Here is a 71,728-nt window from a genome sequence, read left to right on the forward strand (position 1 = left end):
CCTGTGTAGCATTTCCCCTTACTTCTATCATTGTAGATGGAAAACTGGTCTAAGATTGGGTCTTAACCTTGATGTCAATTTTACTTGCTTTCAATATGAAGGCAGAGGAAGTTTAGATTTTTAAAAAGCCACTGAGTCAAGTATCTGATGTCTATGAACCCTTTCCCTAGAAAAATGCACAAACTCATAGGTTGTATTAGAGTAGAAGCCATACAAAGTCAGATGGAGGGGGAGGAGGGGAGGAAGTGATGAGGAGGGAAAAGCTGGCCGTCAGACTGCCAGAGGTTTCCCAGACAGTTTCCCTTCCTGCCATATGGCAGTCCTCGTCTCTCTTGGCAGCTCAGATGGGGCAGCTAAAGCTGCACAGCCCATCTGGCTTCTTGTCATCTCCCTCTAAACCCCTCCCTCAACACTCAATATCATCATCTCTTTTATCACTTAGCCCCCAGTCTGTTTAGCTTTCTTGCTGGTTCTTCAGTCCTTATGAGGCCCTCTCTGTCACTGGCTCTTTCGCCGACTCGTTGATCTCTTTCTTCAACTTATTGTTTGGGAAGATAGCTCAAAAGCCCAAGTGAGAGAACCTGACTACTTCCAAATGGCTAGAGCAGAAAACAATTTATTGAATACGCTAATGCTCCCCCTTCTCGGCAGCACAGAAATCTTGCCTCGTTTTCCTGCCCTTTTGAAGATGGAGGAAGAGCTGATGAACATTTTGAGGGAACACGTCTAAAATCAATAGCTTGCGCAAACAGTGATCATTACCTATGGAGAGAAGGCTGAAGAGTTACTGCACCTCTCTGACCCCTCAAAGGCAGGATGGGGTCGGACAAAGAGAAGGGGGAGCCAAGGAAAAGGGCTCTGGATCCGTTAAACGAAATGTTTTTGTTTTTGAACATGTACAGAATATGAACTTCCAGAACCCGCGTCATCGCCCGCCAACGCCTGCGTCCCCAGCGGCTGTGGCAGAACCTCGGCGCCTGGCCCAGCCCTGGCCCGCCGGCGCTCGCGGCAAAGCTTGGCGCTCCAGCGCGCGCCTCGGCCGACAAAGGGCAGGCGGCGGCTGGGCACGGCCGCCAGCTGGGAGGCGGGTCGGAGGCGCGCGCTGGGGGAATCCCTGCCGGGCTCTGACGTCACCGCAGCGCTGGCCTATGAGGAGCCGGACAGGGGGATTCCCGCTCCGGCTGCCGCTTCTCCGGCTTTTTAAATGGTACCCTGGGGAATGCACTCTGTGAGCAGTGGGGGGAGTAGGGGGAAATGGAGGTTGGGGGTGAAATATGATGGCCCTGGGGGACGAGACTTTACTATTGGGCGTCAAGACTGGCTTAGGCCTGCGGGTTGACCCAGACGCGGTTAACCCAGACGAGGTAGGGCAAAGTCCTCCGGAGATGGAGTGGAAACTGGAGCGCACTGCCCCTCGGAAGGTACGGACTGAAGAAGAGATGATGTGGGTGAGTAAGGCCCTTTTGATTATAGTCCCAACTTCTTACAGGGGCTTCTTATCGAAGGCACCGTTTGTAATACCTGTTTAGGACCGAAAGGTAGCACAAAACTCTAAATCCCGATCTTAATTTTGAGTCGTGTAATTTATTTATATTTCGAAGGATACTTAAAAATGAATGTGGTTTGACGAGCTGAGGATCTAGAAACATTCCACACCTAACACGATTTTCCTAAATAGTTTCTCTCTCCATATGTTATCTATATTTTCAAAGGAGAATGTCATGCGGGTGCTTTCCAAAGGAATGAAGCAGAAGAGAAGTCAAAGTTCTCCCGAGGTGAGTGTCCAGTGCTTGCTCTAGGTCTCTGTCTTAAATATGACCTTGAACAAATTGATTCTTGCTAAAGAAGATATTTGTTGGTAGTATAGGGCGGTATGAAATTATGAAAAATTTAAAAATCAATTTTATATTTTCACTAATTATATACCTAAAATAATTCTGTAAGAAATCGAAGATCCCTAACAAATAGTGGTAATCATTTGTACCTGAATAGTATTTTCTAGTGTATGCCTCAATAGCAAAGAACGAAACTTGGATATGTCAGGTAGGCAGTATATTGCTAGCTGGCTGTTATAATTTCAACAGTGGCTAGTTGCGCTTCCCTCTGCTGCAGTCATAAAATTGCCACCCAAAAGAAATGGGAATAGTGCCACCTTGTGGACAATGAGAAGTGACATAATCCACGGCTTTTATTTCGGTTAGTAGAGTAGTAATCTAAAAGTTGATCCAATGTATACTTTTTCTCTTTGAAAGTCAGAACCCAAAGGTTTTAGCCTCTCTTGTAATCAGTGTAAAGATAAAACAAATCCAGGTGATTTTTTTTCTTATGTGTTTCCCATAAAAACAATCCTTAAATGCTTTAAATCTCTCATCATCGTTCATCTTGCTTCTCTGGTTAATAGTTCACATTCCTTTAATCTTTACTCACAGATTCTAATTTCAAACCTATCATTTTTTAAATATTTTTCTATTCCTTAAATTTTTCTATATTTAAGTAGCAACACAATAGATTGAACACATAACTGCACTTTCAGAATTCAGTAACTAATAAAATCTCCTTAATAGTGGGAGTAAACATAACACTTAAGTCCTTAAAATTTCCAAATACTTTAATATTTATTTTTCCTTCCATACATAGCTGAAGATTTCTTTTATGTATAACCATGACTCCTAGGTATTTACTGCCTAAAACAGACAACCGGTCTTTTGGTCAGTTAATAAGAGTATAACTTTGTTAATTTACTTGTATTGCAATAACCTATTTTCATATCTAAGCTTTAAATTTGGAAAACCTAAATGTAAGTATTCTGAAAGCGTTTGTTTTTAAGTTTTTGACCAAAGAAAAAAAGTTTTATTTCTTATAACAGTTTTATAGGAACAAGTTTTGTTTATAAGTTTTCTCGAACGTGATTATTCAGATTAAAGTTCTGCCATTGTGTTTCATGTTACAAATTTAGCCTCAGTGACTTCAGCCGACATGAGGAGCAGCAGTGACCTGAATCAAGTAGGCAGTGTATTGTTAGCTGGCTGCTTTGCATCAATTAAGCAGCCACAACTACCCTGCCACTTGCTTCTGGATAAATTCTTCTCGTTAATGAAGTGCATTGGTTACCTGTATGTGATGGGTTGGCAGTGTATTGTTAGCTGGTTGAATATGTGAATGGCATCAGCTAACATGCAACTGCTATCTTATTGCATGTACAATGAACATCAGAGTATAATTCAATCTGTAAGTAAAATATTTGTGTTTGTGTGTTCTTTTAGCTATGAACCAGGGTACTCTTTATTATAATACTTATTATTGCTACTGCTTTCTAATGGTCAAGAAACTACTAGAATTATTTAAATAATTTCCAGGCAACATTTTGGAGTCTCAAATGCTTGCAGACAATATTAAAGTATTATACATTTATTTTTGAACATAAAATTTAGGATATAATGATGATCTGGACAGAAAGCCTAAAAATTTTCCTCAAATTTTCATCTGAGTTATTAGTTTTCTTCCTGGATGGTTTCTTAATATGACATTAGAGTAGGTTTCTATAATGATGTGTGTGTGCCTGCTGAAGGGAGAACTGAGGTAACTTTGCAGATGAGTCAGCTGACTAAGACATTTTCACTTGAAATATCAAAATTATTTTGGGGTGGGGAATGAGGTTGAATTTTTTGGAGGTTTTACCTTAAGTTTTACTTCATTTTCTGTAAAGTCACAGATTTATAAAGTATTTGGAAGAGAGCATGAGATTTAGCTTGTGAAGTAGGAAGAGCTGATCATACAATATGATTTTAAATGTTTTCTCATTCCCTTGGAGGCCAGTTTGACCCACAGAGCAGTGTTAGGTATGTGCTGGGTCCCAGACGTATAGTGTGAATGTTTGCAACAAGTTCATAGAACTGACTTTAGTGGTTTGGTCAATTAGTTACACCCTAAATGAGAAGTGAGAAATATATCACTCTCTACTGTATTGGATTATAAATTGTTGATAAAATAATTTTTATTCTTACCTTATTTAAATTTGAACATTTCTAAAAACATGGGTTAGATACCTATAATTTGATTCTTATGCATTTTGCTATTCTAAAGTTTCATCCTCTTTTTGTTATGCAGTATCATTCTGTTTGCAGGATATTTGTGTTTAAGTGTTCCTTTCATATACATATTTTTTCATCTTTATTTTTAAAGGTTAAATTTCAACAGGTTATTTTTTATAGAAAGTCACTGACTAGTTGATCAAAATAAAACCTACTAAATTTAGAGGCTTGGCTTTTGTGTTTTAATATTTTTTAATTTTTAATTAAATTTACTAGAGGAACATTGGTTAATACAATTATATAATTTTCAGGTGTACATTATCATTTGACATCTGTATATTCTATTGTTTACCGTGTTTTAATTTTTATAAAGAGCAAGGTATAAAATGCCAACATTTATACTCAATAAACAGCACATTTAAAGCTGTCCTTCAGTTCCATATTATTGAATGGAATGAAATAAAGATAAATTAAGGAGCTCAATGGGGTAAAGAGAAAAATGAATATATAAATTAAAAAAGTTTTCATAGGTGTGAGACAGAAAGAGGGGGGGCCACACTTGAACCTCAAAGGAAAAGAAGAGGGAAAGGGGGTTGAAAAAGAGGAGGAGGGAGGTCCTGCTGGTTGGGAAGTATTTTCTCTCATATGTTTTTTCTTGGGCCAACTATTGTGCTGTCCACTGATGCTAGGGATGTGACTGCTTCTCATCACTGCCCTCTGGAGGGCTTCCTAATTCCTTTCTGCTCCCCCGCCGGCCCCCCTCCACTGCCCAACCAAAAGAATGCTTTTCCAGGTAAGGTATGGCCTTAGCAGCTCAGCCACTGTGAGAGAAGGGAAAGAGAAGAGTGAGGAGTGTGATGTGTTAGTTTCTAGGTGTAACAGTTATTAGAATTTTATTATTCCATTGGAAAGATGAAATCAAGCTGAGGGATAAATATCAACAGTGTCCCCACATTAGCTCCATCCACACATGTCAATTTTCTTTCAAAGGAACACTGTGAAGGAATGTGATGTTTTGTACAGGGACCACTTGACACGTTTTAGCTCATGCAAGGCAATCTTTTGAAACACAATATGCTTAAAGAAAACAAATATAGAGAAGTATAGTTTTTTTTTCTTCTTAGGCTTTGTTTACATTTTGTTTTCTTTTATTGGAGTGTTTTTCTACTTATTACCTGCAGATAATCCAGTTAGGTCAGTAGTTACAGTATACTATTAGCAGCTTTGCAGAATTCAGTAGCTGAATAAACTTCCACATTTTTTTGTAATCTGTCAAAATAGGACATTTCTAATAAAAATAGAGTATATATATGATGTTTTTTACTCTAGATTTATCTTTGGAGAGCTCTATGATACCCTGATCAAATATGATTTTAAAGAATTTGGGCGTGCTGGAGCTAGGTTGTACTGGTTTATGAGAACTGATAGTTAAATTTTCAGAAATTTTGTAAGCCAGTTATTAAACCATTGTTTGATTGAAATTGGCCATGTATAAGCATTTATACCAGAGAAATTGGTAAATGCTGCAAATTAGGGCTTCTTCTCTAGAGAGTTGGTTGTTAAGCCTTTATCAGCTTCCATTTTAAATATGCTATATATGCTACAATTAAAAAATTATATATGTGAACATATACACATACTACGGATACACTATAATTAGTTAAGGATTTTCAAGGATGAAGTATGTTTTTCGGGGCATATTTCAGGCCAACAGATTTATTCCAGTCTCCAAAGCTGTTGTTACATATGCCACGAGATAATCAGGAGTTAGTATAAAGTATTCTTCTACCTCCCAAAGAAAACAAACCAAAAAAAAACCTTCAAGTCAATGAGTTATTGACAAGTAAATGTGTTGGATTTTGTTCCTTTGTCACGAAGACAACAGCTGAATACCCTTTTATGTGATGTCTGCTATTTTTCTGTTATACTCCTCAGTTTAGGCAGCCTGTAGCACTCAGTCCCAGGCTTTTTGATGCTGAGAAAGGGTATACATTTTTATATATTATGCACAATTCAAGAAAGATGCATTTCTCCCCCTGCCCCCAATTTACCTGGAGCTATTCATGTAAGACATTGGAATCCTAGGGAGCAGTACATCGGCAAATGGCTCCACCTCTTTCAGTACACAGAGCCTTATTGTTACAGAACTCTGAATGGACACCTATAGGCACACTGTCAAATCCCCACCTGCCTTCCCTGCATACCCAAAGGGCAAGGGGAGAGAATCAAGCCCCTGACTACGGTAGAGCCTGTAAGTTCAACAAAGTAACTAGGATTAATATAGTATATAAGTGAAAAAACCACTTCATCTGGCTTTGGAGAGAACTAGTGATTTTAGGTGAAATGGACATCTGAATTAACCTATAAGGAATCAACTGAAACGATCATATATGCATGGCTTTATTCTTACGCTTGGGATTTTCACTCAGAAATAAAGACAGACTCAACTGTTAATATTCTATTTATAAAATTTGAGTTGCTTCTGGAAAATAATGTAGAAATATTAAAAATGATGAAGGCTTTTTCAAATGTTGTATAATGTTATTTATAAATGATTATTTGGCCAGATGTAGTAAAACATATGAATCTCTACTTAAAACAAACAAAATCCTATATGTGAAATAAAAAAATATAAAAATTTGAATCTATATTTTACATTTTTAATGTTTACTTTGTGTTTTATTACATAAAAATAGCCATTTACAGTTAGTTACTCCAGAAATTTCAGTCAACACAATGTTTTGAAATCAAACAGTGGTCTAGTGTGATGTCATTTCATTAAGTATGATCCTAGAAAATTTCAAGTTGAACAATAGCATATTGAAGCATGACAGTAAGTAACTGTGTTTTCTAAATTATTCAGTCTGGTCAAATGAAGTATTTAATATATTTCATTGTGATTCTTGGGTACTCTTTATTTTTACTTTGGGTAACTTCTCTGTTGTAGGGACATTCATTACCACTCACTAGCAAGATAACATAAAAAATCATCCACATTTAATTGTCAGAGTATTTAAAATAAGACCAAAACTTCATGCAGACATTTCCATATTCTGACTATTTCATTTGAATGGCTCAATGGCATTTTCATAGATCCTCTCTTTTTTTAATGATCATTTGTCTAATCAGATCTGCGATCTCAGGCCTGATGACCTCAATGGATTCCTCTGGCCTCCAGGACTTCAAAACTTGACCCTCAGGGTTGACCAGATACTTCCAAAAATTCCACCTTGGTTCTTTCTTTGAAGAATCTAAAATAGAATATATTCTTATGAGCATAATTTTATTCTTTGTCAAGATTTTCAATTCTGTTAGCATCTGCATAAGTGACAACTTTAGAATCAAGTTTAGGATTGTCATAATGTTAAAAACAAAACAAAAAGTAAAACACCCAAACAAAGCAAAACTCAAGGTTTGAGTAGCCAGATTTCTATGTACTTGGTGACATCACTGATGATTCTATTGATTTAGAATAATCATGAAATAAGGTGGTTTATTTTAGATTTGCTGATCTAAACAAACAATCTACCTTGTCATTAGCTTAAAACTTTCAGTTTCTTAACATTTTTTAATAGGTAAAATGATGTTCTAAAGGTTCTTGTAATGGGTTTCATGGATTACTTTTCATATTAAATACATGTTTTAATATTGTTGTATATTACATAGCTGAAAATGGTAAGGAATTCTAAATAGTCATATTGTTTTGAGAAATTATGGCATCCTTTGACACATCTTAATTTATATAAGAAATGTAGATTTTTTCCCCATTTATGTCATCCTGGATCTATGTGCATTATTATTAACAAACATGAGAGAAAAAATGACTAAAATTCATCAAGTGCCTACAATGTGCCTAGTAACACATACTCAAGGCTTTAAAGGCATCCTGTCATGTAATCTTTATAGCAGCCCTGTGAGGTGGGTATTATTATCCCCATTTTGCAGATAAGAAAAATGGAGTCCTAGATTCAAGGTCATGTGGCTGGTGAGTGGTAGAGCCTGGACTGACATCTAGATCTTCCTATCTCAGATCTTATGCTCTTAAACTCTGGCTCTATTACAGGGGACATAGCAAAGCAAGCCAGTTTTAGGTGGACGATGACAAATTATTTTTCTGTACATGAGGGGATTCAGGTGTATGTGGGACACCCAGTCAGAGGAGGCAGCTAGATATGTAGCTTTGGACCTTAGAAGAGAGAACTCACTTAGGGAAAGGGGATAGATTAAGAAGAGCCCAAGTGGATTTTTAGCAGAATCTTGAGGATAAGTAGAATTAGGGGCGAATGGAAAAGAGGTACCTGAAGAGGAGAAAGAGAAGGGGCCAGAGTGGAAGTCACTGGTACTATGACTCGCCAGGTTCAGAAGAGTCATGGAGAGAAGTCAGATGCAGTGATTTAAGAAGGAAATGGAGACAGGGAAGCAGAGAAAACATGTGTTAACTATTCTTTCAAAAACAGTGATGAACTAGGTAGAATGAATACACTGTCTACAGAGTTTTTAAAGGTGAGGAATACTCTGCTTTATGCTGGGAGAACAACCAGTGAGGGAGCATAGGTTAAAAATAATAAAATGTAGCCTAATGTTTACTAATACATGTTTTGCTTAGTGTACTGTGCCAGGTATTTAAATTGGTTATTATTAGGAGTATTGCTGATTAAATCAAACATCAATGACTCATTATGAGCATATTATTACATTAAAACCTTCTTAAAATCATTTCGAAAAATAGCCATTTTCTATAATGGAAAAAATGCGTTTCTAAAGATACACCAGGGCATGGCTCTCTCTAGCTGATGTAACATCTTTTTTTTTGAATTAGAATAAGATACCCTTCCAGGTGGGTACAGTCCTTCAGCACATGCCTTGCCTCTTGGCTGGGTTTCAGATGCCCCGAGCAACCTGCACACCTGTACAGAGCAGTCCTTTTGCGACCACATGATCAGTTAATGTCCCTTTTGGCTAGTTTTAAAAGGTCTAATTTTAATTTGGCCATCATCTCAGTCCTTGTCTTTCACCTTTTGATTACACAGGGTAAGTTTCAGAACTTTGTTTTTGCGATAAAGGGGAAGAACCAAGGAGCTATCGTGCCCAACTGTTTGGCTGCTATAATTAAGGAATAATTGGGGCATGTGTTCTGGCTTTTCTTTCCTCAGTGTACCCTAGAACATCATTAGCTGGTTGGTTGGATCTGAAGCTTGATTGCCTAACTGCAGTCATAGCTTTATCAAAACTCAAATAATCTACAGTGAAAACAGGACTGAAGATATCATGTGAATAAGCCAGATGAGAGGACAATAGCTGAACATCCTTTAGCATAGTGTCTGGCACAGTGTAAGACGTGTATAAGTACTTTACTCTTATTATTAACACAATTTTCCAAACAATCTTAGGAGGTAGATACTATTGATATCATTTTACAAATGAGGAAACAGGCACAGAAAAGTTAAGTTATATGCTGGAAGCCACATGGCAAAAACAACAGAGTAGGGGTTTGAAGTCAAAGTCTGTGCTCTTACTCCCTAAACTTCACTGTCTTTATGCTAACTACCCCTGGCAAATCTTTAAATAGATTTCTGTAGCTGGCCTAATTGTAGAAATAGCCTAATACTACTTTGCTCAAAAAAAATTATTATATTGTTTTGAATTTTAACAAAAACCCGGTAAACTGAGCATTTTAAGTAAGGCAAAATAAATTAACCACAAAGATATGTTTAACTAAGAATGCTCAGCAATATTCATTAGAGACGTAGAGCTTTAGTAATTTCCCCAAATGCCAGTTAAATAAGAGAAGAAATGAGATATTTTTTGAAAATAACAATGACCACACTTTAATTCTTCAGGAATATGATCATAAGGAATAAAATACAGTGGAGTAGATGTATTTTGCCATCCAATAAGTTAAAATATATTGATTTCTGGGCAGCATTAACTTCTATAAACTTCAAAAGGATAAAATTTTAGCTTTTTGATAGACTTATAAAACTTTCCCTCTAAAATATTTCAAATGAAATTAGAAAGTATGGTCCTGATATATTTGTTTTTAAAATGAAAAGCAATTAACATTAAATTGGTGAGGCAAGATATTTACCAACAAGAAATCTAAATGCAGGTTCTGCTTCAGGTCCTAGAATCTTAATCTTGTGGAAGATGGGAAATGTTACTCCGTAGTTATTTCTTGCAAAAGATACTACTTCCTTGCTTGGGCGGGGCTCCGATTCTCCAAACTGATTGCATGGAAAAGCCAAGACGCTGAAGTGGAATGGTCCAAACTCTTTGTGCAGTTCCTGCAGTGCTAAGTAATTTCTGTCTGTGAGTTGGCAGTCACTAGCCACGTTTACAACTAGTGTAACCTCCCGGAAAAAGAAAAAAAAATCCAACCGGAAAGTGAAGCAAATAAAAGATTAAAAAAATTCTTTTAAGTAGTTAAAATCCTAAGCCATTTTGGGAGAAATACAACCTTTGATAGATAGTTATTTCATATTTTTAGACATACCCAATTTTATTGAAAAATCATAACCTGGATGCATGAGTTAAGACTCTGAAAGATCACTACCATTAAAAAAGCATCAGATTCTCATGACAGTTTATTTTAAAATAAAAGATAATACTGATAGAGTGCTTTTTAATGTTGCTAGATTGTGGACTTAGTACTTTTATTAACGTCTCCATAATCATATTCTTAAGCATAAGAATTTCCTAAACAACTTAAAGTATGAATTCAGCACATAAAAGAAAACATTTTAAACAGTTAATCAGTTTAACAATTAGAACTATATAAACTATGAGAACTCTGATGGCTAAAGTGATATACTAATAACATTACTTTATTATAAATTATTACTTATGACTATTTCATAGTAAAAATTGATTCTAGTAAGAGAATAAACAGAGAATGTGTACAAACAAAAAAGAAATAAAAATGAGAAGGTGGAACTTACTTTGCCTTTAAACTTTTCCAGAGAAACTGGTCTTCCTTTTGCATCTTTCACTTCAAAGGTATAAAAGCTGTTGATTTTAGGTTTTAGGAATTTTAGCTGTAGAAGAAATAGCATTACTGTGCATAGAACCATAGACAGCAAAACTGCAAATACCTTTGTTTTGGGCCCGGAACATCTTAAAGGGTAAGCTGTAAGAGGCTCCATTTTGGATGATTCTAGAGGGAAGTCTCAGCACGCTGGAATTCAAGGAGGAGCTGAAACTTGAAACCGACTACTCATTTTAACGGAAAACCAAGAAGGACAGACTAGCTCCTTTCCTTACTAAGGAATAGAAAGACCCGTCTCATATGGGGAATGGAAACTCCTGAACACAGTAGAGCACTAAAAAATTTCAACGTCTTTATGTTGTCAATGGCACTTTTTGCTAGAAAAATGAAATTTTTGCTAACGCTTTAACATCCTCCCAACAAAGAAATTATTTCACCAGAAGATGGTGCCCTTGTTACTTGAAAGCTGTGAAGTACTCCCAGCAATTGGTTAGATGTAGAACAGATCAGAGTGTGTATTAAATGTGATCTATTAATATGATGTATGACCTGAAAGACTTGAATATTATATGTATGGATTTTAAACAGGTTATATGAGTTTAAGAAATTTATATTGGAAAGGGCATTGAAATATTGCAAAAGGCTACTTACCCTCACCTCATCCCTCATCTAACTAAGGCAATGCCAGGTGAACATAGTGAAAATAAATAGATTAAAACAACCATGGCTTAAAAAAGAAAAAAACAACCCTCCTTTATCATAAAGGAAACTATAGTCCAATGTTTTTTAAATTTTTGATTATGACCCACAGTAAGAAATGAACTTTACAAACTAACTGACACGTATAACTGAGAAGTTTCATTAAACAATACTTCCCCTTTGAACTGCAATGTACCTTGGTCAACTGCATTTTTAGAACACCTGATTCTGACCCATGAAAATGATTTCATGATTCACAAATGAGCTACAACCAATAAATGGAAAAATACTGAATTCTGTAATAAAGCGGGAATTTAACAAATAAGATTATCCTACCAAAAAGGCAAAACAACTCCCCCCATTTCCACCTGAACTCACCTCTATTTGGGTGCTTTATTTTTTATCTTTATTTTTGATCTTTATTTTTCCTCTGTCTGTTGCCTCTTATAGGAGGCCTAACTTCAGTGTTGAAAATTTTAGGAGTAGTTATGGAGATAGAATTGCATAACCTGAAGTCTGTGGTTCCTTTAGTCACCTTAGAATCTGTCCTATTTAAGATACGAAGAAGTATAATCGCTATGCTGTACACTTGAAACTAATATAAAATATTTAATGTCGACTCATTGAAAAAGAAAAAGCATTGCCAAATTCAACGAAATCCTTTTTTTCCACACCAGTTTAAAAAGTAGATAACACTGCCTACCCTTGTTAGGAATGTATTTTGCTTTTTTATTCCCATTGATTGTCCAAAATTTTGGTTAATAAATGTCTTAAATAGATAAAAAGAAAAAAAGATGCACTGCAAGTTTTGAATTAAGGTGCTTTGTTCCACTTGGGCTTGACTGTTGGTGTCATGGTGTGTTTCCAGAAAGTGCTAAGGAAGTACATGGAATTTTGTGAGAAATCTGTGGGAGTGCCCTTACTATCACTTTTAGATCTTTGGATCTTTGGAGGATGTGCTAAGGAGGCTGCCAGCTCTGCTCCTGGTCCCTGCTTCTGTGGTTTGCATGTTTGGGGAGGGATAGTTGAGCAAAGCCCACAGCTTAGGCACGTAAAACCTGTCAGAGACCAGTAAACCATTTTACTCATGCTCTCATGGCCTGATAAGAATAGACACATAGAAAAGTATTCTCTTGTAAACTAATTTCCAGCAAAGAACAAAAATGTACAGGAAATGGGTTGTATCACTTCTTAACTGATACTTTTACTTTGGTGTTCTCTGGCTGAGTTATTAAAACAAAGTCCCTGTGTTTATATGACATCTGAGCACTGCTTTTCTGTTTCCAGAGCGACAAGCCTCTGTGGTTTCCCTTTTTCATAGTAAATATGTTTCAGGTCTCTCTGTCTATACTAGATATTTTAAGTAGCTCTTCAGGCTATTCGAGCACATGGCTCAGGAACTCGAGTTTTTAAGTTAATATATAGAACACTTACTGTAATTCGAATCATGTAAACCAACCTCATTATAACTGTGCTTTGAGGGAGGGGACAGAGGGGTTATCTTTGGGAGAGAGCTGACTGACCATCCCTCAGGGAGGGCCCCATAGGGTGATACTATTTTGATACAATTGTTATGATAGTTTCCAGTCCATTGTTTTGTAAATACAGAAACTTCCATCAAGTGATCTAGAGGTTGGCTGTATAAATTTGCAAGAAATTGCTGTATAGGCCAGCATGTCTGTTTTTACAACCAGAAATAAAACAATTGTATGGGCCTAATGTTTCATGTTGGTTTGACCAGAAAATTCACTCTATATAAGAACTACTTTGAAAGCTTAAGTAAACCTCTTGTCAAGCCACTTTGTTAATTTTATGATTCCTAAGGCTAAAAAACATGATCTATAAATATATATATATTTATGATACAAAAATATCCATATAGGCCCATTACCCAAACAGTCAAGACAACAATTTGGGGAACTCCTATCCTGCACATTGTGAACACAAAAAGATTTTGGCTCTTAGACATTTCTTCCTTCTTCATTTGGCAGAGTCTTTCTCTGTATATATTTAAATATCTCTCAGTTTTCTGGGGGATCTGTCATCATTGCTTCCATGTTCGATGTATACAAAAGCATTCTGAGATTATAAATATATCAACATTGCAGATTTATCTGATAAAGAATAGTATGCTGGAAAAACCACCAGCGTTCTTTCAGAAGATCAAGGAAGACTTCCTAAAGGAGGAGAAGAGATTGATGAGGTTGAAGGTCAAGGTTAAGGGAAACTACTGGGTCAAGAATGGAATAAAGCAGTTGACTCAGTTAATCAACCAACTCAGGCACTATAGAGAGTACAAATAAAGTGTAATTGATAGAGACATCTTCGCATAAGTTTGAAATCAATTTTGGAGACAAAAAAATACATATGAAACAATTAGGGAACAATTGCTAAGGACACAAATAACTAAATGCTAAATAAATGACCTATGTTTGTAGAGAGCATTATATACATAAAACATAAACACATGACATGTTTGTAGAGAGCTTTATACTAGACATGATTTATTTATATATTAAATAAATATACATACATATTAAAAGGGCTCACATGTAGTATAAAGCTCTCTACAGATATAATGCAATAATTCTTTGAAATAGGAAGAAATTAATAACTCATCCAAGATCACAGAACTAGTAAGTGAAACAACCAAGACTGAAGTTTAGGAGTTTGAACTTTATAACCAAAATTATTTCAAATATGTTAAACCATTTCTGTAACAGATGAAGTATGTTTCCTTAGAAGAAAACTCATAGACGATATTACTGTGTTATATAATAAGGGGGTTTTATTCATTAGGAGACATTTAGTTTTATAGGAAATCACTGAAAGCGTCAGAAGAGTGGAGAGAGTGAAGAGCAACAAAAAAGCTAGGCCATGTGGACCGAAGTTATCTGCAAGGGGTCACAGGAAGTTTGCAGAGCAACAGGTCCAGCTGAGAGAAGATAGTGTCTTAATGAAGGCAGCCTTGGTCAACGCCATACAAGGGAATAGGTAGATGCTAAAGACTCTTTGGAGCCCCCAGTGGCAGGCATTGGCAATGCAGAATAAAATTTGAAACTTGCTTGTCACCAGTATGTCATTCCTGGAATGTCCAGGTTTTTCCTACCCACTGAATTATTTGTGTGTCAGATTATTTACCACTAGATATGTGTTTCTATTTTCCCAGTTGTTTCATTTTGTTACTTCCTGACCTTATTTTTAACCTCTCTAGGTTCTTATTTATTTTTTGGCTCTGGTGCTCTGAATTCTTCCCGATTTAGTGTCACTATAATGTGAACTCTCAAGGTAAACAAGCCAAACCGATGTGCTTGGAGTAGCAAGTCATTCATCCTTTTTCCCTTCTTTGTCTTATTTTTCTTATCTTCCTCTTCCTCTCTGTTAATAAATACTTGAGTCATTTAAAACTATGCGACAGGCATTTCCTCAGCAGGAGATAGATCCTTAAACAAAAGTTTAAAAACACTGAAGATGAAATAGCACAATCTATAGCAGTGTTTCCTGTGCTGCTATAATTTGCATACAGCCTCTGTGATTTTTTGCCATATCTGCATACCATTTGTTATTTACTTAAACATTTTTTTTTCCAAATTGGCTAGTTTTTTTACTCAAGTTACTTTTTATAAGGGAAAACTTTATATCAACATGAAAAACTTTAAAACATTTAAAAATGCACAATAAAATACATATTATTTAAAAAATGTTCATCTGTACCACTACCAACAATATGTCCCTAGCAGAGGGACTGACTGAGAAGTTTACTTTATACACAAAATGTAATGAAAAACTGTACTCAAAAACTTTTTGAGAGTTTTTTTGTGCTGAATAAAAATTTACTTCCTTTCATTTGTTGGTCCTAGTTTTGCCATAGAGAATACAAAGTAGGTTTTCTTTTTTTTCATAAATTGCCTTCCTTTAAATATTTGAAGACAGTTCTTTTTGTGTTTTCTTTCCTCTAGATCATGTACCTCAGGTGCCCACACTCCATTCTAGTGTTGCTCCATTACTGTGTTTTCCTGACCTCCTGTCATAGCAGTCCTTTTTCTCTAAATAAACTCAAGTTTTGAATCCCGGCCTGTCCATCTTCTTCTTGAAGAACAATTCTGAGGCTGGGCACAGTTCTCCAGGTGGGTTTTTACCAGTGCAGAGATTAGCTCGGGTTTCACTTGCCCTTGTTCTAGACACTGTTTAACCCTTAATGATACCTAAACTTGAACTGCCTTCAAAGGTAATCGCGTTATACTGTTGACTTACGTTCCGGTGGTGGTTGTCCAATACTGCCAGCCCTTTCCACTTTGTGTCAGTTCTCTCCCATGTTACACCTATGCAGTGAAAAAACATCTAAATGGGAAGATGTCTCATGCATCTTGCTCAATTTAATTTTGCTGATTTTGGGCCTTGCCCCAGACTTTATTCTGAATCCTATTTCTTTCCTTTAATATTTTAACTGTCTTCTCAACTTTGGATAAACAGTTTTGATAAGTAAGTCTCCATTCCAGGCACTGATAACAAATTGAACAGCATAAGGCCAGAGACAAAAACCTTTCAGCATGTTATAGGGGGACTCATGCAGGCTGACATGGATCCAGTGAGACCTGTGCCGTCTGGGGCACTGGCAGCAAACTGCTTATTTCTAAGTTTGTCTAAACTTAGGGAGCATTTTTATCATTTGTCATTTTTTTAAAAAATAGATAACTAATAAGTATTGGTTCTGGGAGCGTTTTGAGTATTCCGAGGTCATTTATCTGGCCCTAGAGATTCGAACTTATTTAAAACACCCAGACAAATGCTTATTGCTTAATTTGTCTCACTCTCCAGTTTCTGCAGAAATTTCTGTTACACCCTGTCCAATTTAAAAATCATTCTTCTTAATGGAGAAGAAAGAAAATAGTTTATTTCCTTGACTCTGGATTCTTTCTTAAAAATCCTTTGTGCCTTTTTAGCACTAATTGCTTCCAGGGGAAGAGATTCATTTATTTATTATGGAGTATCTAGATACCAATAAATGTCCTTACTCTGAAGATAGTAATACAAAAGACAGAGTCTCTGACCTTCAGGAATTTATAATACAGTGCAGGAAATAAAAAAAATCAGAAAAGTCGAATATGAGCTGTCTCAGTCTGTTTGAGTTACTATAACAAAATACTGTAGTCTGGGTAGGTAATAAATAGAAACCTATTTCTCACAGTTCTGGTGGCTAGAAGTCTGAGTTCAGAGTCTCAGCATGGTTGGGTGAGGACTATGTTCTGGGTTGCAGACTTCTCACTGTATCTTCACATGGTGAAAGGGGCTAGGGAACTCTGCATGTCCTCTTTAATAAGGGCACTAATCTCATTCATGAGGATTCTACCTTCTTGACCTAATCACTCTCCTAAAGCCCCATGTAGTAAACTGTCACTGTCAGGGTTAAGATTTCGATATGATTTCTTTTCTTTTTTCTTTTCTTTTCTTTTTTCTTTTCTTTTCTTTTCTTCTCCTCCTCCTCCTCCTCCTCCTCCTCCTCCTCCTCCTCCTCCTCCTCCTCCTCCTCCTCCTCCTCTTCTTCTTCTTCTTCTTCTTCTTCTTCTTCTTCTTCTTCTTCTTCTTCTTCTTTCTCCTTCTCTCTCTCTTTTTTTCTTTTTGCGGGGTAGGGAGAACACAGGCATTCAGACTATAGCATGAACAGATGTTCTAAAAAGCACAGGGACTGGATCGATTTATTAGCTAAACCCTGGCAGGGTTGCTTCCTATTGGTTTTGAGGTTATACACTGCATGCTCCAGGGGATGCCACTTATAAAGACAATGATCTGTATGACTGTATGCAGTGGTTTGAATCCTGGATCTGCTACTTATTAGCTCTATATCTTTGCCCATTAACCTTCATTTTCCAACTCTGTAGAATGAGGGAAATGATAGTACCTTCTTCACAGGGTTGTGAAGAAGTTTAAATAAATAATCTCTCTAATGCATTTATCCCAGCGCTTGGCACATGTTGAGTACTTGATAAATGTCATAATCACTAATAAAATGTAATAGAGCTTTATTGGAAACACACAAAAGCAAGCTATGGAAGCACAAGAAGGGCTATGGATTAATTCCCAATGGCTGATGTAATAAATTACCACAAACTCTGTGGCTTAAGACAACACACATTTATTCTCTTACGGTTACAGAGGCCAGAAGTTTGAAATCAGTTTCACTGGACAGAAACCAAGGAGTCAGCGGGGCTTCCACCACAGGCTTTAGGGGAGAATTCATTCCTCGCCTCTTCCAGTTTCTGGTGACAGCCGGCACTTCTTGCCTTGTGCATCATTTTAATCTCTGACCCTGTTGTCACATTGCCTTCCTCTCTTCTGTGTGGAGTCAGATCTCCCTCTAGAAGGACACGTGAGTGCATTCAGGGCCTATGCAAAAAATCCTGGATAATCTCCCCATCTCAAGATCCTTAATTACACCTGCAAAGACCTTGAGCCATTTAGGGTAACATTTACAGGCTCCAGGAATTACGATCTGTATATCTTAGGGAGTCATTATTGTATTAGGATTCTCTAGAGAAACAGAACCAACAGAGATACATATATGAGGCTCAAGAGGTTATGGAGGATGAGAAATCCCACCGTCTGCTGTCTGCAAGCTGGAGAACCAGAAGAAGGGTGAGGGCTGCTTGGCTAGTGTTGCAGAGGTTGCAGTCGTAGCTGGCCACCTGACTGTGGCCTATGGACATACTCTACTTAGTCCTACAATGTTCAGAAAAATCAGTTAAAAACTATAAAAAGTGGGGAAATTGATATGAAAAGTCTAAATTTTAACTTCTGTTAAAATACGGGACATGTCCCTCTGTCTTCTTATTAAGGCTGAAACATGAGCCTCCAGTTCTAGAGAGATCCCCACTGCCCACTCTTCTTTTGTCTGGGGCCTAGTCCTCCTAGCTATTGAGCTGGCACTGTGGTTTTCCACGGACGAGAGAAACCAAAAGTGGGAGGATACACGTCTGCGGTGGGCCACGTTTCTCACTCCAGGCCTGCTTCTCTCAGCGCCTTTCCTACCGTTCCCTTGCCTAGGCTTCTGAGTTGGAGACGCTCGATTTGTATTTCCATGACTCTGTCTTTCCCTCTTTACAGCTTTCCCCTTTCCACTCAAAAATTAAGAAGGTCAGAACACTTAAAAGAAAAGACAAAAAAGACCCCAAACAACACTGTTTACAATAGCTGAGGCCCCAGGATCCCGACCTCTCTTTTTCTGGGGAAGGTGTCATCTTCGGGCAGTTTCTGGAGAAAAAGACCCAGCAGCAGTGATGAGAGCTAGCCTCTCCAGACGGAGTGGCTGCAGGAAGAGTGGGTGATCACATTCACACACTTATTTAAAAAAAAAAACAAACAAAAACAGTATTTACTGTCTCAACGTACTAAGATATTTCCTCCCTATCTTTCCTTTATAGATAGGAAATAGGACCATGTTGAAATTCTCTATTATATTTTCTACTTGGCAATATTTTGTGGGCATTTTCATGTTTTGTTGACTATTATCTCATGTCATCATTTCTTTTTTAGATTTTTTGTTATTCAGGCAAAATTCACATAACATAAAATTAACAGTTTTAAAGGGAACATTTAAATATGTTCACAATGTTGTACAAGTACCACTTCTATCTAGTCGATTATCTGAAAATAAAACGTCTTACGCATTGAGCAGTTGCTTCCCATTTCCTCCTTTCCTCAATCCCTGGCAACCACCAATCTGTGTTCCACATCTACGGATTTACCTGTTCTGGATATTTCATGTAAATGGAATTGTAAAATATGGATCTTTTGTGTCTGGCTTCTTTCACTTAGCATAATGTCTGAGGTTTACTCACATCGTAGCATGTTATCAGTACTCCATTCTTTCCTATAGCCGAGAAATAGTCCATTAAATAATACATAATGTGGAAATATACATAATATATTAATATATAATAAAATACGTGTGTGTATATACCATTAAACGAATAGAATATATACCATTCCACACACATATTCCCCATGATTTATTTATCCATTTATCTGTTGATGAACATTTGGGTCATTTCCACCTTCTGGTTGCTGTAAATAGTGCTACTATGGACATCTGTGTACCTTTATTTGTCTGAGTCTGAGAAACTGTTTTCATTTATCTTGAGTATCTACCAAGGAGGGGAATTGCTCAATCATATGGTAATTCTAGGGTTAACGTTTTAAGGATTTGCTGAATGGTTTTCCACAGCAGCTGCACCATTTTACGTTTCCTTTACCAATGCATGTAGGTTCCACTTCCTCCATATTCTCACTAACGCTTATTATTTATTAATAAATAAGATAAAAGCTATCTTAGTGGATGTGAAGTAGTACTTCATTGTGGTTTTGATTTGATTCATTTTCCTAATGAATGTAAACATTTCTAATGGTTGCAGAGTGTTCCTTTTATAGAAATTGCATAATTTACCTGGTCGGTTCTCCATTGAAAACAATGAGTCCCCCCATCTTTTTGCCCCTGTGAACACATACACTGCAGTAACACCTCGTGTTCTCAGTTGAGGGCATGGATTGTGCAGTAGGACAGGTGATGTCAGGGTATAACATCTCCACTTACCGTGCGGTCTTAGGCAATTAATTTCCTTAAGCTCTAAATCTCAGTTTCTTCATTGATAAAATGGCAATATCTAACAGACATGCTTCACGAGGTATTTCCAAGAATTAAATACGAATACGTGCAAAACCCTTATGGGCTTGAATGTGGTAAGCACTCAGTAGGTGCCGCATGGTTTTGCACATCTTCGCTCCCGTCTTTGAATTCTCCCTTATGTTCTTAGAGGTGACAGTGCTGGGTCAGTAGAGGTTATGCACATATTTGAAAGCGTGTGACACACATTGCCAAATTGTCCTTTCCAGATACTAATTTACGCTCCACCAGCAGTGTTTGCCAGTGTTTGTTTTCAGAACCTTCAACACTGGAGATTGTTGTTTTAAAAAATCATTGCTGACATCTCATCATTATTTTAAATTTGCATTTCTTCGATTGCCAGTATTATTGATTAATTTGCAGGCATTTATAAACCTCTTTTGTGAATTTCCTTTTTTATGTACTATACCCATTTTTCTCTTGGGTTGCTAAACTTGTCTAAATTTTTCTAAGAGCTCTCTATATTAACCAACATGCCTGCCATTTTGTTAAAAGAAAATTTGTTTCCAATTTGTCACCTGCATTTTAATTTCACATAGCTCACCATTACAGGATCCGTAAATAACTCCTGGTGTCAGAGGGGATAGACAGATGTTGAGAAAGTTAGGCCTCAGTTTTATACAACTGTGAAATGAAAGGTTTGGGCTAGAAAATTGCTGTTTATTTCTGGATTTGAAATTTTATGATTTTATATAATCATTTTGAGTGTTCAATACATGATATAGTTTCAACTTCATATTTTATATTGATATGCAATAGGAATAACTATAAAAATAATTACTCCCTAAGCTCTAAGTGTGTATGTGCGTGTGTATATATATAGTAACATTCCCCCAGGTCACAAAAATTCAAAATCTCATACATACATTTTATTTGTATTATAATAGATGAGTCACTTATAAGTCTCTTAAATTTATTTTTTTACTTCTGCATCATTGAGGTCTTTATACATGACAGTTTGCTTTTTTTTTGTGTGGTTAAATAGGTATTCGATGTAGTTAATACTACATATTCTAACTTTAAGAGTGACTTTGTGAAGAGACTGTCGGCTGAAGTTCCTGTTGCCAGTAGCCCAATTACCACAAGATGGCAGCAAAGCCAAACCCGGGATTTGCCATCCCATTCCTTTGGGGAAGAGCATTCATCCTCTGACCTAGAGTCTTCTAGGTCCATGCTGAAGATAACACCAGAGAAAGGGACCTTGATTTTAGGTGAGGTAATAGAAATGCCACTGGCCAGTTTTGAAATGTTAAACATAATGTATTCCTGAGAGAATCTTTGCCTTTTAGAAACATCACGTGTCACATTTAGTCAATTGCTTTTCTGTTTTTCTTCCTTTAAATTAGAAGCTTCCAAGGTATGTGTGAGGGGAATGAAACAAAAACAAAAGAAGACACATTATATTTTAAATATGTTTCTAAGATTTGCATTAGTAGATGATCACTTTTCTAAAAAGTGTAATTATGTGTGAATATGTGTATGTTTATGAATGAGTGGTCATGTTTTGCAAAGCATAGAGTTTTAATGACTGTTTAGATTTCTGGTCTGTGGCAGTCAGGAAAAAGACATATTTGTAATGCAATAATCAGGTATGAAATAGGAGAAGAAAAAGATGAAAAGAGAGGATGAGAGGGCGAGAAAGGAAGAGGAGAGGTGGGGTGAGAGGATAGAGAGAGAGAGAGAAGAAAAGGGAAAATGAGAATGAGACAGTCTGGTGGACAGGGAACTAGGATTAACCTGTGGAACCCTGAAACACAAGCTCTCTTTCTAAACTAGGTAAGTCTAATTTAGGCCCATCCTTCAGAAGCAAAACTTGCCACTTGTCATATAGTGATTTAATTTCTCTTCCTCCCTTTAAAAATCTTAGACAACATAATTCATTGTTTTATCAACATGTTTAAGACAAATCCCTGCATATTGAAAGGGAGCCCGAATCACTTTTAAACCAATGAAATTTCCAAGTAATGGTGAGTATTGATACTGAAAGTAGCTGGTTGAAGCAATAGGGGATACACAGTATAAGAAAGATTATTGTTATGGCTGTCTTCTGAAAATCTTTTGTATCCCATTATAATTGAGAGGTGGTTTTTATGCTGATTGTTTTAGAGAAATTTCTGGCTAAAGTTAGGGACCCCCTTTTTCCTTTCTAGGTCCCAAATTAATTTATTATTATTTTTTAAATAAGGCAATGCATGATAAATTCAGAATTCTAAGAGACAAATTATCAATCAAAAGATTTTATAAGAAAGTCTATTTTATTTTCTACTTAAGCTAATAAATATACTGCATATTAATCAGATCCATTGGTTTCTCAGTGCTTTGCTGGTAGGGTTTCTTTCTTTTTGTTTCCACAGAATGAACATTGAAGATCTCCGCATCATAAAACTGACATTTGCAGAGTTTCATTTGCAGTCATGCTCTGCAGACAAAACCCGAGAGGTTCCGGCTCCCTTAGTCTGGTGGACCTGACTTCTCTTTTGATAACCGGGATGATTATTAATTTTAGTACCTTATTGCAAGTTTTTCTTTCTTATTTGAACTTCTGAGAGCTGCCTTCTCCTCTATATTCATCTACAAATAGCAAGTCAAAAACAAGCGTGCATAATTTCTAAGGACAAAGACCAAGATCTAAAACTTTGCAGAACATTTCATGTTTTCATTCCCCCTTTCCCTGTGATGTAACCTATATTTCTTAGATTTTGAGTTTCCCAGGACTCAGAAGCTGGGTTCTAGGAATATTAGTGACAGTTTATTAAGCCCATGTTTGTGCAAATGAAGAAGGAACTGCCATGTGGCAAAAGGCCAAGATTTTCTAATGGTCCCTTTGCCCCTGAGATGAAAAATGATATGACAGATAATTAGTTTTAGAGGATGACTCACCACGGTTTTCAGTGCAGTTAAAAGTCTGGTATAGAACTTTCTCTATCCTGAAAGACAACAGATATGAATAATAATGTTACAAATAACATTCACTCTTCTATTAACTTAGAAAATATTTCACTGATGTCATTTCTGCAACAGGAAGAGGGAGAGGCAAAGTGATTTGCTCGTGATCGTGTAGTGAATGTCAGTGATTGGCTAAACAAGATCCCATAGTGATATATTAGTAATGACATATTAGTAAAGACATACTAGTAATGCAGTAATGCAATAATCCTGGCAGAATGATCATAGCCTGGACAAACTAGATACCCTTTGCTTTATCATTTAAAACTATTGATCTGTTTGCATCTATCCTTCAAATGTGTAAATATGTTCTTTCCCTGCACAGCTCAGCATTTGGGTTGCGGCTGCAGTTGGGGTCAAGTCCTTACTCTTGGCATATCCTCCTGGCCCTAGAGGCCACTGAGACAGTGTTCACTTGTGAACCAGTACTTTGGGTAAGGTCCTGTGCCATTCCTCCTCCATTCTCCCTCCCCCATCCCAGGATTTTGGAGAGACCAGGGCCTGTGTCTTCAGATTCTGTTCTACTGTGAAAGATGTCATGGGCTGACCTCTAACCAAAATGATAGTCTTGTAAAAACCACATTCAACACTGTTTTTCTTGCAGGATCCTACAATGAATCACTGATGACTCCCATCAAAGGAAATTTTGAAACAAATAACTCTACTCTTCATTTCTGCAAGACACCTCATGCACTGGACGGAAGCTGGAAGGAAAATATTGCCTTAAAAGGCCAGGTCGGTAAGGAGAAAAAATGAAGATGCCACATTTTGACAAGCTCAGACAACTGAGTTCCTTATGTGAGGAAAGAGGTGACTTAGGTGCTCTTACTAATCAATAAGAAAAAGAGTTCCTGATAGAAGAAATGAGCTTGGGAAGCATGTGAATAGAGGCACTTTATAAATAAATAAAACATTTAACAAATATATGAAAAAGTATTTAATTAGTATTGATAAAAAAGTAAAAACGAGAATAACCATTTAAAAGGTAAAGGTTAAAAATATAATAAAATTATACATATTATGGTATGATTCCTCTCAGCCAAAAAGATCTCTGCGCAATCATTTCCAGCTAGTTGGTGACTTGGTTGGCCCTTTGGGGTTTCCAAGGAGAAGTTCCATTCTTCTTCTATAAGATGGTCTTTTAAATATTTCCCTTAAGTCTTTGTTATTGTTGTCGTTTCATTTCTTGACTAAGTTAATTTAGATTTTTTAAAGTATCTTATTTATTATAGTTTTAAAATCTTCCTTGGGGCACATTGTCAGGAGCAGGTTTTTAAGTTTCTCAAATGCAATGAAGAGCCTCTGAAGGAATCAATGTTTCATTTAGAAAGCTTTGTGCAAGGAAACTCATAAATTCTCGATTTAGGCAAAATTACTCATTTAATGTGTGCCTCTGTGCTTGGCATATTTATCTTGCTAGAGGAACAATAAAATATTATGAGTGTAAAATTTAATTATTTGAATTCATATGCAATTGAAAATAAATGTATTAAAGCAGGTCTTTTGCTGGATGCTTTATTGTTGAGTAAGGATTTGGGGGTGTAGATGGCCAGGGAGTTCTCCTGAGGTCGTTAGGGGTGCTGTTGGCCTCACACCCAAGCCAGGTTATTAGCACCACTGTCCTTTCCGCTGCTGATTGGAGTTTTTATTTCCTTAACCTTTAGGACTTTCCTTTTCCTTCCCTTGATGCCGTCTGGTAACTGTTGGCAGCAAAGTTGGTGGCTCTGTCTGTGGGGTCACAATGGTGTCAGCAAGTTACCGTTGGTAGAGGAATTGCTACTCAGCCAGAGCATCATCCTGGCATCATTAGAGAACCTGGGCAGGGGGTCGTGAAAATGACTTTAGCACTTTATGTGGAACATTAGTTGTCATGACCAATTAGAAGTCATTGGAAGGTGTTCCTGCAATAAGGGCCTGCAGAGATGTGGAGAGGGTCAGAATTCTCATATCCAGTCAGCTCTAGGCCAAGTTACTTACTAAAGTAATAAGTAGATCTCACCCAGGGCAGAGCACCCCTGGGTACATCAAGCAAAGCACTGTGCCAAGTAATGCCTTGGTCAGCTTTGGGGTAACTATGGGATTCTGATGAAGTACATCTGTGAAGAGTTACATTGAGCTACCCACCAGCAGGCCATTTTAGGAATGTTATTTTATACCAGTGGTTCTCAGAAGGAGTGATTTTGCTTCCCAGGGGACATTTGACAATCTCTGAAAACAATTTTGATTATCATAACCCAGAGAGAGAGCATCTGGTAGACAGAGGCTAGGGATGCTGCTGAACATTCTGTAATGCACAAAACAGCCCCGTAATAATTAATTCCCTGCTGCTAAATGCCAGTAGTGCTGAGATTGGGAAACCCTGCTTTATTCTTAATTTTACTTTGAATACCTAAAAACCCATGATTCATTGACTGCAATGCCTGTATGTGACATGATATCCAAGAAGAAAACCAAAATATGAAAATGATGCCTGTCAGAAAGACTTGTCTGAATTAGAGTGATCTAGTCATTATTATACATGTAAAATTCAATATGTTGTTGTGAAGGAGAAAAAAAGAATTTTCAATTCTTTAACTATTCACTATTATGTTTTTAGTAAATTCTGATAAGTTCTTTTATTTACCCTTATTACTAGTTTTCCTATCTATTTTTGATTAAAGTTGGATGTAAGAATGTCCAGGCTCTTTATATCATGCCTGGAAGAGATAGCAATCAGATTTTTATACTCATGGAAATTCAGGCAAGTTACTTAAGATCTCTATGACTTGATGTTCTCATTTCTAATGGGTAACTATGATAATGGAAAAAGACCTTTAAGATGATTAGTTCAATCCTAACATTATTGTAGATAAGGAAACTTGAGACCCAGAGAAAATCTCAGTAACAGAAGAAGAACCTCTCTGGGCACATTATGAAAAAATCTTTCTTGTGAAAAGTAGACTTACTAGTGCTCAACTTTAATGTTTTGGGGAGGCCTTTTAATTTCATAAAGTACTAGAAATATTATGGCTTTCAGTTCTTCCAGGCTTTGATGATATCACTGGCCTATGGTTGGTTTGTGCGCAACAAGGATTTTTAGGTTAGAAGAATAAAAGGGAATTTTTATTCTTTTTTGTAATATCTGCCCTATGTGGTTGTTGGGAGATTAGAAATAATATTTGAAAAATACTCAACAGTGTGTTCATTACACAGTGGTTAGCTAACAATAGCAATTACTGTGTTTTGGTTTTGATAATGTAGAATCTTTGAACTTCCTAGTGAATTATCAGTTTTAACTCTTTGTCATGAATTGCCTCTGAGATGTACATATATATATTTCTAAAGAAGTATTCTCTTTATGTGTTTGTTTTCAGAAATGCCTAAATCAACTATTTTTGACCCAGAAGGTGGCTCAGCAGGTTAATGGGAAAATGCAGCTTTGTGAGCAATCCCAGTGTGTTTGGGAAGGTATGGGCCAAAGATTCTCTGTCTTTCTTTACTACCTTCTTCTTTCCCTGTCTCCTTCATTTTTCCCTTATTTTAACATTTTTATTTTTATATTTATCAGACTAAATAACACAATCGTAAAATTTAGGTAATTTCTATAATCCTCTGCCTTAACCATCACCACCTCCTACTCCCATTTCCTAGAGGTGCCCCCACTGAGCTTGTCCAGCTATTGTCTCCAAGTTTTGGCAATCACGAATAAAGCTACTATAAACATCTGTGTGCAGGCTTTTGTGTGGACAAAGTTTGCAATTCATTAAGGTAAATATCAAGAAGTGTGATTGCGGGATTGTATAATAAAAGCATATTTAATTTTGTATGAAACTACCAAACCATCTTCTAACATGGCCATACCATTTTGCATTCCCATCAGCAATGAATAAGAATTCTGGTTGTTCCACATCTTTGCCAATAGTTGGTGTTGTCAGTGTTTTTGATTTTGGCCATTCTGATAGATGTGTGGTGATGTCTCATTGCTTATTTGCCATCCGTATACCTTCTTTGGCAAAATGTCTAACTCTTTTGTTAATTTTTTAAACAGATTGTTTGTTTTCTCATTGTTCAGTTTTAAGAGTTTCTTTGTATATTTTAGATAACAGTTCTTTATATATGCCTTCTGTAAATATTTTTTTCCCAGTCTGTGGCTTATCTTCTCATTCTTTTGACATTGTCTTTGCAAAGAAGAGGCTTCTAATTTTAATAAAGTCTAGCATATCAATGATTTCTTTCATAGATTGTGCCTTTAGTGTTATATCTAAAAAGTTATTGACAAACCCAAGGTCATCTAGATGTTCTCCTATGTTATTTTCTAGGAGTTTTATAGTTTTGTGTTTTACTTTTAGGTCTATGGTCCATTTTGAGATAATTTTTGAGAAGGATGTAAGGCCTGTGCCTAGATTTGTTTTTTTTTATTTGTTTTTTTGTTTGTTTTGTTTTGTTTTTGCATGTGGGTGTCCAGTTGTTCTAGCACCATTTGTTGAAAAGACTAACTTTTCCTATTGCATTGCCTTTGCCCCTTTGTCCAAGATCAGTATGGGTCTATTTCCGGGCTCTTTATTCTATTCCATAGATCTACTTGTCTAGTCTTTTGCCAATATCACACTGTCCTGATTATTATAGTTTTCAGTAAGTTTTAAAATCAGATAGTGTTAGTCTTTCAACTTGGTTTTTCTTCTTCAATATTGCATTGACTATTCTGGGACTTTTCCTCCTCTATATACACTTTAGAATCAATTTGTTGCTATCTATAAAATTACTTACTGGGATTGCATTGCATCTGTAAATCAAGTTGGGAAGAACTGATAGCTTAATAATATTAAATCTAATCCATTCACATGAAATATCTCTCAATTTGTTTAGATTTTCTTTGATTTTTTTATTAGAGTTTTGTAGTTTTCCTCATATAGATATTGTACATGTTTTATTAGTTTTATACCTAAGCATTTAATTTTGGAAGGATTTTAATGAGAGCTATTAAGAGCTACACTCTTATAATTTTTAAATATATAATACAATATTATTAATTATAGTTGCCATACTGTATATTATATTTCTATGACTTTTTATTTTATAACTGGAAGTTTGTATTTGATTTTTAAAAAACCTTTATTGGCAGTGCTTGATACTTCCAGTAACCTTGCAGTTCTGCCCACAAGTGGATTTTCATAGCTAACACTGAGGCCGTGAACAACAATCTGGCTTCTTGGTATAGTATTGTGAAGCCTCATGCTTTTATCAGAAGCTATGTGGTCTTAGAGGCCTCGAGTCACCTAGGTGGGTTCAGTTCCTGTAAATCATGTCATTCTCAGTTTGATCACAGTCTAAGTGGTTGAAGAAAAGATAGTGGTCTGTGGTTTAAACTTATGGGGTCTTTTGATGAGAATTAAAACTGAGCACAAGATATAATGCAGACCTCAAATAGTCATGGGTAAAACTAGCTAAAAGTAACTTTGTGTGATCTGGTACAGAAACCGTAAGAAAAAAAGCCAAAGTCAATGAATCAACAGGTATTAATTAACAAAGGCTCAGAGTAAGGCTTCGGTCTATCAGATAATTGTTGATGTGAAATACATATAGATATGCAAAATTCTCTTTGGTTTTAACATCTCAAGTGACAAAAATATTCAAAGTAAGATGTAATGTCCTCTGTGTGCTCCCCACAAGATCTGTCATTACATTTAGGTCTAGTATGTATGTGCTTTTTATTAGACAATGCCATCGAATATTTAAAAAAATGTTTACGTTAGTATTGAAGTCTTCTTTGTTTCCTTTTCTCCCCCTGGAACTTGTAATTGAGTTTTATCATGATGACCATTTTCTTTTTCACTTCATCATTTCTTATTACCCTCAAGGATAAATATTATGTGTCCAGGATCATAGAGATATATAGAGGTGTTTGTTTATTGTAGGCTGCAGAGATGGAGTCAGAGATGAATCATTCTATTTTAAAAGTTTCAGAGATGTAAACTATTCTATACTACGATCAGAGGTGAAGATTCATCTTACTGGCCTTCGAAATGACTACTGTAAGTTATTGTTTATATCATGAATTGAAAAGTCAAAATGACAAAATATATCCTGTGCTCTGGCATAAACTTGAAATTTGGTTCTGGCAGAACCAGATATGCCTTTGCCTCACGTCCAAATGGTGTCCAATCTAAATATAATTAATATAGTTGGCTTTTTCTTGTACAGTTTTCATGTTCAGGAATGGCTATTGTTGGTGTTGGTGGGGAACGAGAAACGTACATTTTGTTTTACTGTATTGGAATGAATTGCACAAATGATGGCCTATTATTATGCATGTATTTTAAACATGGATAAATCGAATCTGTCAAACAACCATGTTAGGTCTTCTTGCTATGTGTCTAGCTTGTAATCTAGTTGGGAAGACAGGACTAATCCAAATGAAACTGCTACCAACATGCCAATGTAGAGTATTAATAATGAATTGTGGGGTATGAGTAGTTATAAGGATTATAAGTAGTTCAGTGATCTTTGGAGTTGTCCAGAAAGACTTTTTTCATTTTTGAACTTCTAATGATATGCTTGGATCCATTGTTCTGTTTTCCAACCGACCATGGGAAAGGTATTAATCTTTCTCCTCTACCTATAAAGTTGTTTATTTGAAAATACTTTTATTTGGCTATATAATTACCCTAATTTGAAATGCATTTTTTATAGATCTGAATGTCCTAGACTGGAATTTTCAAAATCTTGTTGCCGTAGCCCTTGGGTCCTCTGCATACATCTGGAATGGGGAAACTCACAATGGGATTGAAAGTGTAGATTTACGTCTCACTTGTAACTATGTATCTTCTGTGTCCTGGATAAAAGAGGGAACCTGCCTGGCAGTTGGCACCAGCGAGGGAGAAGTGCAAGTACTGGACAGTTTTTCCTCTCTCATAATATGCTCTGTGTAATTGCTAGATAACTGAAATTGACTTTTAATAACAGGTTAATATGAAAGAGAGAAACTATATTAGTTGTGGTACTTGAAGCTATGGGGAATAAGAGGGTATACCATTCTAATAGTTTTCTGAATGACATTTAATGAGGACTTAGGTATACTCTGCTCAATTTTTCCACACAATTTTTCTTTCACTAATTCCCCTATCCTTAAGTCTTTTCTCTCAGATGAAAGTTGGGCCTGTAGAATCCCCATTTTTAGGACTTTGGTGAGAAAATAACCTCTGCATTCTCCTTTCTTATCTCAAACCATGATCAAGAGTAGAGTTACCTCAAATGAGTGAATTTTTTGCTGATAGGCTCTCTAAATTGGAGATATACCAAGTTTTTTTTTTTTTTTAAAATCAATCTAATTTCTCATGCATCATCATTATTATTATTTATTAGCAACAGTGGGAACAGTATTGCTTACTTGTTTGATGACTTTGGGAGGGCACAGATGGCTCTCACTAGTTACTCATCTCTGCAATGATATTGGGTACTATGAAGGTTATGTCATGATTTCTTCTTATGCCAAAGTTCTCATTCTTCATGTGGGTCAGAATATCATTTGTAGCAGGAAAGGAGTCTGTTAGCAATCAATGGAATTCCTGTCTCCAGGAAGTGTCTGGTAACTGTAGGTGAATTTCCAGGTTTGGATTTCCCACAAATTAGAAGGAGCTAGAAATGTGATAGTGAATCGCAACCCTTGGCTGCTCACTGAATTCACCTGGGTAACTTTAAAATAACTGCCATATGCTCAGGCTCTACACCCACCATTAAATCAGAATCACTAGCATCCATAGCATGCTCCTCAGGTGATCCTAATATGGAGACAACACTGAGAACTGCTGAGTAGGATTAAGGTGTTTAGCTTTTACTTAGTACGAGGACTGGCTATATCAACATTAATTGACTATCAGGCCTCTGAGAAGACAGTGGACTATGAAAATGTCAGTGCTATATAACTCTGCTTCTCCATTTTTCAGTTATGGGATGTGGTAACTAAAAAGCGGCTGAGAAATATGCTTGGCCATTTGTCAGTAGTTGGAGCCTTGAGCTGGAATCACAGTATACTCAGCAGGTAAGGAGCATCTTATAGTAATCAATTATATTTGCCCTACCAATTGATTAAGGAGGCTGAGTGAGCAGAACTATCAAATGTAAAACCGAAACCAAAATGAAACAAAACAGAACACTGGTTGGTATTAGATATGCTCCTACCTTCTCAGGTATTTAGATCTTCTGATGTAAGTGGTCCAGTGGTCATGCTTACTATGGTGGCTGTGTGCCTACAGCATGTGCTAGTACTGTGATGTGAGGCTCAGGATTCACTATACTGGTCAGATAAAATGTAGAACTGTTTAAGCAAAAAGTTTCTCTCTACTAAGTAGCACCTATTAGAGTAATGTTTTGTTGAAATTAAGTCAATAATTTGGAATATATTGCTTTCTGGGGCATATTTTCAATTCACAGACTCCCAGAGATTTGAGCTGGAAGGAACTTTGTAGATCGACCAGGTTAGTGGTCCTCAGACTTGAGCAGGCATCAGAATCACCTTGAGGGCTCCTTAAAACACAGATTGCTGCCCTCATTTCAGGAATTTCTGATTCATTTGTTCTGAAGTTACGCTGATCACTTGAATTTCTAATTTCCCGAATGATGCTGATGCCTCATTGCTTTTGAGAACCACTGATTGAGTCTGTTTCTTTTTAACCGGAAAAGTTAAATGACTTGTTCCTATGATCCTACATAACTGATTTAATATATATTGCTTTTAATATAGTTATTCATCTTCATACTGTATCTCTTAAGGTAGATTTAAATTAAATAAATCTCAAAGCCCTTTATAATTTCTTTAAGTAGCTCAGGTATAAATTTACAGTTTTACTATCTTGTGATTATAGACTAAACTAAAAGACATTTAAGCAAAACACCCTATAAAGGCCTAAATATTTACCCTGAGAAGTTGTTGTAGTCAGATCAATTATATACTTAAGTTATTTTTTACAATCTTCATTGTTTAAGTTTAGTTTTATTATCCATGAGGAATACAAACAAACCTTTCTTATTATAATAATAGCAGCTAACATTTTTGTAGTACTCTGTGCCAGGCACAGTGCTATACTCTTTACGTTTATAATTGTGTTTCAGTTTCTGCAATAACACTGTAAAGTGGTTTCTTATCCACACACCCCGCCCTCCCCGCCACACACATTTTTGATGAATAAACTGAGATGCTAGCTTGAGGTTACATGGTTAGTATGAGGGGAAGAGTCAGGCTTTGAACACAAGTGGTCTGGCTGCAGAGCCCATGTTGTTCATCAGAAAGTTATTCAATGTTGTTCCTGAATAGTATTTAAAAATGACACCGGACTTTGAGATAATTCAGAAAAAAAAAATGGTAGGCAGTTTTAAGGCATTTTTTTTTTGCTCCTTGGAGAAGAACAAAATTAGTCCTGAAAAGTTTATCATCTTTGACAGTGTGATACAGTCTTTGTCATTTGGATTCAAGTCACTAAGAGTGAGTAGAGACATTATCCATTGATTTGTAATCATATTGCAGTTGGCCATGGCATTTGGATAGTTTTATACTTTTTTTTAGTTATTAGTAGCATTAGCGCAATTAATAGTGGCTCTATAAATTAATGGAAAAACAAAATAAATTTCTAGGTCTAACATTTTACTATAATGTTTATATACTATTTTATTACATTATGTATAAATATAATACATTAATAACAATAAATATACAAAAATATATAATATACTAAAATATGTATATACTAAAACCATTTCAAAATAAAATGAAATATTCTGAATTCCAGAAAAGTAATATTTCCTAGGTCCAGTATATAAACCTGGGAAAATCTAGTAATCTTATAAACCTATCTTTTCCATGGTTGCCTGCATCATCTTAAAGCCATTAGAGAAATCTATCAAAGGTTATCTTCACGATATTCAGATTCAAAACTCCGTCAGTCAAATATATTTCATTTGTGAAAAGAATCACCCAGTTAGAATACTCTGTCCTTATTAACCCGAGGAATGTCTACCTGGTTTTGATTCTATCCTAAGAGGTCTTTCAACAGTTTGAACAATGCTTTCCTTTATATAAGCATTTGTTTTCAAATGCTTATGTAGTAATAGGGCTCAAGTTTTCTGCCATAAATCCGCCCCTTTGCCTCTGTGCAGTGGGTCAAGACTGGGCCGTGTTTATCACCATGATGTTCGGGTAGCCCAGCATCATGTTGGAACACTTCACCATAAGCAAGCTGTGTGTGCTCTGAAGTGGTCACCGGATGGCAGGCTGCTTTCCAGTGGCTGTAGTGATGGACTGCTGACTATATGGCCCCATGATCCAGGCACGACTGCACAAACTCAACCAATAAAAGTCATACCCCACCCTACAGCAGTCAAGGTAAGAAATCTAGTAGTTTTCTAGGTTTCTGTTAACTCAGAGACCACTGATCATTCTTCACACATGAACACAAAGCCATCAAACCGATACTTTATTTTCTTCACCTAGAATTTGTTTTGGATTTTGCTATCACTTTCCTGAAAGACAACTATTTCTTTTTTACTAACACGTGCCATTATTTTGGTTGTAAGTGACTAAAACCAAAGTCAAGCTTGAATGCAAGAAAAAATAAATATAGATTCTCATGTAACTGATGAATCCTGGGTACATACAGCTGTTTCAAATATTTCTGGATCTAGGGCCTTAAGTAATGCCGTTAGAACCTTGCCCCCTTGTCTCTTGGCTCTGCTTTTCTCTGTTTAGTTTCATTCTTCATTCAGACTCCATTTTGAGGGCAAGATGGCTCTTGGCAGCTTTAGATTCAGATTCTCTCAGATGGGAGCTAGAGAGGAAACCATCATTCTTTATAACTTTGGTAGAAAAGTCCCAGGACTCTGGTCTGACTTTGGTCACATGCTTATCTCTGAACTGATAACTCCTGCCAGAGATGGGCACACTGACCAGGTCTGAGTCATGAGCTTACACCAAGGAAAGGAGACCTTTTGACAGACAAAGAAGGAGGGGTGCTGTAGGGTAAACCAATACTCTGCCATTCTCTGCACAATAATTTTTTATTTCTCTATATTAAAAATTCTTATTTCTAGTAAAAAAAAAACACACACACTTTTTTCCCCCTTTGGTGTCACAGATGTTCTCTCACAGCCCAGATTCAGAGGGAGGGGAACGAGATTCTACCTATCAACACAGGGAAGTGGACAAAGTTTTAGAAGGGCATATAGCATGGGAGATTTAAATTTCAACCCAGGGTGAAAATTAGTGTGCTCATTTGAGGTGGATGTTGTAAGACTTATAACTATTTGAAAAATTTCTGAAGCTTGGAATTTACCTGAAAATAATTTATTAGAAACAAAAGGCATATGCCAGAATATATTTATATAGGATTCTTTACAAGAGCAAACAACAAAAACAAAACATACAAAAAAGAAAAAGAAACAAAAATGTTCTTCTTTCCAAAAAACTCAACCCAACGCAATGCAAACCAAGCCAACTAAGATTTTTAAAAAGCCTACCTGAGTTCAGCATTAGAACAAAAATTAATTAGGGCATAATAACATAATGGAATATTGTGGTATTATTAAAAATAATAATTATAAACAAATATGTTAAACATGGAAAATGTTTATATAATAAATGAAAGGAACAGAAAAATAAACCAGTATATACATTATGTTTGATATTTTCTAAAATAATTTTACATATAGAAGACAATATGCAAAAATGAGAATAATTAATGGGATGATTGATAAAGATATATAGATAAATATAACTAAAATATTTGTTAAAATGTTATTTAAAATTGTTGTTACTAGTCATTTCAATTATCAATGTAAATGTGCCATACTGAAATCCATTTTTCAGAATTAACCATAATAATTTATAAATAAAGCAAAGGCAATTTTATTTTCTGACGTGTATTAGGAGTTGTAAGGCATGAGATCTTTTCCGAGCAATCATTCAGAACTCCCTTTTGTCTTCTATTCTCTTCTCTGACCTAAATTCACAGGTAGACAAACCAGAGAAAGGGTGCATTTCACAACCAGATTCTAGGGCACAAGTCAACCATTCTAGCAGCAGATTTTTGACCCATAGGATATGTTGAATGTAGTTTTTCAAACATATTATTGCATGATTCTTCTATGTTTAAAATGTTTGCATTTATTATTAAAATAAGGATGACACCTAATGGGTTATATCTAGTCCCGAGAAGTAATCTTGAGAGTGCAGTGGCTCCTGCCTTTGTGTCAGAGTCCAGGGGAGCTGCAATGAGTGCAGACCTCTGACGCTTCTGCTTCCCTGAGCATCACATCCACGAGTTCACCTTCTCTAGGGCTGACCTGCCTGTGTGATTATTTGGAACTTTAAAGGCCTTAGGTTGGTGTCCCTGGCAGTCCGCTGTCCTTGCTGTTGGAGGAGGGATGGAGGATGGATGCTTACACATCTTGGACATAAATACTGAGCAAAGCATCCAGAGCCCAAGCACAAACTCACAGGTAAATGTTTTCTTTGGAGTTTGCCTTCATGCTGGTCTTCTAGAATCCAGTGAAAATAATTTATGATATAACACAGACCCAGACACAGCTCCCCGTACATGCGGAGTCCATAGGGATTTTGGTTGTTGAGAGTTTCTTTTTGTAAAACCTTCACCTGTGAGTAGAAAGTTAAATTAACATGTGTATATATTTTTAAAGCATTTTCCTTTTTTCTCAGCATTGCTTTGACTGTGAAACTTGAAAACAGCCTGACTATTCTGGGACAATGATCATCTTCACTTAAATTCATAGATTCATTGCAGCTAAGCTTATTTGTATATTTAGTCCGTTGTTACCTTGGGATAAACTTTCATAGAACTAATGTAATCCTCTAACATCCTAACCCTGGCTATGGGCTGAAGGATGTATATGGACTGAATATTCTGCCTAGAATCAATTTAAAGTATATTCATAATAAATCAGAATTGCCATAATTCTGTATTTTTTGGTCATTATTACAGATTTGTTCCCTAATCTGGCTACCTAAAACAAAGGAGATTGCAACTGGCCAGGGTACTCCTAAGAATGATGTGACTGTGTGGGCCTGTTCTGCTCTGGCCAGGTCAGGTGGATTTTTTGGTAAGTAAATGGGTGAGTAAAATACCCTGTACCTATAGCCAAGTGAGCTGTCCATTGGTAGGAAAAGCCCAGAATGATTTTTCTCCTGGTTCTTTGAAGTATGTATTTCATCAGAGAAAAGAGGCCTACACCCACCACACCTCAGGGAGTATGTAGATGAGTGTTTTTAAATTTGACTAAGATTGTTCATCACCTGTAATTGTCCTCTCTCCTCTTCCTGGCCTATGTGTACGGATGATGCAATGATGATCATGAACCGTGTTTTTGAACTCTGGAGTTAGCACCATAATTTACCTTATTTTGAAGAACCAGCAATGCTGGAATGTGTGGGAGATAAAGAAATATGAAAGGCTGAGATGGGAGGCTACTGAACAGCACGGGGGTCGGCGAGCCTCTCTGCCCTTTCAAAGTGAACTCTGTTATTTCGCAGTGCAGTTCTACAAACTTTTATTGGGTACTTTTTGAGAGCAAGACCCTATAATAGGGAATGAGACTCAAGTCTTGTCTTCAAGGGTCTTAAATCATCTTGGGTATAATTTAGAATGTTAAAGGGGTGGGGCGGCTACCCAGCCCTGGGAAAAAGGAAGACAGAAGTGCTGGTTGATGAAGGAACAGAGCACAGGCATCCAGCCTCTTGTACAACTCTGATTATATATCCTATCTTCTTTCCACTCAACCTTGTCTCCTGATCAATCACTGGAATTTGTTTAGTAAGCATCTGTTATGTGCCAGGCACTTATTAGAGTGCCAGGAATACACAGATGAATAAGACAGACAATATCCTGGCCCTCACAGAGCCTCCACTTTTGTGGGAGGAGACAGACAGAATCCAAATATATTCAAAAGGTAGTGATAACACCACGTTTCTCATTGGGGATTCTGAGAATATTTAGCAACAACACGACACCCTTAACAGAAAGACTTTCTGCTTCTGATGGTCAGCCTGGCTGCACCTCTGGTTAGCCTTGGAATGACCTTTCTACACTTCGACTGTTATACTGTGTGATTTGGTAAATAAAAAATACAGGCGACTCTTGATAGAGCCAGTTCAGCCGCCAAGCATAAGTGTAGAAAGAGCGTGAGCTGATCCTTTGCATATTTTGATGGTAAGAAATGCAATTCACTGGGCCTTTTCAGTTTATCGAAATATTTTAAATCAAGACTCGAAAGCTAGTTCTTAACAAAATTACAATTCAGCTAGGTGGGGGATCTGATAGATACTCTGTTCAACTTGCTGATGTTGGGAATAAAGAATGAACTTACCAGGTATATTTCCTTGTTTCTCTGGTCTTAACAAGCTGTAATTTTTTTAGTTTTAATTCCTTATGAATTTTTTTTCATTGATGTTAGAATTCCAAAGAAGACATTTCACCTTTTCTTCTCTTAAAATGTTTATAGTTGGAGAAGTTGTAGTTACTTTTGAATTTTTAGACACTAATTTTCATCTTTAACACAGTTTCTTCTATATACAAAATTTCCCAAAAGTGTTTCGCAGGATAGTTGTTATACAAACACTTGTCATGCGGTCAGATACATTTGGAAATTATGTTACAGAAGAACAGTTTTTCTTTCCTAAGGATATCTCAAACCCTTTGCTTTATTATGTGTATTATGAATCTCCAAGAGGAGGTTATGGCATTTAGTGTTTTCCAAACACATTTGGAGAATCTTTTGTATGGAATCATCTTTTTTTTTTTACACCGACAGCACCTGGTTTTCCTAGGTGGTCTCCCATCCAAGTACTAACCAGGCTCAACCCTGCTTAGCTTCCAAGATCAGACAAGATCAGGCACGTTCAAGGTGGCATGACTGTAGACTGTATGGGGTCATCTTGAGGTACTTGTTCCATGAACACACTTCAGGGAACGCGGCCATATGGCATGGAACTATTAAAATATTTAACTTCCATGTGTTTTCACTGTGAGTTAATATTTCCATTGAGGGCTAAGGACAGCTATCTTGACATACACTGTGGAACTGAGATCTAGATCAAGATCTTTCAAACTGGGACCCATTGGATCATGGATATAATGAGCCAAGATTCGCATTAAAAAAAACAAAATAGAATAATATAGAGTGGGAAAAAATGACAAAGTAGGTATTCTACGAAATTTTTGTTTTAGTTATCTAGACATATACGTGCCTGTAGATGACACCACACATGAAACGTAGTTTTGACTGTGGGTTGTGGTCAGAAAGTTTGCAAAAAATGATATTCTAAATTATAGTCACATCTTTACTGGGTCTCACCCTGTTAACCACACTCATGATGCTTTGGAGGAGAATTTCAGTTAAAGAAGTCTCACCTACCTGACTACAGAACAAAGATAACTTGATTGTCCCCCACCCTCCAGAATAGTAAGGGTTGTAATTTCTAAGCTTTGAAACAAGAGTGGCTAACTCGCCAACCTAAAAGTGACATCTGGCCTTGGACTTGGTTTCATCAGTCCATAGCACATGTATCAATATGTGGTCTCACTTATAATTATAGCTGCACAAAGAAACGAAACTTTCAGTGTTTTCAGTGACAGTTTTGGAGCTTGGAACTTGGTAATATAAACCCTAAAAGAGGAACTTTGAGCATAAGATGACATTTCCCACTATCTAGTAAGTTAAGATGGTTACTAATACGAAAGAATTTTAAGAATGTCTTTGCTTCTGATTCAAAAGCCATTTTCTTAACAATTTCTGGAAGTAGCTATCTATTCATTTTTTAAGTCAAGATCTTTTACAAAGCCTGCTTTGGAAAAGATTTAGGATTTTTTCTTTTTTATTCCCTTTTCTACTTTCTTCCTTCCTCTTCATTTTAACACATTGTAATAAGAAATGAAAACATATTTATCAACTATCACATTCATTGAATAGACTTTTCTTTCTTAGGTTTCATTTAAAAACATTAAATACCTATATCCTAACTAAATTGTTTTTTCATTTATATGGCTTTAATTTTTAAATTTTTAATTTTTAAAAATAATGGACAGTGGCCTTCAATAGAAAAAGAGATTCTCCTTTGCTCTGGATTTGGAGTGTGGTCCAAATGATTAAAGCATAGAAAATTGGATTCTAGTTCTGGCTCTGCCATTAACTAGCTGTGTGACCTTGAATAAGGCTTTTGACATTCTTAAATTATCTTCATTTGTAAAATAAGAGGGCTGCATTGTATCTATGGATCTAAATGTTTTTATACACTGACGTGCTCAGGGCCAATTCTGTGTCCCTTTGGAAGCGCGTGTGTGTGTGTGTGCGCGTGCGTGCGCTCACGCACGCGTAAAGAAGAACATTGGGACTGATATATGAAGATGGAAAAAGCCCCAGTGTCTAAGACACATCTCCTTCAGGAGTGGAATGGTGTATATGCACTCCTGGCTGCTGCGAATCTTGTATCAGAGTACAAAATTATTTCTGAAGTTTCAGCCCTTAATTGAATGGTAAGCAGTGCTGGTCCTAGGAGGAGGTGACCACCCACCTATTTTAATTTTAGTCATGTCCCCAAATACCTTTCACTCTTATCCAACCTCCTTCTCTGACCTCATCCTCCCAGCCCTAGCCTTATCTATTTTGGTCTGAAGTTTCAATCATTAGAGTCACTATTGGGTTAGGATAAGTTTTGCAAAGTATTTTTCAGACAACACTAGTGGCTTGAGATGCTCAAGTCAAAAGGATTCTGGTCAAATAAGTTTCAGAAATGCTGCCTATTATAGTCTCTCTCAAATATTTATAGTGCATATGATAATCTTGAAATAAGGAATCTTGTTTAATTTTCTTAACTTGGAGCTCCCAAAGTTAAGATAACACTCTTTTCATTTTTAATCCCTGTTAACCTCACATAGAACATTCCACAGAATGTTCTTGAGCAACGATCAATTAGATAACAGAGAGAGGGGTGCTCTCTCCAGAAGTCTGTAAATAAGACTTGTGTATTCTTTGTGGGAGAGACTTTGGGTTCTTTCCATTAAGCTGCATCAGTTTATTTGATTAGTTTCTTAAAACCTAGGAACCAAGGGAATGACTTTTGGGGGAGGATAAGAAGAGGGCTGTGGTGGGTGGCAGGAGCACAGCAATTCCTGGGTGTGGATGGAACAGAGAAGATAGAACTGGTAACGGTATATTATGTGGTGGTCTAAAGATGCTCCCCCCAAAATATCCATGTCAAATCCCTAGAACCTGGGAATGTAACCTTATTTGGAAAAAGAGTCTTTGCAGTTAAGGATCTTGAGATGAGATCCTCTTAGATTATCCAGATGGGCTCAAAATCCAGTGACAAGTGCCCTTATAAAAGACACATGGAAGAAAACAGACACACAGAAGAGGAGGGGATATGACCACAGAGGCAAAGACTGAGTGATGTGGCCCCAAATTAAGGATGGCCAACAGCTGCCAGAAGCTAAAAGAGGCAAGGAAGGAATGGAACATCCATCCCCTGGAACCTCCAGAGGGAGCAGCCCTGCTGGCTCCTTGATTTCAGACTTCTGGTCTCCAGAACTGTGAGAGAACACATTTCTGTTGTCTGAAGCCATGCAGTTTGTGGTAATTTGTTATGGCAGCCACAGGAAACTAATACAAGGGGGACGTGCCCTGGAGGGGAAACTAAAGCAAAACCTTAGCCACAATGGATGTTGCACAGAGTCCGCTCTGACTGGTATTTACAAAGCAAAGGCTCAGTGGGAGTGCCAGCTCTGAACGAGGCGGGGTTTGGAGCAGCGCTTTATCCTGGGATGGGATTTGTGCGTCCACCTCAGGTTGCTTCTGAGTCCTGGGCACCAGCCCTTGTAATGTGGAACATGACTTGTCTTTCCTTCTTCCCACAGGCCACAGAGGCAGAGTGCTGCACTTGGCTTTGAGCCCAGACCAGACCCAAGTGTTTTCTGCTGCAGCTGATGGCACAGCCTGTGTATGGAACTGCTGTTAGCCACTTAGCCCCTCTAAGCTTCAGTTTCCTTATTTTATTTCTAAGTGAGAATAATGATGTTGGCTTTGTCTTCTGCATGGGGTTGTTATGAGGATCAAACAAGATAAAATGCTTTTCCCGAGATGAATGCCTGTTCTCCTGACCTTCTTTCTCAGGTTACTTTATGTGCTCTGCCTCCTCCTATTGCATTTCCCAGACATTATCTTTGACCCTCCATTCTTCTCTCTCCATTTCCCCCTCTCTTTCTTCTCTGTTTTTAGCTTCTCCTTCTGCTACTCATTTTTCTTCTCTATCTCTTCCTTGTTAGAGACTCATTTTCACTATTATACTCAGAAAATATCTATGGCAAAGATTTCTACACACTTCTTTCCCACTTGACTTCTCTCCCAAGCTCCAGCTTCATACTTCCTGTCTGCCTCTGGATATTTCATCTTTGAGAGGCTTTCCTGTCTTTAGCTCACACTGAATACATTAAAAACACAACTTATGCACTTGAAAAATATTGATAGAAATCCTACCGTATGCTAGGCAGTTGAGCATGCATGTTATCTTCTCTCCAAAGGAGCTCCTCTGTAGGACTCCCTTTCCCCTCTTCACGGTCTTATCCTTATCCTGGTCATTCCATCACTCAGGGAGCCTCCTGGTTGTCTGGTTGTTGTGCTCCATGCTCCCTTCGTTTACCCCTTGTTCTCTTTTCTTCTGTTTCACCCTGGTCATGTTCTGAATACCTGATATCTAGGCTGCCGTAATTGCCTTCTGTTTTTCCTGTTTTTATTCTTCATGGATCTCCATGCCACAGTTAGGTTAACTTTCTAAAAGCTCTGTGCCAATCCTGTCAGTCCTCCACTCACACACTCTCAGTGACTCCCCTGTTACCTAAACCCCTTGTCCTCCACCTTGGAGTCCTGAGCCCAGAACCTGAAGTTAGAGGACCTGTTCTCTGCCGTAAGGACCTTGGGTATGGCACGACATTCACAAAAATAGGAATTTGGATTTGATGGTCGGTAAGCTTTCTTCCAGCTTGATCAGTCCATTGTTCCATCTTTTTAACATTGATCCCCATTCATCTTCTATATTAACAGCTAAATTTGTGATTTCCTGCCTTGGTACATTTGTTGGAGCTTTGCTTCTAGTCTGGAATTTCTCCTCCTCTCTTCATTTCTTTGCACATGTGCATAAATTCTGACCTCTTTAGGAAGCATTTTGAAATGACATTACCTGGGTTTGAACTCTTGGTGTTAGTCAGTTATCACCTATTTGGTATTAATATACTATTATAGTTGTTTGAAAAATATTTTATTACTGTGTGAATGTACTTATTGTAGTTTTAACACAATTATTTCTTTCCTGGATGATTACATTGCAGAGTTGAGGGAGCACATATACTTTTTAATGCCTCTTAGAATATTTTGCAGGTGCCAGATAACAGATATTGATTGATTTGTTTGCTTTGTCATAAAATGTTTTTACCAATACCTACCCATGCCATTCCCCTTTTTCCTCTAAAGTGCCCCATAAAACAAACAAAAAAAATCTTGATAATTTAAAAGTAGAATAGTATATACAAGGGGAGTGAGAGCTTGCCTGCCGAATTAGTGTTAATTTGTCAATATGTAATTTTTTTTTCCTGTTTTTTAACTAAAAAAATGTACCGGGTAGTGCTAGTAATTCCTTAGAAAATTTTAGGTCACCAAAAGCTGCAAATGTGATACTTTTCTGCAATATACACTCTTCTTCTTTAAGCTAATAGTTTTCATTTCATCAATTAGCCAGGTATAAATTATAAGAAGATGTGTATCAGGGAAATGAACAAAATGATTAGCTGTTTCTAGTGTCTCCCACCATTCTATCTGAGTGCTTCTGTCTTAATAGTCTTATGAAACTATGTCATGACCAAAGATCACATCTCTCAGCTAATACTAATGCGTGAACATGGGCTTTCATTTAAGGAAAATGGCAGTATATTGTTTACTTGGTATTAGTTTTGGTGAGAAGTCTCAGATATGGTTTTAGTAAAGAAAAAAAGTGAACTTATAGATAATACATAAAACAGAAACCTTTGCTACAACCGATTTAAAATTTCCATAATTTAAAATTTTACTAATTCACACATAGTAAAGTACATAAGCCTTGAGTGTATAGCTTTGATGAACTTTTAATTTATAAATAGATAACTGTGTGACCACCATCTAGATTAAGATATGAACACTTTCTATACCCTAAAAGACTTCCTGTACCCACTCCCAGTCAACACCTTTTTATTATTATGACCTGTATCACCACGGATTAGTTTTCGCCTTATGTCAAACATTAAATAAATGGAATCATACAGTAAATATTCTTTTTTGTCTGGATTCTTTCACTCAACGTTAAGTTTGTAAGATTAATTTATGTTGTTGCATGTAACCGCAGTTTGTTCCTTTTCATTGCTGTGCAGTACAAGCCCTTCTGTCATATAAATGTACAATTGCTTATCCATGTTTTCGTTGATGGATATTGGAGTTATTTTCAATTTTGACTTTTAAGAATAAAGCTCCTATTCACATTCTTGAACACATCTTTTGTGAAAAAAGCAATTGTTTCTGTTTAGTATAGACCCAGGAGTGGAATTGTTAGGTCATAGGGTATGTATACATTTAGTTTTAATAGACCCTGCCAATTTTCCTAAGAAGCTGTATCAATTTACATTTCTATCAGCAATGAACAAAGGTTCCAAACTACTTTATAAGTAGAATTAAAAATCTGTGATAAATGTTGGTAGTATGGAATATTCTATCCTTTTATTGCTGTTAAAATCCTAACTAGGAATTGGGGGTTAGAGCAGGTGTATAAAATATCATCCCAGTGACTCTCTTAGAGCTTCTCTTTTAGATATTAGCACCAGGCCTCACTTTCTAAAATAGAGGTTTTATCCCTAGCAGCATATAGGATAGGATCATTGGGCAGTTTATATACAGAATACTATGATCTGGGTCACATTGAATACAAATTAAATAAAAATTTCTAGAGGTAGGGTGTGGGCATTGGTAATTTTTAAAGAGCCTGGTGAGTCTAATGGGCGGCCATAGTTGAAAACCAATGTACTAGTATTTTAGTCAGTTCTTCAGTTATGCTTCTTTTGGGGGGGGGGGTGGATCGTTTTAAGAGGTTATCTCTGGTGTTGCTGTATGTCCTTGGTTCAGATACACATTTTTTGTTTGTTTGTTTACTTGATATAATTTACATAACTTCCAATTTTACATATTTGACCCCTTTTACCCCATCTACCTTCCCACTCCCCCCAGGTATACATTTTGTGCGTATATGTATATACATGTACACACACACACAAAATTTATATTCCTAAAGGAACTGATGGAAATCAAAAGGATCTGTTCACATAATTGCATCTTGAAGCCACTACTGGGCTGGTGACTATCCACCAATTTCTATATGCTGAATACACTTTATAGGGCTTTTTCCAATTCAATACTTACTCCCCACTATGGCATGGCAGCCTCTGTAACTACCATGTTGATTGAACCTACCTAGGCTTAGGGACAAGGAAAACCAAGAAATCACCTAAATAATCCAAGGCTTAAATGCAAACTACTGAGTAAGGAGGTTGACTTTCTGTTTTATACTTTTCTTGGCTGGCAAAGTGCTTCACTTAGATCCCTTAGAATTTTAATTCCTATTTCTTACCTGCCTTTGGATAATGCTGTAAGGCATTTCCTGTTTCTGTTTCTATTTCACCCATAAACTCAGTTTTTTTCCCAACCAAATCTGAATAGCATGTGTCTATATGGAACGATGGCCTTCGAAGGGCAAACTCATTTCCTTTGAACCCAAATGCTCCAGACTGGCTGTTCCTGTTTCCTGTAGAATTGCTGAGCCCTTCACTGCACTTGTTACTAGATGGACTTTAGTGCCACTCTTGCTGTGTTCCATTGAGACACTGAAGTGAATAATTCAATCAAAATTTGCATATCACTTTACACATGGATGACACTGGTGACATTGGTCCCCTAATCTCTCCCTTGCATTATCCATGAGGCCATTATATTATTCTGCCTCTCTTTGCTGGTGGAGATCTGCGCACTAAAGATATAAGAGAGAAATGGGTGTAGTCATCCAAATTGATTTTATTTATGGCAGGATTAAAAAGTGACAGCCAATCAGATGAAATAGAATTATCTAAACTTCCCCGTTCATAGTGTTAATTATCCAGTTGAGGTGTTTGTTTGAGAGAAAAGTATAGATGCCAGGTCCTCGAGGATCTCCACATTTTCCTGGCATGCCAAAGGCGGTGATGCCTCTGAAAGTACCCTGACATATCAGAGGGCTTCCAGAATCTCCCTGGGGGAAAACAAGAGGAGTGGTGAGAATTAGCATTGAACATGACCATAGATGAACAGAAGAAATATACTTTAATGTGGAGTTAAGACCAACCTTCACTGAATTAAAAATTTGTACTTAAAAAAACCAAAATGTTTAGAATATTTTAATATTTTTAAATTGGCTTCATAGATTTATTTACGAACCAGTGAAAATTGAAATGAAGCTTGTGTCATTGTGTATGTTATCTACTAATTTTAAGACTGATTCTCTGCTTCAGAAAAGAAACCCTCCTATTTGTCATTTTCTCAAAATGTTTAATAACACAAGGGGTCAAATCGTCAAATGCAGATGAAACTTCGAGTCAAAGAATAAAAACTATGTTTCCTAGTTCCTCCAGCAGATAATCTTCCAAAAGAAACGAAACCAAAGCAACCTTCTTCCCTTTCACCCTCTTGAATAGACAAAAACTTCTTCCCAAGTCTCCTTTGAGCATCTGATGCTAGACAGAAGCTCCCAGAAATCAGTGATTACACTTCAGAGCTAACTGACTCCACGGCAGAGAGGCTTTAGTTAGTTGTAAGTCACTGTTTAATTTTTTATGACTGTGCCACCCAATGTGTGACCTTGTAGTATCTCATGCAATTCTAAAATCAGCATAGTTTAACATATTCCAGGTCTAGAGACTGGATTGGCCATTTCATTGCTTTGGCTTTAGGAAAGACTCGTGGTTCTAGATGGAGGACCATTCAGGCTTGTACATAGAACTCCACAATTGCAGGGCCCAACTCCATTCCAGCAATGTGAAGGTACTGGTGACCTTTTCTTTCTAGGCAAAAATTGGCCTTATCAGTGTATAAAGTAAGGAACCATGTGAAAAGCTGGGGCCCTCCCTGGACAGGTATATATCTACTGCCTAATGTAGTGCCTAAAATTTTCAGAATGAGTCCTTTAGGTTTAATTCATCAATAGCCTTTGAGAGAACTGGAAAAGGATTGCTAAGCTTTAATAATAGAGGCTGGTGGGAGTAAGACAGGCATCTTGGGATGCTGTCATGGCCTCAGGATGTTGCATGTGGGTTCCATAAGCATTGCTGGTTCTGGGTTTCTGCATGCTCAGTGTGGTGAACACAGAGAATGGTAGGGGTGAGGAGGGCAAAGGAGAAAAACAGAGGGTGCTGAAGATAGATGCCATCTTTTCTGAGATTTGCCTAGCCTTGATCTTGGAGGCAAGCCATTCAGAATCTGCTGGTGTTCAGATAAGCACCTGGGAAGGGCAGAGACCTCTGGATCTCTCAGTGTCTGATAATTCTCAAACCATGCACATGGCACACTCCTCTTAGATGAGGCTCTATAGTGTCTTTGGAAAAGATAAGAAATGAGGAGCCAGCACTCAGAGATTAAAAATATGTAACATGTTTTTTCTACTTCTATCCTCAATCAGGGTCCTGTCCCATCTCTTCTCTGGGACTCTGATTTGGAGGCTTACACATTCTCTGGTGTGGGTCATACTTGGAAGTTGTTTCCTACAACTACCAAGTGGCTTTTGCTTCTGTCTCTGGACTACTGAGATCTTTGTTTTCCAGTAATCTGCTGCTTAATTCTCTATTACAGATAACGGAGGTTTGGGGTGAGGGATAAAGCACTAAAAGCCCAACAGAGTTCCCAAACTTAGCTTAGCTTGGCTCTAGAAGCCCTGGGATCTAGCCTGGGATCCTTAGTCAGGCTTGGGATTGACAGACTTGCTTAGTTAAATGACAGAGGAATTTCAGGGAAGTGCTGAGACTGGGGAAAAGAATACTGAAGACCCTAGAGGAAACCTGACTTCAGCTCTCCTGTGTGTTACATGTTTTTAAATTTATAGCTACATATATTAATATGGAGAATGAGAAAAAATTGCTTCTCAATGGTTTTTGATACGAAATCAAGAAGATGTAATAGGTTAACCCATGCAATGGCAGTAAACTTGTTATTTTTTGGTGAATAACCTACTTGAGCTGAGAATATTAGTTTATTTGACTGGGGTTTTGTCACACTGTTTCCCCAAAAGCACTAGGACTCTGTAGAAGCCAAAGCCATGAGAGGACTAAGCATGACATTGTGTTTTCCATATCTACATGACTTAATGCAACAGCTAAAATGTGGGCTCTTGTCTTACTTACATTGCATGAATCTTTTCCACCTTTGAGGTTTCCAGCGCAAAGCATATTCAGTCCAATCACAGGGTTATAATTATAGTGGTTTCGATCATTGCAGATTTTTCTGTCTATGACGGTGATATTGACTTCTCTCAGAGTATCAGAATAAGATAATTTATTATTGTGAATCAACCCCCATCCTGCAACATGACACATGGTTCCAGGTTTTACATCATCCCCCTTTTTAGGGAGATTAAGGATAGCCACATTTTTATTAATTTTTGCTTTTTTATCCAGCTGTTGGAAGACAAGCATAAAAAGTTAACAGAATGAGATAATTAAAATACTCACAGTTTTACTTAAATTCTAGTCCAACCCTCAGAGACTTCCTTATGTAGCTACGGTCTATGGCTATAGAGGTACCAAAGAAAAGCTGCCATTTAATTAGCCAGATTGGAGGAGGTTCTATAATTTTTAAGCTAATCAAAGGTGTAATCAAAGGTACATACCTGTAGAAGTTTAAGATCACCCTCGTGTGTGTCCTTGTCATAGCATGGATAGGGAAACGCTTTCTTAATGAACATTATCTGTTTTTCTGGCTCACGCTTGGACACAGAGTGAGCCCCAAGAATAACCTGGCCCTTTTTGATCCTGAAAACAGACACAGCATGGTTTTCACTCTTTTAATTAGGAGCTGAGTATATTATGTGCTGATCAGTTCCATTGTCCCATTTGTAAATATGCTTGCCATTAACATACTTGTTTGTGGCTCAGAAAAATATATATACTTTAAAGAATAAAAAATAAAAAATAAGATGTTTATGAATTTATCATCATCATCACCATAATCATCATTGCCACTATGATCATCAGCTTATTTATAACGAGCTAAGCTAAGTTCATTGGAAACAAATAATAAGAATTTCATGGCAGCTAAGCTAAGTTTGGGATCTCTGTTGGGGTTTTATTGCTTTATCCCTCACCCCAAACCTCCTTTATCTGTGATAGAGAATTAGGCAGCAGATTACTGGAAAACAAAGGTCTCAGTAGTCCAGAGACAGAAGCAAAAACCACTTGGTAGTTGTAGAGAAACTCACTGAAGGCATCTCTGTAAGATAACAATAAACTTCTCTGAAATGGAAAATCTTTCAGAAATAGATAGTCCAGTGGAGAACTCAGTTCACATGACAGTGAATACGTGTATGTTGGGGAGATGGCGGTGTAAAGGAGGGGCACAGGATTCTTCTCTTACTCTCTGCTAAAGGTTCATTTTGATTAATAAAATAAAAGCACTATCTGATGTATTGATGATGAAGGCTATTATCATTCACAAACTAGTATGAAATATACCAGCCAGATAGTCACACTGCTATTTTTCCATTACACCAGCTGATATTAGTCTCACTTAAGACTATAACAGCGCTTTCGGTAGAGCATAGTTTGATGATAGGATGTTTCATAAATCTGCACTTTGCAATATGGTAGCCACTAGCCACATATGGCTTCTAAGCATGTGAAATGTGGCTAGTGTGACTGAGAAAATAAATTTCTAATTTTATTTAAATTTAACTAATTTAAATTTATATAGCCACATGTAAGTTGCATAGTCAGTATGACAGTGGCAATCATATTGGATAACTCAGGTTTTAGAGGCTTGGTTTAGGGAGTAGAGAAAAGACTAGGCCTGGAAGAATTTTGTTTGTTTCTTTTCCTTAGAACAAGCTTTCTCTACTTGACATTTGTGGTTAGGCCCCTGAGAGGACTGGGCACTCGGCTCATACTACCCAATCATGAAATCAAGACCAGAAGCAAAGCCTTTCAGCGTTTGGACCAGGTGATTCTAGAGGGGACCTACAGGAAGAACTTGTGGATGGTGCTTCTTCATTGGTTTGATTCTCTGGGGCCAAGTCTGGGCTTAACTTCTGGTTAGGGTAAAGCAAATTTCCAGAGACAAAAGTAATGTGAGCCTTCCATGGGTTTAGTGGGGTTTACTTTTTTAAAATTAATATTCACTCAAATTAAAAAAACAATTTTTTTTTTTAACCCAAGCACTTACCCTTTACAATGAGCTGCCGTCAACACCCAGTTTTCTGCAATCAATGCCCCACTACAGATACTTTCTCCTTTAAGTAGCGCCATATAGGGTTTTGAATGAGGGGTTACTTCATTTCCTCCGATAATTTCTACACAGAAATCTGTTAAAGAGAAAAAGGCAAATCATATCAGTGCCCACCCTATAGAGCTCTACCTAAAGCTATGTTTCTAAGACCAGACGTGCTTTTCCCACTTGAAGAGGAAGCACAGATGAGTGCATCCTTCTCCCTCCCCTCTCCCGCCGATGTAGGTGTTCAGATATCTGGATGTATATCCTATTCCTGTCGGAGTCTCTGAGAGAGTCCTACTCTTTCCCACAAAGAAGCTGTGCCATTGGCAGTTCCGGGGATTATCAGTCACAACCACTGACCTCAAGCCTCGGGGCTTGCAAAAAGCAGGCAGCTGTGTATAGGTCTACACTGGTGACAGTTGCTACAGGAGATGCTAGTGATGATGACCACCTTGAGTGCCTTCTCATCCCTCTCCCTTTCAGGCTGAGTACTAATTTGGGGAAGAAGAGAGGTTTTTAGAAGTCTGAGAACTGCTCTTTTCATCCCAAGTCCTTGTCAAAACATACAGCTTATAGACTGATATTAGCATCTTTTAGCTGTGACCTTGCTCATGAGTACTCTGGTCTTTGTGAGACTTCTGTTTATTGAAATTTGCACTCCTCTCATTCATGAATTGGGAGAATACTACCTATTGCGCCTGAGGCTCCCCTTCAATATCCAGACTGAACCATGTGGATTAATTTTCCAGTGAAATAGAGGAAGGGAGGAAAGAAGATGCTATAAGGAGAGATTTGTGCTTTATTCAAATTTCCTTGATGACATACCAGGTGTATAGATTCATTATTAGAGAACAAGGAGACCTAAATGCAAAGCAAATCATCTATGTTGGCTGAGAAGATCTCGTACCTTCGTAATATACTCTCAGCTCTCTACCTTTCTACACGTGATATTCTTGTATCCTCCTAAAATATTTGTCCTGAACATTGGCTCAGATTCATTGTTCCTTAAATAGTACCTGTTACTACATTATTAAAGCTAAATTCACAATTAGGTACAAATAATGAGAGTATGGGGAAGGAAAAGAGAGTGACAGAAAGGCTCTAATTTTCGGAAGGGACCAAAAAACTTCACCCACATCTCAATTTTTCCCAGGGCATATTATGTATAGGCAGATTCCAAGGTGCATCTTTGGACCTTCTGGGCTGCAGAAATCATAAACTCGATAAAATACTCTCTTTTGCAGGGTTCTGTGTTTGGTGAGCACCTATACCATCTCAGAAAAAAAGCCTACCTCTCCCAAACCAACAACTCCTAGAAGGGCCAGGGGATAGGGTTTAGTGCAGGTGAGAAAGCTTTTAAAAACTAGCAATTCTTGGTCCTCGCCCAGAATCAAGATAAATTGGAATTACTGGAGCTGAGGATGGGATGTCAGTATTATTTAAAAGCCCTCCGTAGTAATCTAATGCATAGGAGGACTGAGTCCGGCTCAGCAAGTCTGGCTTCGCTGTGACTCATCCCTTTACAGGTCCACATCGCTCTCTCTGACCACAGGAAACAAAGTGGAGCAGAGTGAGTTGATTTCATTGTTCCTTTTGAAGAAAAGATACCATTAAAATTTTAATCTGCCCTCTTTCACTGCTGTGGAGAATTTAACATACTTGAACATAATCATAGGCCATGTGGATACTATGCCTACCCTTTTGTCCCAAATGTTCTGCAACCTTGTACTTTTTAAATTTTTTTCCCTTGTTTTTAGGTTTAAGATGAACCAGAGAGCTTCCTTGGGAATTTCTGGCAAGATACGTTGTTGCATCTGCCCCTGGCCACCACTCCCACCTCCAAAAGCTGAGGGACCCTGGGGAAAACTCATGGCTGCTCCACACTTGTCAGTGCAGTTTGGCCCAATCCTAGAGTAGTCTTCATTTCCTGAAAGGTTTTTAAGGAAAATGTAGAGCTTCCCGGAGGCTATTACCCTTTTAGTGGTAACAAGTTTATAGCATTCAAACTGATGCACATGTAGCTCACACAAAACCAGGCATGTTGGTTACTATTTAGTACACCAAAGAACTGGCTTAGCACAAAATACTGCAGCACTTCCCAAGAGTTGACGTGGGGATGTCCCCATGTCCTAATGTATTTCCAAGGACACATAAGCCTAGAGAAATAATGATGAAAATTTGAATCATTCCTGATTTGTTATGGGTGTCTAGGTCAAATTTGTATTAGTTGTCATTAAAACTATCCATTCATTTTCTGCTGCAAGAAAAGCTGAAGTGCGAGTCTTCCTTACAGAAAGGCACTGTTTATTTTCCTAATTCAAGAAATTTGGTTTGTTTATTTATTTTTACATTGTCATTTTTGGCAATTTCAAGCTACAAGTTGGGAGCAATAAACACTGGAGTTTCTATGATATCTTTGTGAAGAAATTGTAAAGAAGAAAGAAGAATGTAAAATAAAAACATATTTAGAATCCAAAAAAAGAATGTTAGGACTTGGGGGCAGGAGAAATCTCCTCTAAGTACACTTAGCTAATATTGCCAAAAACTCACTGAAAGTCTGCTCCATTTTGCTTAATGGCTATAATGGAAATGACAAGAATCAGTCTTACCTTCAGGAATTAGCAGGAGAAAAATGACAATTGAGAGAGAGGGTGCCAGAAATGTACCGGAGTTCCTCATTGTGGCTGATGTCCCCACATCAATCAATGTGAAAATCTGTTCTCAGTTCTTGACTGACCCTATTTATATATCGAGAGTACAAAGGATGTGGTTTTCTTTCTTTCTTTACCTTTCTTCCGTCTCATAAGGATTCGTAATTATATCATTCTGTTGAGGTGCTTTATCGGAGGGATTCTTTATTTCTTTCTTTTTTCTTATTCTTTCTTCTTCTCTTTCTTTCTTTTCTTTCTTTCTTTCTTTCTCTCTCTCTCTCTCTCTCTCTCTCTCTCTCTCTCTCTCTCTCTCTCTCTCTCTCTTTCTTTCTTTCTTTTCTTTTCTTTCCTTTTTCTTGAGTTTCAATTGAGCATTAGGAAATAAAGCACAGGTGAGAACAGCTCATTACCAGTGGGCATGCTTTCCTTGGTGAAGACTGCTGACAGAGAGGGTTATAATTCTACAGTGCTGGTGGAGACAAGGGGACTTTGTTGCTCTCAGAACGTAGTACATAGGAAGAGACTCTAAAATGTCTCAGCAGAGATTGAGGATTCTAGTTTTCATCATCTTCCATATCCATGAATAGAAGCTCTGTTAAGACTTAGAGCTTTATAAAATGTCCTAAAAAGTTGTCACCAACAAAACTTTTTTTCTTTGGGTTACGTAAGGATCAATAGGTCAAGGGCAAGGGGAAATGCACGAGGGAGACTTATTTATTTGTAAACTCCTGCCTGGATTTTCCTTCCCCACTTCGTGAAGGATAATTTTTTTTGGCTCCTGTCTGGAGTCTGTGGCAGGAGTGGGGTTTAGATACATAAAAATATTTCTGAGTTACCCTTTCCTCCCTTTCTTTCTCACCCCTGTCCTCCCTCTTTTCCTCCTTCTTTTTCTTCCTCTCTCTGCCTCTCTCTTCCTCCTTTCCTCTCCTCCTTTCTTCCTTCATACTGGATTTAACTAAAGAAGGAAAATAGGAGTCAGACATGGCTATTTTCCTCCAATATTGGGGGACATTTCACTCAAAGGCAGATCAATCTCAGTCCCTGAAGGGACAGTATTCAGTATGTTTTCTATTAGAAATGTCTTTTGCTTTTATTCTGAGCAAGGATGTAGTCTTTATTATAATACATAGGGTCCTATGTTCTGTCTGGATGTTCGGTGTTAAACTAACTATTCCCAGAGTTAACACCCTGATGACCTCAGACCCAGCAATTACTTTGTCAGAAATCACGTGACCTTAGAAGGGGGCCCTACTGAGGCCACTGTGTTTCCTTTTCCCAGACGTTACCAGTGCATCAGAGGTTAGTCATTTTCAATAGTGGAATGCGGTACCCAGTTTCTGGTTTAGATGAGTAATTTTAGTGCAGACTTTTAAAAAAATCAAATATCGACTGACTATAATAATTGAAAATGTTAGAGGAAACATCAGTGAATCTGTTTCTTTTTGTGTGAATGTGGTTGCTATTCTCTTACTCAAGTTGACATTTAACAGCTGTACAAGATATAATTTAGGTATCAAAAAGTTCACCTATTTAAAGTGTGTAAGTCAATGATTGTTAATATATTTACTGAGTTATGTCTATAAGTAATTCTAGGTGAGACTATTTCATCATTCCCCAAAAAGCCCTGTACTCATTAGCAGTCACTCTGCATGAACCTCCTTCCCCTGGTCCCATGCCCTGGATAACCAGTAATCCACTTTCTGTCTCCTTAGATTTGCCCATTCTGGACATTTCACATAAATGGGATTGCATAATATGTGGTCTTTTTTTTTTTTAAATTAAGTTTATTGGGGTAACATTTGTTAATACAATTATATATATTTTCAGGTGTACATTATAATTTAACATCTGTATATTCTATTGTGTGTTTACCACCCAAAGTCCAGTTTCCTTCAGCTACCATATATTTGATCCCCTTTACTGTATTTGACCTCCTTTCCCCCGTCTACCTTCCCTTTCCTCCCCCACCCCCTACCCTCTGGTAACCACTAGTCTATAGTCCATGTTCATGAGTCTCTGTTAGTCCTGTTCCTTTGTTGCTTTTAGGTTTATATCCCACATATAAGTGATATCATGTGATTTCCAACTTTTTCCGTCTGGCTTATTTCGCTCAGCATGATTATCTTGAGGTCCATTCATGTTGTTGCAAATGGCAGTATTTCATCTCTTCTTATGGCTGAGTAATATTCCATTGTATATATGTATCACAGCTTCTTTAGCCAATAATCTATCATAGGGCATTATGGTTATTTCCATGTCCTGGCCACTGTGAATAATGCTGCTATGAACATCGATGTGCAAATATCTTTTTGGATATGGGTTTTCAAGTTTTTGGGGTAAATATCTAGTAGAGGGATTGCTGGATCATATGGTAGATCAATTCTTAGTTTTTTGAGGAACCTCCATACTGTTTTCCATAGTGGCTGTACCAATTTGCAGTCCTACCAGCAGTGTATGAGGGTCCCTATTTCTCTGCATCCTCTCCAGCATTTGTTATTGCTTGTCCTGTTGGTTATAGCCATTCTAACAAGTGTGAGATGGCATCTCATGGTGGTTTTGATTTGCATTTCCCTAATAGCTAGCAATGTTGAGCATCTTTTCATATTTGTTGGCCATTTGTATGTCCTCTGGGCAGAAGTGTATGTTCAGATCCTTTGCCCATTTTTGGACTGGATTGTTTGTTTGTTTTTGTTCTTATTGAGTAGTACGAGTTTTTTTTTTTTTTTTTTGTATATTTTAGGTATTAGGCCCTTATTGGAGGCGTTGCTTACAAATATATTTTCCCATTCTGATGGTTGTCTCTTTAATATGTGGTCTTTTTTTGATTGACTTCTTTCATTTAGCATAGTGCTTTTGAAGTTCATCCATATTGTAACATGTATCAGTATTTTATTTCTTTTTATTGCCAAATAAATTTCTATCATATGACTATACCACATTTTATTTATCCATTCATGGAGTTGGTGAACATCTGAGTTATTTCTACTTTTTATTTATGATGAGTAATGCTGCTTTAACATTTATGTACAAATTTTTGTGTAGATGTACATTTTCATTTTGGGGGGCATATACTGAGGAGTAAGATTACTGGGTCATATGGTAACTCTATGTTTAACATTTTGAGGAACTACTAAACTATTTTCCAAAGTGGCTGCACCATTTTACATTCTCATAAAAGATGTATGAAGGTTCTAATGTTTCCACATCACTACCAATATTTTTTATTTATTACTTTTTAACATAATTGCTATTGTATGGGTGTGAAGTAGTCTCTTATTGTGGTGAGTTGTAAGTGTTCTTTATATATTTGTGTATGAGTCCTTTATAAAGTATATAATTTGCAAAAATTTTCTTTTAGTCTGCGTGTTATCTTTTTTGTTCTTGATGCTGTCTATATTTTAATTAATTAATTAATTGATTAATTAAATTTAATGTATTGTGGTGGGGTGACATTGGTTAATAAAGTTATATAGGTTTCAAGTGTAAAATTCTATAATACATTATCTGTATATTGTATTGTCTGTTCACCACCCAAAGTCAAATCTCCTTTCATCATCTTGATAATCTCTTTTGAAGCATGAAAATCTTAAATTTCAATGAAGTCTGACTTATCAACCATTTTTTTTTTATCACTTGTGCTTTTGGTGTCACATCTAAGTTGATCACCGACTAACTCAAGTTCACAAAGTTACTCGTACATTTTTTTAAAGATTGCTTTGGTTTTAGTTCTTACGTTTAGGTCTATTTTTAAATTATTATTATTTCTTTTGTATAGTTGAAGTTAACTTTTGTGTATGGTTTGAGATAGGGGTCCAACTTCATTCTCTTGAGTGTGGATACTCAGCTGGCCCACCATTATTTATTGAAAAGACTATCCTTTTCTCATGGAATTGTCTTGATCTTTTTGTCAAAAATCAATTTGCCATAAATGTCAGCATTTATTTCTGGACTCTCGATCCTATAACATTGTCTATCCTTATGCCGGCGCCACACTATCTTGATTACTGTGGCTTTGTAGAAAGTTTTCAAATTGAAAAACTTGTGTTTGCTAATTTTCCCACTAACTTTGTTCTGTTCTAACAATCTTTTCAACATTGTTTTGACCGCGAAATATAAAATTAAAAAATTGCTTATGCAGGCTATTTCTCTATGTTCTCAAGAAAAATTTTAATTTATTCCAACTGTGAATAAGCCATCGCAATATTGTTAGGCAGTAGTTCTCAAAGTGTGGTTTGTGGACTCTTGGGGGTTTCTGAGACTGCTTTTTGGGGTCTGCAAAGTCAGAACTATTTTCATAGTAATACTAAGACGTTGCTTGTCTTTTGACCCGTGTGTTGACATTTTCATTGACGGCACAAAAGCAGTAATGGGTAAAACTGCTGGTACCTTTGCACAAATCAATGTAGTAGCAACAAACTGTACTAGTAGTCACAATTATTTATTGCCAGGCACTCTTGGAAAAAGAAAGGAAAAAGTCAGTTTCACTTAAGAGTGTAAGAGATGAAACAGTAGAAACAGTAAATTACAAAAAAAATTTTTAACACATCTTCATCCTGTTGTAAATGTTGTTTTACTATTTTATGTGATGTGGGAAGAATGCAAAGTATGAAAAAAGCGTTTTGGCTGCACACTAAAGTACAACGGTTGCCTTGAGGAAAAGCACTAGCGCAACTGTTTGAGTTGTAAGCTGATCTAGCTCTTTCATGGAAAAGCATATTTACTTGAAAGAATGCTGACAGACAAAACATGATTATGAGAGTTGGCTATTTGGCAGATATTTTCTCAAATATGAATGAAGCGAGCCTGTTGCTTTAAAGAAAACAACTAGCCATGTTTGCTGCTTAGCATTTAGAGCTTTCAAGTGAATATTAATTAGCAGTTTTGACACACTTGTGTCTGCTGTCATGAGCTTAACCTCTTCCGAACACTTAAGAACTTTTCTGATGGGATGGTAATGATATGAACAAATGTGATTTAAAAATATTGCGTAACGACATATGTCAAAATTAGGAAGATCTATATAAATCAGTGAATTGATATTTTCCAAAAAAAAGCAATACGTGCTGTTACATGAATTTGTATTTGAATTTTCTGTGCTCTTTCTATAGTAGTAGAGGAGTTATTTGCTACTAGGGATTATGCATAAAATCATACTAATTAATTAATTAATTATACAAATTTTTATTGAATGTTTATTAGCTGCCAGACACAATGTTAAATGCCGGGGATAAAAAGCAAAGATGAATAAAACAGATTTAATCCTTGCCATTTGTTAGTACACACAGACCCAGGGAAAGGTCCTGGGACTGAAAATCTACCTCTGTAAGTGGAAGACAAGGAAAGACTAAAGAAAGAGGCTGACCACTCTAGTATGGTAATTAGTCGATTAAGGGAAACTGACATACAGGAAGGTCTTGGTTGACTGCAAGACAAAATGGATCTCTGAGCTGCTTAACAGGTACCAGAGAATTATGTAGGATAAAAGGAGGGTGTAGTCGCAGGTACACAAATGCTACCAGGACATTACTTTACATGCTTGACCAGTTCTGAACAACAGCCTGTTCCAGGAACCAGCACATAGCAGAAAGGCAGAAGAAGGGTGCCGGTTTGTGTTAGAATGAACATGATTGTAATCAGGTAGTCTTCAAGGGCGTTCGTGGTAAGCAACCTCCATTCTGGCCCAGGTCCAGCTAAGGTAGCAGTCACATCATGGGATGGTCTCTCTTCCACACTCCACACCTCATGACCAGCTCTGACAATCTCATATACCACTCCTCTTCTGCGAGGTGACCTGAGTGGTCAGCAAGGGGCTTTGATATCAGGCAGGTAGCTTGCCTAGTCGCCAACTGACTGCATGAAAATACAATCTACAGCAACAATACAGGCACATACAAGAAAAAAGACAAATTAAGAGAAGCAATCTAAGTAGTACTAACAATTTTTTATACCATGCCCCCCTCTACCCCACAGCCCAAACCAATGTAATGTATAACATAGAGGAGATATTAGTGAATTTATCTTGTTTAAAAACAGAACATCCTGTCTTGATGGTGACACAGGTGCCCCCTTGCTAAGGTTGGAAAGGTACTTGAAGTGGGAGATCATCTTTTTCTATAGAAATTACACTTGCAGCCTGATCTTTAGATGTCAGTGTGGTCACGGCCTTGGGAATCTGGCCAGGCTGAGTAAACCACACATATTGGCTGGAGAAGGTAATGCTCTCTGGTGACAAGAGGTGAATGGGCTCAGTAACATGCCAGACTAGAACTGCTGCCTTCTCTCCTCTTTTGATGATGTGCATCCAGGTCCACTCAGAGTGTGTTTCCAATGTTCCCGACTGCATTTGAATAACAGGGTCCCACTGGATATTGGACAGTTTCTCCTCACTCCGGGGTGTGAAATAACTGACCCATCCTGGAATAATATTCTGTTGTAAATTCTAGTAGATAGTCCCCTCTCCCAAGGTGATGAGCTCGGTACCCTCGATACCATTGTTCTCTGGTCCATGGCAAGGGCAAGGACTATTGCCGTGTCCTTTGTTTTCCACACCCTTACAGTACTGGATTCCTCAGCATGAGTTCCCAATCTGGTATATGCGGCAATAGGCCCCACTGGGTTAGTCATTTAAATATGTTAACCCTTGGGAAAGCACTTTTTTTCCACCTGACCAACATAGATTTCCCAGTTGGTAACCTCGCATGTTGTTTAAGGACACTGTTTTCCTGTTCCACCACACCTGCAGGTTATATGGGAGGTGGGATCTCCATTCAATGTTGTGTTCTTTTGTCCACTCCTGTGCATCATGTCTTTTGAAGTGTGACCCCTGATTGCCATCTGTCTGATGGGGGTACCTATACATAGTACTTAACTTTTACGGTGGCAGCTTGATTTGCTCACTGACATGGGAAGGGTTGAGTCAAGCCAGATGTGGTATTTATAAAACCAGGGTACATATAAAGCCCTCACTCAATGGGAGAAAGCTTATGTAATCAATTTTCCAGTCTCTTACCAGTTGAAGGCTTCAGTGGATGGCCTCTGGTTCCCATGGCAGTCATCTAGGGTGTCGTTTGGAATAGACAGGTCAGGATCCATTAACCAGACTGACACATTTTAAGGGCAATCTGGCCTTCTTGGTGATGCACCATCCTATCTGGCACTTTGGTGCCCATTTTTTTTGTATACCCAATCTGCAGGGTCAACTGATTAGTCAGTTGAAAAAGCGTGTATTTTCGCTAAAGCCTCCTGATTACCTAGGGGCGTGGATGCCCTAAGGACAGGACACGAAATACAACAAGGTCTGCCTGGGGCTCTTGTAAGCGAGTCCAAATATTTTTTTCTCCATCTCTTGTGCTCATAATAGTCTCTCCATAATCATCCACCCCTCCATCTCTTATTGTCAGAGCCACAGAGTCAGTCCTTTCAAAATGGCCCAATTGCCTGTGCATAAGATCAGCAATCAAAGTTTGTGTGTGATTACTAACCAGGCAGCTCTTAACTCAGCCCATTGCCTATTGTGGTTTGTTCCTGTTTCTGTCTATCCAGGTAGATGGATTTGCCCAGCTAGATCCATTGGTGTACCAGGCTCCAGCCAGATTTTCCCTTAGTCTTTTTTTTTTTTTTTTTTTTTTTTTATAGATTTCAGTGGCCAACATATGGAGAGGAGCAGGGGCAATTGGAGGGTTTATATAACCAATGAGATCTAATAGTTTCTCCATCTCTAAAGACAGAGAACTATTGACAGTACTCCTCTGCTATAGGTAGGCATGCCATTTAGTTAGGTAGGAGTCCGTGCCATGGCAGAGGCAGTCAGTGGAACCCACTGGCAATCCAGCCCTTGATGGAGAGAGAAGTTCTCACCATAACTGGGTGCTCCTTCGTAAGAGGCTTCGTCTACAGAGGTGCTTTATATGCTGCCAGCAGTTGCTGTCCTACGGGGTGTATCTGACCTCTGCCCCTTTCCACAGTTGGGACCAGAATCCAAGGGGCATTCTCTCCTTTCACTGCTTTTGCCCAGCACATGTCTTCTGGGGACACTGAGACATCTAATGTAAATGGCAACCACACCTGGGGGAGTCCAAGGGTTTTAAACTTTTAACTGGTATTTTTGCTCTCTTAAAAGCAGCCTGTTGTTCTGGTCACCAGTCCCAGATGTGTTCCCTTTTCACTAAGCAATACAAGGGGCAAAGACATAATGCTAAATTGTCTATAAATGTTTACCAATACCCCCAAATTCCCACAAAAGCCTGTACCTTTTAAAATTTTTTTTTTTTTTTTTACTGTTAAGCTTGTACTTTGTCTATGATGCCTCAGGGACAATGTGGGTCTTATCGACCGTACAACTGGCAAGAACTTTACTGCAGTGCCTGAGCTGTCGATTTTCTGCAAATTCATTAGCCATCCTTTCTTCTGTAAGTGGTCCAGCAAGACGTGTAGGGTTTTCTGCAGTATAGGCACGTTTTCACATGTTAACATTATGTCATTAATGTAATGGGCCCGTTTTTCTGGAAGGAAAGCAGTGACCAATGCTAGGCCATTATTCCATAGCAAATTACGCGGCTATGTAAATAACCTCGAGGGAGCACTTGGAAAGTCCATTTTTGCCCTTTCCAAGTAAGTTGATCTTGGGATGCCATAGCCAGAGGTATGCCAAAAAAGGCATTGGCCAGGTGCAGCACAACATGATACATTTCTAGGACAGCAGCTAAAGTGTCTAATATGGTGGTAACATTTGGCACAGCTGCATGAAAAGGGGGCACTGTCTTATTTAGCTTTCTATAGTCTACTGTCATCCTCCAGAAACTATCTGGCTTTTTTATTGGACACATGGGGCTATTAAAGCCACCTTGTGCAGAGGACACAATGCCCACACGGTGGAGCTCTTGGATGTGTCTTCCCAGTAGTAGGTATTGTCTGATCTTCACCACCTTCCATGATGGTGGTGGTGGTGAACTAACTGGTTCCCAGTTGCCATTGCTTCTCGGAATCGATTTAATGGCATGTACTCAAAGACAGATTTCTCCAATAGAGGTTTGTGAAATCTGGCCTTGTTAGATGTCAATATCCAGTACGTTCTCCGGGATTGGGGAAATAAAAACCTCATATTGAAGGAGAATGCCTGATTTGCAGAATATGGGGAATTCTCCCAACCATTACAGTCTGGCTTCCATATCCAAGAGTAGACCAGACACTTTCTGAGGATTAGCATGTATTATGGTACATGCAGCACCAGTGTCAACCAAAGTGGTTACTCTTTTTATTTCTTGTGGACCGACAAATGGTTAAGTTCTACATGAGGCCTCAGATGCCTGCCTGTGGCCCTCTCCTGAGGATGATCTTGGCCTTCATCCTATACTGAGGGTGGGAAGCATGCAACCAGAGTAGGAAGAAATCCAAGAGGGCTCCCCTGAACTTGTTGGGGTGTTCTCTGGGGGAGCAGAAAATATTGGGTAGAACTGTTGTTCTGATTTTAAAGCTTTCCATAACCTCACTAGCACCACATCAGGCCCATGATCAATCTTTTCTCTTGGAGTTCCCTGCAGCAACAAAATCATGCCACATTTTCGGTTATCCTCACTGGCCTTTTCTTTCTCGTTGCATATATGTCTCCCTTTTCCTTTCTTCTGTCTGAGTTCTGAGTCTTTCTACAGAAGACAGGCCTGCTCATGTAGGGCCTTGCTTGGTCACATTCTCAAGACAAGTCAGTTTTCTCTAGATCCATGATAGATCGCCTGATGTCATAAATGTTCTGCCCATTTCTTTGGTCACCTGCTGGCTAGCCAATTGTTAGTACACACAGACCCAGGGAAAAGACCTGAGACTGAAAATCTATGTCCATAAGCAGAGGGCAGGGAAAAAACAAAGAAAGAAGCTGGACAGTTCGATATGATAATTAGTAGAGTTTGTGTAAGGGAGACTTACATACAGGTGTGTCTTGGGCAGCTGCAAGATGGAATGGATCCTTGTGATGCTTAATAGGAGCCAGAGAATCATACAGGGTAAAGGTGAGGATAGTCATCAGTGGTGGTATATGAATGCTACCAGGTATTGGACATTATTTTACATGCTTGACCAGATTAGGACAATGGCCTGTTCCAGGAACCAACATGAAGCAGAAGGCAGGGTGGGGCACTGGCTCATGTCAGAATGAACATCGATTATGATCAGTCTCTAAGGGGGTTTGTGGTAAGCGGTCTCCATTCTGGCTTAGGTCCTGCTGGCAGGTCAGACAGCAGTCTCATCACAGAAAAGTCCCCTCTCCAGACCTTATGGAGCATAGAATCTACTAAGGAAGAGTTTTATAAATACATGCAATGATTGTAAGTTGTTATAAGTATCATAAAGGAAAAAAGTTGGGTACCGAAATCGAGAGAGAATACTAGGGAGGGTCTGTTTTAGAGAGGGTGGTCAGAAAAGGCTTCTCTGAGCAGCTGTTCTTTCTTTATTTATTATTTTATTTTATATTTTTAGAAGAAGGAGAATTTAATGCCAGCAGAACATGTGGGCTTAATAGCACCAAGCACGAGCTCCCCTTGGTTAGATTTCTTACAGCTTATTGTACCTCTGCAGTATCCATGCAAGGGGCACGTGATTCCTTTGTCTGAGGTTCTACATGAGCGTCTATTATTTAAATTGAGACCTGCTGGATGAAAAGGAGCCAACCTGAGAAAACTCGGTTTGTGGGTGAGTGAGTGTGCATGTGTATGTGAGTGTTTGTGAGTGTGTGTGTGACTGTGAATGCCTGTGGGGAGGGTGTGTGTGTGTGAGGCAAGTGTGTATGTGAGGGTAGGTGGATGAGGACAGGTGTGAGAGGGCAGGTGGGTAAGGCCTGGGGTGTGTGAGGGCAGGTGGATGAGGCCTGGTGTGTGAGGGCAAGTGGGTGAGGCCTGGTGTGTGTGAGGGCAGGTGAGTGGGGCCCGGTGTGTGTGTGAGGAGCTGAGGTGAGGGAGAAGGTCTGTGCAGTCAGAGTGGAGTGAATGAGACAGGTCTGCTCATGTAGGGCCTGTGGTAAGAAGTTCAGAGTTGTTCTAAATGTCTGTGGAAAGTCCTCTGTTTTATTTTATTTACACACTGGAAGATGTTCTTATCTACTTTGCTCGCTGACAGGTTGTGGAAACTGAGGTGCAGAGAGATTGAACGGTCGCCTAAGTCCTGCGGTGAGTCAGAGGCGGAGTGAAAGCCAGGACCTCCGGCCCAGGTCCTCTGCTCTTCTTACTGCACTAACCAGGGCTGCAGACACATCACTTCTGTAGCCAGGTGTCTGCTTAGAGAAAGTACAGCTCGCTTTCATATAAGTTCTCTTAGCGTTCTTAGCAGGGAGATTGCTTAGGGCTGAGTGCCTTGTGTGTAATAGGCATTAAATATTTGGAATGGTCTCATTAGACACACAGAAATGTCTCTTTCCACATGTTTGAAAGATAATGAAATTTAGACTTAAAAAGGGAAGGAGAAAGAAAATTGACATTTAATAAGTCTCTTCCAAGGAACTTTCACACGCATAGACTCAGAACCCTGGGGAGAAGCCGTTATGACCATCTCGCCTTTCTAGCTTTTCAGAATAAGGAAAAGCCCTAAGTGGGTCCCAGGCCTGGTGAGTATGAGAAAGAGCAGGAGGGCCAGTATGGTTTGGAGAGGAGTAAGTGAAATACAGAAGGAAATGAAGTCAGCTCGGTACTGGGAGATAAAATCATGAAGGCCTTGTTGGGCACCGTATGGACTTTGCTGTTTACCCTGAGTGAAATGAGGAGCCGTGGGAGGGCTTTGAGCAGAGAGGAGTGACATGATCTCATGTGTCCGAACAGTGTCACTTTGGCTGCTGTGTGGGGAGCAGACCGACTAGGGCAAGGTGGAAAAGGATGGTGAGGAGGAGTTGCAGTGATTCAGGCCGGAGAGGGTGGTGGACTGGAACCAGGTGGTAACAACAGAGGTCATGAGAGGTGGTTGGATTCTGGATATATTTTAAAGGTAGTGTGGGTAGAATTTCCTTGCAGATTGGATGTACAGTATAAGAGAAAGAGAGGAGTTAAAAAATACTACAGTATTTTTGGTGTGAGCTACTGGGAGGATGGAGTTGCCATGAAATAAAATGGGGAAGTCTAGAGTTGAGGCTGGTGCAGAGGGGAAGATCAGAGGTCTGCTGTGGACAAGTTGTGTTTGCCATGCTGATGAGGCATTTAAGCGGAGCCATAGGGTACGGGGGCTGCCTAGTGCAGTCCAAAACTAGGAGACGTCTGAGCTAAAGACAGATTTGGGAATTAGCAGCACATGGATAGCATACTGTCTAGATACCACTGGAAAGGGAGTGACTGAGGATGGAGTGGAGAGGTCCCAGGATTTAGTGGTGGCGGGTCATTACCCCAGCACGAAGGTGGAGAACAGGAGCGACCAGCAACAAGGACTGAGGAAGAAGGACCCATGAAGTAGCCGAGTGCCAGGAGAGCATGGCGGGCTCAAACCAAGAGAAGCGAATGAGAGGAGAGTAGGAAGAGCTCGGTGCTGTCAAATACTGCTGGAAGGCAAGGAAAAGGCAATTGAAGACTGACCACTGGGTTTAGCAAGGCGAAGCCCTTGACAACAGCCATTCCTGTAGAGCATGGGGCAAAAGCCACACCGGAGTTTAAGAGAGAATGGAGTGAAATCGGAATATAGACATGCCATTTGAGGAGTTTTGATGTAAAGCAAAGCAGAGAAATGGGGAAATGCCTGAAGAAGGAGTTTCTTCCCGCCCCCCCCCCTAACATGGGAACAGTAAAAGCATATTTATATTTTTAGAGGAATTGAAAAAATTGCTAAAGTGGTGTGGGTGGGGACGGGCGCAGAATTGCTGGATGTGGTATCTCTGAGCAAGTGAGAAAGACTCCTGGAACTTGGTGTTGTGGTGTGCTCTTTGCTGAAGCTCCGGGGGCCTAAATCATGAACCCAAACTCAGAAGAGATTGATGTCTAAATCAAAAAGCAGGTTTATTACCGATTATCTGACAGAATAAATGGTATTTCTTATTTGCTCAGGGCAATCCTCTTATCTCCTTAGACACATCAGCTTAAAGGTAGAAGATTGCTTGGTTAGATGAGAATATATAACTCCCTTCACTCCCATCCTGAATCTGAAGTCATATTTCCTTTCAGTAAGACTTTCTCTTGCTGGTATTGCCATAGAAGCCCATGTCACAAGTGGAAGTCACCCATCTGGTATGTCTAAAACAGTGAAAAGAATGAAAACCATTGGTTTACATGATAGGCTAGATTTAAACATAAAGAGATAGACGTGAAAATGGATCCAAGCTGAATCGTCTCAGAGAAAGAAAAAAATGGCCTATTATACAGAAAACATTTAACATTTAATATATTTTAGTATTACAATGTCAATAAAACCAAAACTAAAAGCATATAACTTAATAATTAATGCATAATGTAAAACTTTTTAAGTTCCATGTTAAATTGATTTTTAAAATAAAATAAATAGAAAAAGACTTTCTTCTTGTTAATCTATTGCTATCACTACCAAAAGAGCTGACATAAGTCTCCAGAACTGGCACAATCTTTGCAATAATACATACTGATAAATGATTCATTATCCCTCTTTTTCCAGAAACTGGTCTGTCCCTCCAGCAAAGTCTCCTTTCCATAGGCATGTTAGTGATAAGAGAAGATTAGATCACAGAAAAGCTTTCTTCAGTTATTCCCCTGTCTCTAGGATGCCTCTTAGACATGCTGCGTGACCGGCTTCAGCAGCACCTTCACGACTCCTGCCTTTGGGTGGGGAGCTTTGATAGGGGCCACAAACCCATTTCGAGTTGGTGCTTCTAGATTGTTTCAGAGGACAGACAACTCTCTCTCTCTTTTTTTTTAATTGAGATATAGTTCACATACCATAAAATTCACCATTGTAAAGTGTACAATTCAGTGATTTTTAGTATATTGGCAATGTCATAACCACTATCAAATTTTCAAAGATTTTTGTTACTCCAAAAAAGAAACCCCCTATCCGTTAGAAGTTCCTCCCCTTTCCCCACTTTCCTCTACCACTTGGCAACCGCTCATCTACTTCCTGTCTATGGATCTGGCTAGTATGGACATTTCTTATAAATAGAATGTGCAGCCTTTTCTGTATGGCTTCTTTCACTTAGTATAGTGTTTTCAAGGTTCATTTGTGTACAGGCTATCCATGAGAGCATGTTTCAGGCCCTCATTTATTTTCATAGATGAATAATATTCCATTGTATGGACACATCTTCTTTATTTTTATTTTCATTATGAATAAACATTGTGAGGATACATGTTTTCATTTCTCTTGGGTATGCACCTAGGAGTGGAATTGCTAGGCCTGTGTTAACACTATGTCTGACCTTTTGAGGAACTGCCAAACTGCTTTCCAGTTTGTGTCATTTCACATTCCCATCACCATCATATGAGGGTTCTAGTTTCTCCACATCGTCACCAGCACTTGTTATTGTCTGCATTATTAATTTTGTTTTTTTTTTTTTTTTGATGATAGCCATTTTAGGGGGTGTGAACTAGGACAGATAACTCTGAACTTCAAATTCTGGGGATACTTCTTTTTAGATCCTTTTATATTATAAATGTGATACCCAGTTTACAGTTGTAAAAATGGAGGCATAGGCTAATTTTATGTTCAAGTTATTACACTTTCTAGTGATGAAGCTAGTGTCTGACTTGCAGGCCAGTGATCTTTCCACTAAGCTGTCATAATGTCTGCATCATTCAGTCAGGACTCAAAAATTTGTATTGGCCTGAGGAAGACTCTTAGGGCTAATTGTGATGGCTTCTGGGAGTGTAAGATACTATTTATCTTTCTCCCCATCACCTTCTTAACACAGTAGACGGTCTCGTTATATATTCTGTAAAATCCAAAGATGATGTTCTCTTATTATGGATTTCTTTTGTCTTCTACTTTGAGGGCAGTGATCATGTCTTAGTATTTATAGTGTTGGAAATAATGTCTGGCATATGGTGAGCCCTCAAGAAGTGTTTAAAGAATTAAAATAGATACATCAGTCAGGATTGTGAGAGGATGAGCTTATAATAAATCAGTTCTTTGGAGAAACGGCATAACAAAAAAATGAAATTAAATGTGAAAAAAGAAAGCCATTTTCCTTATTATGTATCATGCTTTATTAAGAATAACATAGTATTAAGCTCAGTGCTTGCATATATCAATTGACTAAGGCAAAACACATATCAAGATATTGGCTGCACAAAAACCTATTGGTATATGAAGCTTTAGTCTACTTGTAATTAATAATGCAATGATCTGGCCTATTTCTAACCTCAAATTCTAAATTTCCCAAATATCTAAAACATACACTGAATCTTTCTCACTATCTTTACAACTTAAAATTTTGTAAAAAATAAAAATATACAGGGGTATATAGTAAGAAGTGAAAATCTTCCATCTCTCTCATTCTCACATTGAATAGAATATCAGGCTCTAAATTAAAGGCCAAAGATATTTCAAAGGTTCATTTGGAAGAGTGAAGAATATTCTCACTGACTTTCTTTTAAAGATGAACACAGAAATGACAGTCCTCAAATTCTGAATAAAGCCATGAAGTCACTGAACTGGGGAACTTTTTCTCAAGGGCCTTCTCTTTCCATGGCTAGAGAACATTGGTGATGCAGTCTTAGCTAATCATGGAAGAGTAAAAGCAGGAAGTCAGTTTTCTCATGGCTAATTTTATTTCAGACAGGCTGTCATTTGTACAGGAGGTTAAAAGGGTTGTGAGGTGTTTCTTTAGAAGGGTCAAGTTAAAACCCTCTTTGCTTGACATCTCTGGATGGTTGCCTCAGTTCTCTTCTTTGAAAAAAAGAATGTCATATGGCTCCTGAAATTTTTTTTTTTTTTAATCTAGTTGAGGTATTTATTTATTTTTTTTGTAAGGCAAATGTAGATGCTAGGTTTCTGGGGGTTACCATACTTCCCAAAGGAAGCAACACCTCTGAAAATGTTATCATATATCAGAGGACTTTCAGTATCCCCGTGGAAGCGAAAGTCATATGTTTTAAATATGAATGCTTTCCAAAGATATTTGTTCATCTTTTTATTTATTTGTTTATTCATTCACATATTCTTTTTCTCTTTCCTTAATCAAAGGCCAATCTAACATCTCTTTTATTGTCTCCCCTCAGCATCAATTAACATAGATTTAAAAAATCTTTTCCAATCACTTTCCTTTTGAAAAAGGCAGTTCTGGAGAAGATGTGCAAACTCATTTGCATCAGTAAAACAAAGAAAGGATAGTAAAAGAAGCCTTTAATGGTGAAAAATAATTGTCTCTTTCAGCCTACCTGTGTCCTCTGTTCTTGGTCAATAGATATTAGGGAAAGAAATTGAATGTTGGGGGGCTATTAGAAGGCTTGAGATGGGATTTCAATTACTCCCTGCTTTGAAGGAGCTAAGCCATCTCAGACCAAGGAGTACTTGTGATATTTTGAACAATTTTTACTAATATTTTCCAGGATTCATCAGCCTCCATTTCATATTCTTTCTGACTTTGCAAACCACTTATGCATCATAAATTCCAAATAGGGTCAAACCTTGGTCTAGCCTGTTCTTGACATATTAAGAGGTAGAACAAAGCACGAGTTTGGAGTTAGGCAAGACCTCGGTACTGATCCAGTTTCACACCACTGTTAGCCAAGTTATTTAACTTGGGGGAAGTTAAGTAAGTTTCTGTGCCTTAATTTCCTCATCTGTAAAGTAGAGTTGATAATAATTGTGCCTACCTCATGGACTTATTTGAGGAGTAAGTGGCATAGAGTATAGGACTTGGTATAATTCCTGGCACCTAATAAATGCCAGCTGTCGTGGTCCTTTTTGAAAGGGCTGGAGGGCATCCAAAGGTAGCAGTTAAATAGTATCCTGAAAATGATCATTAGTAAGGAGGGAACACTCCCCAAGCAGATTTTACCTGGGGCAAAAAAGTATATCACACCAGTGTCAAACAGTAGTCATTGTAGGTTTTGTATGTAAAAGATAGTGACAATTATCCATCCTGATTTTCCTAGGCACTCTATTTTACTTTATTTTCTACAGCCAAAAAATGGCTTCAATTTGTAATTTAGTTGCTTTGCATGAATCATCTTCACTTATTCTACCACTAATACAGATCATACTGTGTTCAATAACTGGCTTAAAATTATAGTGCTCTGTCTGCATCATTGTATATTTTTTGGTCTATCGCAGTGACATTGGCTTTTCTCGAGGTATTTGAAATTTCGCGCGAGTCTCTTTTGGTGCTTTCCCATCCTGCCACATGGCACTTGGTGTAGGGTTTGATGCCTTCTCCTGTTTTTCAGAGCTGAAATAGTCCTACAGCTTTGATTACAGTTGCTTTACTTTCCAGCTAGAAAAGAGGCAGGAGATACAGTTTTAGGGAAGGAAAAGAGTCACAGAACCAGAAAACAGCTCTGACTGGGATATGTATCTTGCTTATTTAGCATATTCTTAGAAAGGACCTGGTGACGACATGTTTCAACCTAATTGACAATCAGTAATTGATTTTTTAAAAGTCACAGCACATTTTTTCCGCATTGCTGTGCTAGCCTAGGTCAACTTCAGTTCGGTCAACCTGTGGGTGGTTTCTGACAGTTTCGTGGTGGAAAAGCTGTAGTGGAGAACTCGATCATTATTTGATTCAGGTGGTCTTAGGTTTGCGAAGTGACTGATATTAAAACCAACGGAAGCAAACCCCGGCTCCTGGTGCAGTGGGGCAGGGTGGGAGAGGGGTCAGTGTCCTCATTTTTTAGTCTAGTGGAAATGTGGCTTCCCCACTTCTGAGCAGGTACAAACCAGCCTGATGGTCTCACCCGGCTCTGAGCGCTCACCCCCACTCTGCTGTTCTCTTTCATTGACCAAGCCCTCTTCTTGGCTTACCACCTTGCTCTGTCTCTTTTCAAAAAGTCAAGGCAAGGAGAGTAGGGGATGTGATCGAGGTGGGATAGACAGTAGAGGGAAACAACGCTAGTTCTTTCTTTTCTCCTTATCTCAAGCTCAGTTAGAACTGAAGAGGGTATTGTGGACTTTCTAAAAACACAGGATGACAACGGCAATGGCCACCGTCACGTTCCTGCCATTGCATTGCTTTCAGCCCCCACCTCCTGACATTCGATTGTCCCCTCACCTCAATACCCCCTCCAAGCTGCTAACATTTAGAAGGTGAAATGGCCACAAATGAAAGTCTTTCCATAGAACATGACTTGTCCATGTTCAACTTCTCTCCGTCTCTCCCACTCATTCTTTCTCACACCCTTCATTTTTATTATCTGGTCGGACTGACATACAAGAAGGAAATGGCCACAAATGAAATGGCCACAAATGAAAGTCTTTCCATAGAACAATGACTTGCCCATGTTCAACTTCTCTCCGTCTCTCCCACTCATTCTTTCTCACACCCTTCATTTTTATTATCTGGTCGGACTGACATACAAGAAGGAAAACTTCCAAACAAACTTCGGGTCTTAGTGAATGGGTCAACACTGGAGTATGGGAATCATATTCGTAAGGAGCGATCCTCTCAAGCTCTCAGATTTTTGCTGTAGACACGTAGGGTCCATTTTCATCTTTAAAATTCAATAAGCCTTTTTTTTTTATAGCAGAGACAAATGGTCACATCAAAAATCACTGGAAATTGAAGTTATGATTTCTTTTTCCTTTGTATACAGTGTTAAACTTAAATTAAACAAGTATAGAATTGTTTTCTCATAAGCAAAACTGAAAAGCATGTGAAGATAAGTCTTACCTCCAGAAATTAGGAGACACATGGTAGTGGAGAAAGAAGAAGGAATAGGGATTTTCATGGCTTCCGTTACTCACATATGGAGACCATTAAGTTTCAGGCATCAGCATGAGTAATATGTAATGAAACATAAAGGGTATGGGTTATCTCTCCCTCTTTTTCTCTTTCTCTGCTGCGCTTCCAAAAATTTTGGTGTTTTATTACTGGAAAACAATTTTAGCTGTGGTATGGTTACGTATTTGTTTCACAGGTGAGGTCATTTCCTTTGGGGCTAGACAACTTCTACCTTATATTGTGAATGTAAAGCTATGGAGACTGAGATAAATTAAGAGCATTAAATAGGAAATTGCTTTTGTTTTGACAACTTTGTCACTTTCAAATATGAGTTTATTTTTAAAAGCTGAGAATTCAAGTCTATATTAGAAATTATTTTGAAAT

General features: G+C 37.9%; 3 protein-coding genes and 1 pseudogene across 10 annotated transcripts; 1 reads left to right on the forward strand and 3 right to left on the reverse strand.

Moving 5' to 3' along the window:
* Positions 1-1,320: 1,320 nt before the first annotated feature.
* On the forward strand, positions 1,321-43,607 carry CDC20B (cell division cycle 20B). Of its 4 annotated transcripts, none has more exons than XM_036225957.1 (12): positions 1,321-1,448; positions 1,713-1,775; positions 21,378-21,603; positions 23,943-24,073; positions 26,692-26,785; positions 29,233-29,349; positions 30,008-30,204; positions 31,261-31,355; positions 33,467-33,692; positions 35,678-35,809; positions 36,304-36,421; positions 41,230-43,607. In XM_036225957.1, the coding sequence occupies exons 1-12, from the start codon at positions 1,386-1,388 to the stop codon at positions 41,328-41,330; spliced, it is 1,563 nt and encodes a 520-aa protein (XP_036081850.1). In that variant the 5' UTR covers positions 1,321-1,385; the 3' UTR covers positions 41,331-43,607. The 4 variants fall into 4 exon arrangements, with proteins under 4 accessions (XP_036081850.1, XP_015997828.2, XP_036081852.1 ...); XM_016142342.2 differs by having other exon boundaries at positions 35,678-35,803; XM_036225958.1 differs by having other exon boundaries at positions 1,350-1,421.
* Positions 6,670-11,271, reverse strand: GPX8 (glutathione peroxidase 8 (putative)). Of its 5 annotated transcripts, none has more exons than XM_016142340.2 (3): positions 11,123-11,216; positions 10,120-10,381; positions 6,670-7,282 (listed from the first exon to the last, which is right to left on the reverse strand). In XM_016142340.2, exons 1-3 carry the CDS (start codon positions 11,171-11,173, stop codon positions 7,119-7,121), a joined length of 477 nt encoding a protein of 158 aa, XP_015997826.1. In that variant the 5' UTR covers positions 11,174-11,216; the 3' UTR covers positions 6,670-7,118. The 5 variants fall into 5 exon arrangements, with proteins under 5 accessions (XP_015997826.1, XP_015997824.1, XP_015997825.1 ...); XM_016142338.2 differs by having other exon boundaries at positions 10,120-10,384; positions 10,970-11,215; XM_016142339.2 differs by having other exon boundaries at positions 10,970-11,210.
* LOC118607371 lies at positions 38,120-38,238 on the reverse strand (annotated as a pseudogene).
* Positions 43,608-45,442: 1,835 nt separating the features above from the next.
* On the reverse strand, positions 45,443-52,614 carry GZMA (granzyme A). The gene is made up of 5 exons (XM_016142267.2): positions 52,498-52,614; positions 49,841-49,979; positions 48,294-48,435; positions 47,809-48,081; positions 45,443-45,668 (listed from the first exon to the last, which is right to left on the reverse strand). Exons 1-5 carry the CDS (start codon positions 52,565-52,567, stop codon positions 45,507-45,509), a joined length of 786 nt encoding a protein of 261 aa, XP_015997753.2. The 5' UTR covers positions 52,568-52,614; the 3' UTR covers positions 45,443-45,506.
* Positions 52,615-71,728: the final 19,114 nt, after the last annotated feature.

The sequence above is a fragment of the Rousettus aegyptiacus genome, unplaced genomic scaffold (assembly GCF_014176215.1).
Source record: "Rousettus aegyptiacus isolate mRouAeg1 unplaced genomic scaffold, mRouAeg1.p scaffold_m13_p_8, whole genome shotgun sequence".
NCBI classification, from domain to species: domain Eukaryota; kingdom Metazoa; phylum Chordata; class Mammalia; order Chiroptera; family Pteropodidae; genus Rousettus; species Rousettus aegyptiacus.

Coding starts and splice junctions, on each gene's coding strand:
- CDC20B (XM_036225957.1), top strand. CDS start 1,386: ATGGAGTGGAAACTGGAGCGCACTGCCCCTCGGAAGGTACGGACTGAA. Junction 24,074..26,691: donor ATATTGCCTTAAAAGGCCAG/GTCGGTAAGGAG, acceptor GTTTGTTTTCAG/AAATGCCTAAATCAACTATT. Junction 26,786..29,232: donor ATCCCAGTGTGTTTGGGAAG/GTATGGGCCAAA, acceptor TGTTTATTGTAG/GCTGCAGAGATGGAGTCAGA.
- GPX8 (XM_016142338.2), bottom strand. CDS start 11,173: ATGGAGCCTCTTACAGCTTACCCTTTAAGATGTTCCGGGCCCAAAACA. Junction 10,385..10,969: donor TGGAAAAGTTTAAAGGCAAA/GTAAGTTCCACC, acceptor TTCTTTTTCCGG/GAGGTTACACTAGTTGTAAA. Junction 7,283..10,119: donor TGCATTTAGATTTCTTGTTG/GTAAATATCTTG, acceptor ATTCTATTTTAG/ATTCTTCAAAGAAAGAACCA.
- GZMA (XM_016142267.2), bottom strand. CDS start 52,567: ATGAGGAACTCCGGTACATTTCTGGCACCCTCTCTCTCAATTGTCATT. Junction 48,082..48,293: donor GTGATCTTAAACTTCTACAG/GTATGTACCTTT, acceptor GTCTTCCAACAG/CTGGATAAAAAAGCAAAAAT. Junction 45,669..47,808: donor GTGGAAAAGATTCATGCAAT/GTAAGTAAGACA, acceptor GTTTTCCCCCAG/GGAGATTCTGGAAGCCCTCT.